The 72,089-nt window shown below is 47.0% G+C and overlaps 1 protein-coding gene across 6 annotated transcripts; it reads right to left on the bottom strand.

Moving 5' to 3' along the window:
- Window positions 1-22,262: 22,262 nt before the first annotated feature.
- LOC119336348 (probable apyrase 6) lies at window positions 22,263-46,141 on the bottom strand. Of its 6 annotated transcripts, none has more exons than XR_005162379.1 (9): window positions 45,554-46,141; window positions 44,985-45,097; window positions 44,791-44,898; window positions 33,890-33,941; window positions 33,417-33,611; window positions 23,454-23,551; window positions 23,109-23,308; window positions 22,696-23,026; window positions 22,263-22,625 (listed from the first exon to the last, which is right to left on the bottom strand). XR_005162379.1 is itself a non-coding variant. In XM_037608348.1 (9 exons), exons 1-8 carry the CDS (start codon window positions 46,107-46,109, stop codon window positions 22,951-22,953), a joined length of 1,398 nt encoding a protein of 465 aa, XP_037464245.1. In that variant the 5' UTR covers window positions 46,110-46,141; the 3' UTR covers window positions 22,263-22,827; window positions 22,941-22,950. The 6 variants fall into 6 exon arrangements, 5 of the variants coding, with proteins under 5 accessions (XP_037464245.1, XP_037464243.1, XP_037464246.1 ...); XM_037608348.1 differs by having other exon boundaries at window positions 22,263-22,827; window positions 22,941-23,026; XM_037608346.1 differs by having other exon boundaries at window positions 22,263-23,026.
- Between the last annotated feature and the right edge of the window lie 25,948 nt (window positions 46,142-72,089).

The following is a 72,089-nucleotide window of genomic DNA, read 5'->3' as shown; positions in this document are numbered from 1 at the left end:
TCCATGTTAGGTTATATATTCACACTCGCGGGAGGAGCTATATCGTGGAAAATCTCTAAACAAACGTTAACTGTTGGATCTACGATGCAAGCAGAATTTGTAGCATGTTATGAGGCCACCGGGCAGGCTGTATGGCTAAAGAATTTTATTCCCGGACTTAAAATGGTTGACAACATATCTAAATCAATTTTATTATACTGTGATAATGAACCCGTAGTTTTCTATACGAGTAACAACAGGTCAAGTAGTGCTGCCAGACACATTGACATAAAGTATCGTATTGTGAAAGATAGAATCCAGGATCAAACAATTGATGTTAAACATATAAGAACGAAGCATATGCTTGCGGATCCGCTAACAAAAGGCTTACCACCCAGTATTTTTCGTGAGCATGTTGCCGGCATGGGACTACTGGAAGCCTTATGATTCTGGAATAAGAGGACCATTAAATAAACCACTCCCCAATTAGCAAAATGTTTTCCATTTCGAAATAGGCGGGTGTGCTATAAGTGTTGAGGTTCTATGGCGTTTCGAGCTGTTGTAACACCTCACTTTGGTACATCATTCCTATGTAGAATGGGCGAATGAAGTTAAGCCTAACGATCAAGGGGGAGAATGTTGGTTTTGATCTGACGGCTTAAACAGGCCAGATTAGATCTATTAGTCTAATAGAGAAAAATAAAGGGATAACGATAAGTGAAGGGGTCCACGTACCTACGTACGTGAGCCTCGATCAAAACTAACTCGCCCTGATCGGGGGCGCCCAAAAACCAACTCAGTTTTTGGGTCCCATGTCACCAGCGCCATATTAAAGGATATGGGAAAGAGTTGGCCACCTGCGCGATTACAATTCACGTAAGGTTTACTCTCCTCCCGATATTCTCACCCCATCCGATCAGGGGGGGTGCTGCAGTGACGGGAAGACCTAAGCCAGCCGCCATCCCCGGCCAGTCCCGGTGGCGTCCTGAAGGAATCAGGACGTCAAGGAGAACCTCTGCTTCGACTACATCACCCCTGCATCACGCCTGCACCGAGCAGGCGATCATGTTCACTCCCGTGACATGTAAAGAAACCCTAAACCCTTCTTTGTTCATGTTGTGAGGTGATCTAGATGCAATTTGATTCTGCTAATGGCATCTCATAGATGCATAATTAATCCAACACAAATGACTTTGTTCACATTAAAACTTGGCACATAATTACTAGGTAATATTTTGCATTGGCTCACAAAGTTTGAGGCCACTTTGAATTATGTTGAATTTAGTGTTGAGTGTAACCGCAATAAAACGGTGAGGTTGGTCCATAACATTTGTTGCTACGGACTAATTTGTAGGTCAAATAATGTTGGTGTCAATATGATAATTGATCAGGGGAATTTCTATTAAAATTTGAACGTTTTAGTTTTATAGTTTGAAGAAATAATTATTTGACTTGTCTTTGGAATTTGAATTTGACCCTGGTTTTCATCAAGTGGCAAAATGGCTTAGTAAAACAGGATGACCTGGCACATTAGGGTGAGGTTACTGTAGATTGATTATCGGGGTGTTACAGACGTGCCTTGACAAAGGCAATGTACTCAGAGTCGTCACCAGTGATGATCATGTCATCAACATATAGAAGAAGAAGAGTCCTACCACAAGGAGAAAGGTGGACAAACAACGTTGGATCATGAACACTGAGCGAAAAAACAGCGGCAGTCACCACAGAGGCGAAGCGCTCAAACCAAGCACACGGGGCTTGCTTAAGGCCATAGAAAGAGCGACGAAGACGGCAAACCATGCCATCAGGACCAGAATACCCAGGTGGTGGCTGTTGTTAGAGTTGTGTCGAATATTGTGTACAAGGTAGGTTACAGTTGGACTATGAGTTGTATTGTGTTTACATAGGATCTGGAGTCGTGTCCTAGTAGGACACTTTATCCTAGGCCTCTCATATATAGCGGGGGTAGACACACGATGTAACCTATGCCAACATAATAGCACATGCGCGCAAGGGGGAGCCGGCGTCGTGTGCCAGCGCCCGGGTGGCCGGTGTGCGGTATTGTGACGGTGTCACGGGGAGGAGTGCCCGTAGTTAAGCCCCGGGGTTGTAACCATATCGATGAACCTCGTTAACAAATCACGGTGTCGTGCTCGTGTGATTACTTGGTCCTCGGATGATCAACGGTATGCCTCAGATTTTATTCTAACAAGTGGTATCATGAGCAAGGTTACGAAGACGTCATTGCGTGTTGATTTGGAGGAAGAGCCGAGATGAGAGAGATCAGTTTGATTGAAGCTACAGTCGAGCGATCGCGAGCATCAAAGCTCGGAAGAGATCGGTGTTGACGGGAGGCATGAAAATCGATCGGGAACTCAGAATCTTGTCGGCAATGAAGGCAGTCGGCAGCTGGCCCACGTAACAGCGGCGGCGTGGGCACGAGGCGCTGTGTGTGGCAATGCGTGTGGCCCGTCAGGGGCGCGTGTGCACGGCAGGTGGCAGGCGCCTGAAGCGTGGCTAGCATAGGTCGTAACAGGCGAGCAGGCGTACGTACGAGTACGTGGAGGCGCTGGACTCCAAGTTACACGTACAACGCAAACCGAGTTTGTTTTGGATAAAAAAGGACCGAGTCCTCGTTATGACAGCACAAGGCAACCTATCACATCGGCAAAGAAAAATCCAGCTTGATACGTCTACATTGGAATTAACAGGGGCTTGGCAAAGCAATAGCTAGTATTGGAGTTGTGCCTGGAGCGGTTACACGTGAAAACCAAGATTGGATGGATTTTGCTATTAGTATACAGGGGTGTACCTCATCAGGTTTTGCTTGTGTACTTGGGGCATCGCGGTGGAGCTCGGTTAATTTTTTCACAAGGTCAGTTGTACGAAGAATCATGATGCCATCGGGCATTAGGTTTGAGGTGGAGAAGTTCATGGAACTAAAAACCTTGGGTTATGGCAGACAAGGGTGAAAAATTTGTTGGCACAACAGGGATTCTTGAAGGCGTTGCGGGAAGTCATGTCAGCGGTGATGGAATTATCATGTGGTGGATGGAAATTCACGGAAGACGATTTGGGAGCCTCGAGCGTGTCGTACAGTCGAACGAGTTCGGCTGGGTCAGACTAGGCAGTCTAACGTATCGACGCAAGTCGGTTGGTACAGAAGTCGGTGGTGAAATCGGCGACGACATAGGAGTGTGATGCTGATGGTGACCGACTTCTGGGGCATGGAAACACGTGGCACAGGCCCCGAGGGTTTGTGTTGCTTCGACAAGACTATGGCATGGGGGTTGATTCAAGACGGTGCACACGAGAGCTTGGAGTCAACGAGGTGCGGGGTGGCAAGTACAACCACCATGGAGTCATGTTGAAGGTGGAGCTGGATTGAGGGGTATGATGTAAGGATCCAGGGAATCGAAGCCTATTCAGCAAATGGGAAAAAAGCGAGTGACACGCAATTCGGACTGGAGCCCAGTGGTCTGATGGAAGCATGAAACTCGTCATCGGTCGGTGATGATCGGTGGTACTCTGCAGTGGGGGTTGAGTGGTGTGATTTCGCGATCCTTGAGACTCGACCGGGATGGCGGAGGCTCGATGCGGTAATAGCGGCGAGGTGTGCGGTACGCACGGGACATGGAGACGGGCCAGGGCTCTGGTGGTCATACATGTGGTGAGACAACTGCGAATTTGACTTGGGATGACTACAAGCAATGGTGAAATTCCTTCAAGTTTTAGACAGTCGGTCAAGAAAGGACCGGTGATGTTGAGTTCAGATAACTCTTATGTGTGACATCCCATACGTGAGTTGTTCACTTTCACGCAGGTCAGTGATCAGCGGGTGATGGCGTTGGACGGATACTCTGAAAGTTGGGAGCACAAACTAGAGTAACAAGAAACTTAATTTTGCTCGAGTGTTAACCGTGGTCAAGAAAAGAAGGGACTACAAGTTGCATGTGGGGCCATAGAGTCTTTGGAGTAGCAGCGGTGCTCATGGGATAAGCTCAAGTCCAATGTACATGGAAGTTTGATGCATTAACGAACTCAAGGTGGTGGAGAATATTCGTCAAGGTGGAGTTTGTTAGAGTTGTGTCAAATATGGTGTGCAAGGTAGGTTACAGTTGGACTATGAGTTGTATTGTGTTTAGATAGGATCTGGAGTCACGTCCTAGTAGGACACTTTATCCTAGGCCTCTCATATATAGCGGGGGTAGACACACGATGTAACCTATGCCAACATAACAGCATAGGCGCGCAAGGGGAGCCGGCGGCGTGTGCCGGCGCCCGGGTGGCCGGTGTGCGGTATTGTGACGGTGTCACGGGTAGGAGCGCCATAGTCAAGCCCCGGGGATGTAGCCATATTGGTGAACCTCATTAACAAATCTCGGTGTCGTGCTCGTGTGATTGCTTGGTCCTCGAATGATCAACGGTATGCCTCGGATTTTATTCTAACAGTTGCATATAAACCTCCTCACGCAACTCACCATTTAGAAAGACATTCTTCACATCAAGCTGGTACACAGATCAATGGTGAATAGAGGCCATGACGAGAAGTGTGCGGACAGTGGTCATATGGGTCACAGGAGCAAAAGTCTCATCGAAATCACAACCATGCTCCTGCTGAAAACCACGAGCCACAACACGAGCTTTATAACGCTCAAGAGAACCATCAGAGCGGGTCTTAATCTTATAGACCCACTTACAAGTGATAGGACAAACACGGGGAGGAAGAGAAACCAGATCCCATGTGGCAGTGCGCTCAAGGGCGGCGATCTCCTCTGCCATCGCAAGCTGCCATTCGGGATGAACAACAACATCTGGATAAGATGTCGGCTCAAGAACGATCGAAACACCATAGCGAGAAGGATAATATCGGTGAGGGGCGGACAAGGCCAAGAGCAAAACCATAGGTCGGCTGAGAGGAGGAAGACACACCAGAAGTAGAGGGCACATCAGTAGACTCATCCACAACATGTGGACGACGAGTATAATGAAAGGGAAAGGAGGGAAGAGGTGAAACCACAGGAGGTGGAGACGGGGATGTATCGTGATGAAGGTGGAGAAGTGGAAGGTATCACTGATGAAGGTGGAGAAGTGGAAGGTGTCGGTGATGAAGGTGGAGAGTCATGCGAGGAGGGGGAAGAAGAACCCATAGAAGAGGACGGCATCTGATCTGCAATAGCAGGACGAGGAGTAGGAATACTGGGCATGGAGGGAGGTGTATCCGAAAACGTAAGAAAAGAGATGTCCTCCATGGAGAAGGCAGGAGAGGATGGACGCGGGTAGAAGACACGAGACTCGTCAAAAGACACATCTCGGGAAATACGCATCCGACGACCGATAGGATCCCAACACCGATAGCCCTTATGCTCATCACTATATCCGAGAAAGAGACACTCAACAGACTGAGCAGTCAGTTTGGTGCGTTCACGAGGGGCAAGCAAAACATAGCAAACGCAAACAAACAAACGAAGCGTCAAATAATCAGGAGAACGACCAGAAAGATGCTCGAGAGGAATATCACTCTGTAGAGCAGCAGATGGCTGAATATTTATGAGATAGGTGGAAGTGGTAACAGCCTCAGCCTAGAAGTGAGGCGAAAGAGAGACGTTGATCATCATTGCACGCGCCGTCTCAAGAAGATGACGATGCTTGCGCTCAGCCAAAACTGTTCTGATCATGAGCACCAGGGCGAGAGAATTGAGTAAGAGTACCCAGCTCAGCAAGGAAACCTCGCAGTGCATGGGAGATATACTCACCAGATGAATCTGCATGAAAAACATGAATAGGAGTGGAAAACTGTGTATGAACCATGGCAGCAATTTTTTTGTATATAGATAAGACCTCACTATGGGATGACATGAAATAGATCCAAGTATACTTAAAAAATCGTCTAAAGATAATATAGTAGCGATGACCCCCTTTCGAAGCGAAGGGAGCTAGACTCCAAACATCAAAGTGAATGAGATCAAAAGGGCGCTCGGACACCGACTCGCTGTGAGGATAGGGTAGCTGAATCTACTTATCAAGCCTACAACCCAGACAATCCAACGAAGCATTACCGGAGACAGACCCCAGAACACCGTGATGAACCAAAGACGAGAGACGAGAACCACATAAATAGCCAAGACGATGATGCCACTGTTTAAAAGAGCTAGTAGGTGCAGCAATAGGGGCTGCGAGACTGGCGCCGGTGGCAGCGGAGGGAAGACGGAGCCACTCAAGCTGCCAGAGACCATCAGGGCATCGACGGCCAGCACCAAGTAGAGTGTAGTGCAGAGTGGTTTCCCCTACAACTCATATCTTAGCAGTTGTCATCCCTGCTGTGGTTCCTACCGTGGCAACCGCCGATCATGGGGATCATGGTCGTTCTCTCCAACATACTTATCATGGAGCTCATGGTCGTTCTCTCCATCATAACAAAAAGTATGACCCTTCCTCTCTGACTGTAGCGATCTTCTCGCAGATCAGTCTCAGTCCTGCTTTTCCTCCCACCCCTCCTTGTCTGGCCCTCCTTTGAAGGATGATCCATTGAAATTAGTACACGCAATGAATGCTCTTCAGTGGATGCCTGTTTTTGTTTGCAACTGCTGCGTGATCTTCAGGTTTGCTGATTGTCACCTCCATGATATATATGGGGGCTTGCACAGTTACATAGTCCCAAAGAATTGGATCTTTCATCTTTCATATAATTTTGTTTTCATGCAAATCGAAATGGAAATGTCAATTATTGGGAGAAATCAAACGGTACTACATTAGCACAATAGGAATGTTCACCTTACATGAATGTACTTGCTCTAAGATTTCAGAAATAGAACATCAAAGAGAAAGTATTAAAGCTCCATAGAGTCAAGGACATTATTACAGATGGTAGGCCACTACAGAAATATCTATAATAGTGACTTTATGAAGACATGCCTACAATAGTTACATATGGTTGACGGTTGAATATCAAGCTTGATATGTGCTTGATATTCAACAAGAACAACAAGAAGGCCTTTAGTCTCAAACAAGTTGGGGTAGGCTAGAGGTGAAACACGTAAGATCTCGCGATCAACTCATGGTTCTGGCACATTGATAACAAGCATCCACACACCCCTGTCCATGGCTAGTTCTTTGGTGATACTCCACCTTTAGATCTCTCTTTACAGACTCCTCCCATGTCAAGTTCGGTCTACCCCGACCTCTCTTCATATTCAAGACAAAATATTTTACTCAAAGTTAAACTCAGAAGAATAAATCATGTTATCATTGAACTATTAAGAAGGTAAAGGTTAGGAAATCCAAATAGTACATTATTTATAATGCATATGTACTAGATAATAAAAATCTAATAGCACTTGATGCGCATATAAAGATGAAAGTGCGTCCTATTCCCCTAATTTTGGTAATTATTGTCGACATATATCAAGGGAACAGTGATTATCAAGTCTATTTCAGATTAGGTCCTAAGAGATGCAACAAGGGAAATGAATAACGACCCCCAAATTCTTCGACGACAAGTGTTGGCCAATCTAAGGACTTAGCTTTTACATTTTTGTGATCCAAGATCACATTGAGTCAATAGGTATGCGATACTATCGAAAGGGGATCAAGGTTGCTAGGCCAAGTTTCTTCCTCCATGTGCTTAAAGAGAAAACTCCCAAAGCCCTTAAAAGGTCCCACTTTTCCCACTATCTCTCTTCCTTTGCACTACCCGGAGCCTCCAAACTATTCCTCTTCGGATCCTCCAAACCACTTTCAGAGATATCCGTTGCAAACCCTACTCCTTTGGAACTCCCGGACAATTCACCCTCCGAAGCACTTGCACATTTTTCTTGTACCGATGGGACATTCCAAAAAGTCTTTGGTCAAAATTTCCTAACGACTTCCAAAAGCATGCGTAGTTGTGTTGTTGCTCAGTCAGAGCCTCTGAACGACATATGGTTGGACCCTCCGAACTATTTGAAAGTTGCCACTTCTAGTTTTGTTCGGTGATTTCAAACTAAGCCTTCGGAGCATCCGAGCTTCGCGAAAAAAGTGCATAGTGGTCCCATTTTTTGGTCCATCCTATTTATACCCCACCTATTCCATTAGTTCATTCGAAGCAACTCCATTCAAATCTCATTTTCTCAGAAAGAACTACCGACTCCTTGTGTTGCGTTCAAAGGGATTTCGACTCCAACTTTGAAGCCACTCCTTTAAGCTCTAACCTCCCTCCTTACTTTCCACTCTTTCTCTACAATGCAAAGCCTATTTTTGGTCCATCCTATTTATACCCCACCTATTCCATTAGTTCACTCAAAGCAACTCCATTCAAATCTCAGAAGAAACTACCCACTCCTTGTGCTGAGATCAAAGGGCTTTCTATTGCAACTTTGAAGCCACTCCTTTGAGCTCAAATCCCCCTCCTTACTTTCCACTCCTATCTCACCAATCCAAAGCCCCATCTTCAGAGAGTTTTTAATGTAAAGGAGATTATATTTTGAAGCACAAGAGCAAGGGATTCATCACCAAGCAACCTCAATCTTGTTACTTTTGGAGGTTGTACGCCTCCAAGATCAGCTAGGTGTTTTGGGGAGCCTTCAAGGTGTGAAGGAACCAAGAAGTTAGTGAAGATCTACCCCGAGTGAGGCTAGATCTTTGTGATATGACATGATGGCATAGGTTGGTTGCTCCTTCGGGGAGATCTCGTAGGTGTAGTCTGTGGAGCTCGCAACCAGTATCTCCATAATCCTAGTGCCATGGGAAAAATCTTCACCAAGCATCCCCATGTTTGCATTCTCCTAACCTCTAGTCTTTACTTGTGCAAGCTTCATTTCAACTCTTACTCTTGTAGGCTTGCCTATGTACGATGTTTTAGGGAACAGTAGAAAAGCTTAAAACGTGCCAACGTCTAAAATTTGGAGTAGGCATTCCTCATTCATAGAGGTTAAACTTTTAGTAGTCTATCCACCCCACTCAAGTCATTTCAATCCCCGCTCAAAGAAAATTATCAAAGAATTTCCTTGAAGAAATATAGCTATAAAATTTCTCCGAAGAAGTATATAGTGGGATAATATATAACAAAGAATATTCCTGAAGAAATATAGTTGATTAGTAAAACTAATTTCAAAGTTAATTATTGTCAGTAGTGCATTTCAACTCAAAATTATACGAGGGATGAACAAAGACGAGACAAGCATGACATGATGACAGTTAACAATGAAAACGATTTGAGAGTAAAGCAAGATAAGAATGGCCCTTAACAATGAAAATGATTCAAGAGGAAGGAACTAGTGTTTGTCTGAGTTATATTAACAAAATAGATCAACCATTTGTCTATTTTTGACATAGTTTACCACAAGTAAACTGATGTGAACATGCTTGTGACTAACACTTTTTGGTTAATTGCAATAATTAACCGGAAGGATTTATTGACACACACGAAGTTATGCTATCAAATCACCTCAAAACTTGAGGAAGTAGACGCCAATGTTGATTTTTAACTCTTGTAAGGTAGCTTTTTCATATGCATGAATCAACCACAACATCTACTAGAGTTCACACCTTTAGGGGCATGAACAAGCCACCTAATGTACCTTTGTTTGCTTGAAGGCCGAGTTAGTTTGTCCTATAAAAGGTGGGGGGGGGTACCCCATATGGCAAGCGAGAGTTGACAATGTATTGTTGTAGCCTTGTAGGCTTTTTGAGGGCCGAGTTCCTTGTTGTAAGAGTACTATTTGTTAAACACTTGTATGTGGATAGGATCCATGTGGTTCAAACTTGTATTTCTTTCTCTCTTTCTTTGAGGGAACTTGTATTTCTTTCTTAGGTTGTTATGCGAGGCTTTGTGTCAGTTTGTGTCGTAGTAATTACTCCCACCTCCTATCTGGCATGGCATGCCACTTAGGAGGTCAATGTAAGTCAAGGAGGTCAACAATAGTCCAAGAAAGCTTCGACATGTCCAAGCAAGCCACCTAGTCAGCAAAAGTCCAAGTAAAGCTTCATGGTCAACAAGACAAAGAAAGAAGGACATATAAAAGAATAAATCAAAGATGGACGCAAATGAGCAAAAAAGACCAAGTCCAAGCTAGAAACCCTTTCTATAGTGGAGGGAATCCTCCCCTATTGGGCCTCCGCCCCTCCTAGCCAACTAGAGGCTTATGGGACAAAGGATAAAAGATTACCTAGACCTACCCTCCCACCACCTCTTTTCAAGGGTAGCCTTGGTCATTTGTCAAGCACCCCTAGGCTATATAAGGCCCCTATGGGCATGTAAATCACTCACTCCCTACTTGAATGAAGTCAAGAGGGTTAGTCTCTCTTCTCCCCTTTTAGCTCCCTCCGACGAGCTAGCAAGGTGTCACGCCCAAGATGCGACCCTATCCTAAAGGAACTCGAAGGTCCCACCAAGGATAGAAGTGCATCTTGAAGACGCTTTTGCAAGGTGGATATCATTACATCAACATTACATAATAGATAAGGATACATACATAAGGCATACCATGCCACACGAATACAACATCATCTTACATAAGAGCACCATCCGACTATGGATGAAACACAAACAGAAACTCAAAAGACATCCACCCTGCTAGCACAGGCTGCCGACTTGGAACCTATCCCCTGATCGAAGAAGAAGTAGAAGAAGAACTCCAAAACAAGCAACACCGCTCTCACGTCATGATCATCGCATAACCTGTACCTGCAACTGTTGTTGTAGTAATCTGTGAACCACGAGGACTCAGCAATCCCATTACCATGGGTATCAAGACTAGCAAAGCTTAATGGGTAAGGAATGGATAAGTGGTGAGGTTGCAGCAGCGACTAAGCATGATATGGTGGCTAACATACGCAAATAAGAGCGCGAAGAGAGCAAGCGGAATGGTCGTGAAGCTAGCAATGATCAAGAGGTGATCCTGAACTCCTACTTACGTCAAACATAACCCGAAACCGTGTTCACTTCCCGGACTCCGTCGAAAAGAGACCATCACGGCTACACACACGGTTGATGCGTCTTAATTCGTATCTGGTGTCAAGTTATCTATAACCGGACATTAACAAATTCCCATCTGCCACATAACCGCGGGCACGGCTTTCGAAAGATAATACCCTGCAGGGGTGTCCCAACTTAGCCCATGATAAGCTCTCGCGATCAATGAAGGATATACCTTCTCCCAGGAAGACTCGATCAGTCTCGGAATCCCGGTTTACAAGACATTTCGACAATGGTAAAACAAGACCAGCAAAGCCGCCCGCTGTGCCGACAAATCCCGATAGGAGCTGCACATATCTCGTTCTCAGGGCACACCGGATGAGCAAGACGTCGGGTTGGCATAGACCCTGGTTGCCCAGGGGGCGCCGGACATCACTCGGTTTGGACCAGCACTTAGAGAAGCACTGGCCCGGGGGGGCTAAAATAAAGATGACCCTCGGGTTGGCCGATCCAAGGGAAAGGTATAGGTGGTGGTGAGGCAAATGGTAAAACCAAGGTTGGGCCTTGCTGGAGGAGTTTTATTCAGAGCGAACTGTCAAGGGGGTCCCATAAATCACCCAACCGCGTAAGGAACGCAAAATCCGGGAACATAACACCGGTATGACGGAAACTAGGGCGGCAAGAGTGGAACAAAACACCAGGCATAAGGTCGAGCCTTCCACCCTTTACCAAGTATATAGATGCATTAATTAAATAAGAGATATTGTGATATCCCAACATAATCCTGTCCACCATGGAGCAATCTTCAACTTCACCTGCAACTAACAACGCTATAAGAGGGGCTGAGAAAAGCGGTAACATAGCCAAGCAACGGTTTGCTAGGAAGGATGAAAAAGGTTAGAGGCTGACATGGCAACTTTTGAGGCTTGAGCAACAAGATATAGGTAGCACGGCAAAGTGATAGAACGAAGCAACTAGCATAGCAATGATAGTAGTGAGATCCAGGGTAACGGTCATCTTGCCTGAAATCCCGCTAGGAAGAAGAACAAGTCCATGAAGAAGACGAACGGTAGTAGTCGAACGAATCCTCACAATCGCAACATTACCGGAACTAAGAAGCAACACCGGAAAGAAACAAACAACATGGTAAACGAGCAAGCATAAGCATGGCATGATGCACAAACAAGTATGATGCATGTCCGGTTTAATGAGGCATGGCATGGCAATTTTGCAACAAACAATACTACAAATTAAGTGGAGCTCAATATGCAACGAGTTGCATATTGACGAAACACCACATTTAAAATATTTAGTTCACTTTCAGTTATGTACCCAACATGTTTAAATGGTCTTAACATGGCAAAAGGTGAAGCATAACAAAACTACACTATCTAAGCAATTTAAATGGGGCCTAAAACAACAAACAACAAATCCGGAAAATCCCCATATGCATATTTCGAATTTGGTACTGTTCTGCCCTAAACCATATTTTAAGGTTGTTAAACAGGAAAATAAAGTGGATCATGTTAAACTAGGCATTTTTCCACCCCATTTACATATAAAGTTTACTTAAAACCGAGCTACGGTTATTTAGTTATGAAATAAATCATTTAGCATATTATTTAAGCAAAATTAATGCAAACAGCAATTTTAAATATTTTAACATGGATGAAAGTTGGATATTGTGAAACTAGATAAAATTCTAAGCATTTTACATATATAGTTTGGTTTATTTGGATGCATGCATATTTAGTTATTGACAAAACAAAATAGGGGCATTTTTTGTAAATGTGTTAATTCACTGCATAAATGGCTAAATTCGCAGAAGGAAAAAAAGGAGTTGGGCCAAATCTGAGATCTGGCCCAGGGCGTGGGGGAGCTGCTCACATCGGGCCTTGGGCCAGCGGATCTGGTGGGCTGGGGTGGCTGAAGGGGCGAGCCTGGGCCTGGGCGACGAGCAGCCTGGGGCAGTAACGCAGTCAACGGAGCGGGGCGAAGTGGACCGAGGCAGGGGATCGAGCGAGCGGCTCTGTTCGTTTTTGAAGAAGGAACAGCAGCAGGTCAAGGCAGGGGCCAGGCGCAGCGGCGCGATGCAGAGGAGGCAGGGGTGCGCGCGAGGTTCGTGGGAAGACGGCAGCGGGCGGCGGACTTGGCGCTCGGGGCGACTCGGCGGCTTGGCGAGGGGAGAGGTCAACGCGGGCGTGAGGGCTTTCCTCCCTGGAACGAGGCGGAGGCAACAGGAACCTCCAGGAGCTCCAAGGGCGGCAGGTTCCTGCAAAACGGCGGCGACGCGACACCATCAGAGAGAGCGAGAGAGAAGAAATGGAGGAAGGAAGGAGAGGGGCGGCGGGGCTGGTCCTGCTGGGTTTGCCGGAGACGGTCGGCGGCTGGATCCGGTGGGCTCTCGCCAGCAGGAGGCACGGTCGGGAGCTCCTCTCCCAAACCAAAACGAGCATGGAGGTCGGCGAGCGTTGCTGGTCTTCGGGGAGGACGTGCGGAGGCGCACGGCTAGGAGAGCTCCGGGCGCGAGGGGCTTGAGGCCGCGGGGTCCTGGTGACGCGGTTCCCGTTGGAGCTCGAGGAAGAGGGCGCTGCAAGGCGGCTGGTTGCGGTGTGGTTGGATGGATGGATCGAGGGGGGAATCGAGAGGGGATTTGGTAGGTGGCTGGTGGAGAACGAGAGAGGAATTTTTTTGGATCAGGGAGGAAGCTGCTGGTTGGTCCGGGAGGGATCCCGAGGAAACCAGGTGGAGTGGCGGCCCGGTGGGATCGATGGGACAAGACCGCTAGGATCTAGGGTTGGACCTTATATTTATAACAGATGAAAACAATTTAGGGCGGTTAGGTCCCTCCGATCGTAATCGTACGGTCGCGAATAAAATAGCTAGGGAGTCCAAAAGAGAAACTGATGATGATTTAGAGATGTTTGGTGATGAACTGAATCCAGTGGTGATGACTGAGCAGGTCGGGTTCGGGGCAAGTTTCGGACGCACGCGAGGGGTCTGAGAGAGGTCGATGAAGACAAGGGGGGAATGTGGCCACTACGAGCGTATACGGGTTTTATGAAAACATGCGGATGCACTGCGTATGATGCCATGAGATGAAATGCAAGACATGAACAAAATGCAAAACAAAAAGCAAAAACCCAACCACGGAGAAAATATCATATCGCATCTCACGAAAAGGCAAGAGTTGGAGTTACGAATATGGAAAGTTGTATCCGGGGCGTTACACAAGGTTGAGCTCGGACCTAGTCAGGCTCAAACTAGTCAGGGGTTGTGGGACTCCAGAAGCAGAGAAATTTTGAGTGTCCCGTGCGTCGGGCACTACTCCGACCACTTTCGAGAGTCACGGGACCCAGAAAAGGCGGGCACTCTTAAGTGGCACATGCATCAAGCACACTCTTGTGGACCCTTACTCATAGGATGTAGGTCGCACTCCAACGGGGCGACTGGGCCTATTTAAAGAACATCGTTCTAACACTTTGTCGGGTGTACGACGACTTTCACAATAAGGCATGCACACGTCCACCAACTCATACTAACCACATTGCAAGAGGCACCATTAGTGATAGTTGACTCTTGAACGCCAACATTGGTGCCGACCATGACGAATCCTTGCCGTGTGAAAAGTCATTGACCCATGAGGAAGATGGCACCGCCTAAATCAAGTTCTGACCGAAGCCGAAGGCAAGGAAAGGTAAGGCATGTTGACACCATAAGGTGAAGACTCCTCGAAGGCACCTCATAATCACGCGGATCCTCGACGCCGTACGGAGTCGCGTGGATCCTCGATGCCACGACCCCATTCATCTTCACCAAGATTGGAGTCGCCACGGATCCTCGACGCTGCTTCGCTCGGAGTCGTGTGGATCCTCAACACCACGACCTCGCTCGTCTTCACCAAGCATGGAGTGGAGGCCACTCCGCTCAGAGTCGCTCGGCTCCATAAACTCGAAGCTCATCGCCCTGCAATGTCGCGGCCAAAGTTTGCTCCCACTCATGCCCGATACTGCAACGCCTTTGTGGCTCCATCGCCTCGATGTCGCGACCAAGTTTTCCCTCATCACTATGGCCAAGTCAGACGAAGGGAGCTGCAACACCAGCACACCTCCGCCAACTTGAAGAAGCCCGGGAGTCGGGCACCACTCTCGACGGCCCTTCCCCATAGAACATAGGTCTCTCTCCAACGAGATAACTAGATCTATTCAAAAAAAATATAGTTAAGTCACTTTATCGAGTGTACCGCGACCTTCGCTATAAGGTTGTCGTACACCCCTTGTCGTTGTTTGTAATCTCTCAAACTAAGTTAGTTATCCTAACTTTATCCTCTAGACACCATGAAATATTAGCCACCCCCTACAATGCTCATCATAAACTAAGAGAATACATGCTATATGTTAAGGAGTATTAGTATTGGTCTAGGAGTCTGTATCGGGCCATGTATCATACCTTGTACCCGAAGTCTTGTGTAATATATAGATATATGCCCCTTGGGCTATGCAATAGAGATAAGTTGCATCCATAACATGGTATCATGAGCCCCGGTGCTGGCCTCCTTGCTCTGTCCCGTTTGAAGCCATTGGATCGAGACTCTCCATGCGGGTCGTCGCCTCCCCCATCGAGTTGCATCACCACCCTCAACCTCTGCTCCAGATCAAAGGAGCCTCACATCCATAGTGCACAGGTTGCTAGGCGCTCATTGTGTGCCCGCGTGTTGGACATAGTTCTATTACATTCAATAACTGCCTCTCTAGATCAGGTCGAGCCACACACACACTTGGATCAAACTCGTCGCCACACGCACGTCCTGGGCCGTTGCCATAGCCTCCCCTTCAATATGGTGGCGCGGCCGATGTCAGGCCATTGCATCATTGCCTTTCCTGTCGCTTAGAGCGAGGTTTTTTGTAGCTTGAGCTCCACGGTCCCCTTTATCATGGCCGTTCAGACTAAACTCAGCTGCATCGGGATACATGCAGAGATTTGTCGCCTGTTGAGTCCCAAAGCATTTGCAGGAGGGGCATGTTTATCCTGTCTTTTACCATGACCAAGGCATGCAACAAGGGCTAGGTGGCAAGCAAGTCACTATTCATCTAGCTTTTCTCTCTCATACACTCTGACATGCATGCACTGTTTGGAGCCGGATCCCCTGACGTACGGCCACCTGACGTTGGGCCACTGACGCGTGGGTCCGGGTCCACACGTCAGCGAGTGCGCCGTACGTCAGAGGAGCTGCGTCCGCACTGTTTCTATCTGTCCTCACGCTTTCTCTTTCTCTTTCATTAGCTCTCTCTTTCTCCTGACACAGACTCTCTCACCATTACACAAGCTTCTCTCTCCCTTTTTTACAAAAAACTCTCTCTGACTTATTTTGAAAAGCAAGGCGCTCTCTCTCTCTCTTCAAATTAAAACTAGATCTCAAGAGAGTATCTCTATGAAGTGTGGGTCACGGACAATTCATTTTTATGTCTACACCGAGAGGTTGTGTCAGAGAAATTATGCCATTTTTCCTTCTGTTTTTCAGTTTGTGTGAGAGAGTGAATCCCTGCAGCGGAGGGTCTCTCTTTCCTCTCTCTAGACCAACGCCCTCTCTCACAGCTTCTCTCTCTAGCTTTTGACAGAGTTGGTCCCATGTTCTGCCTCCTGATACTGTGAGAGACAGAGAGTGAAACGCAGGGCGAGAGAGTCAGAGGAAAAGTTTGACTAATTAAAAATCTGGGATAGTTGGCTGCACAGATCACGAAGAAAACCAAAGGACAGGATAGAGGGTACCACATAGCTCGACCTACACTAGAACTTTGCTGGTCGCTTATCGAAGCCGCCGGCACTCGCTGCTTGCATGCCTGGTCGTTGCAGCCCTAGATCGGACCGGCCACCGGGTTACCCATGCCTACACTCCCCTGCCACTGGCTCCTCACATCCACACACGTGGCTCTCTAGAGCCTGTCTCCACCGCACGTCCGGCCGGCTCCTACATCTGCAAGCCTACTCGCATATTTCCCCATGTGAGGTTATCTCCTCCTGATAGCATGTGGTGCTTGCCTAGCTACCTGCTGCCCTTGTGATGATGTCTTGCCACTAGCATGCGTTGCTTGCATGGATGCTTGCTGCTTTGCATGTTGGCTCTTCCCTGCAACTGCTTGTTGTGTGCGTTGTTGGTTGTTGTTTGGTCCACGTGCGGCTCTTCCTTGCTCTAGCTGGTGTGCTAGTTTCTTGGTGATGCGGCCTTCCTTGCTATCGTGCCCTATTGTAGTTTCGTTGCTTCTTGCCTTATGTGCTCCTTGGCTTTAGCTCTTCCAAAAAAAATAGTTACAATATTGTTTGTCTCCAATGATTCCTCGTCGGTGGTTGTTTTGTCAACTCCGTCTAATTGCTGCTCGTCACTGCTCCTCATCGACATCTCACGTGTTGGGCCTCCTCTGCAGCTTCTCATGTATACACAATGCCTCTTGCATCTTTGTCTCATGTGTGCTTCCTAACTTCTAGCTCTATATTTTCCGCTGCGTCCACCAAATCCGTTGCTCTTTCATGTTTCTCATGTTAAGTTCTACCGTGTTTCTCATGTTATGTGAGTCTACCACACCTTCATTTGCCAACCTCTTTTCTGGTCCTAGTCCTTTCTATACAACTTTTGTGGCCTTTTCCCATCCTTGTTGTTTTTATAGGATTTTCATGGCCTCCTTTTGCATTGTCGGTCGACACCCATTCTCTTGCCGCCGAGCTTCTCTCACTGCCGGTTTTCTTGGGCTATGATTTTGTGTGCAATGATTCATTCCCTTGATGTGCCATCTTCTTTTGACAACCCATCTTCTCTTGATACTTATCTTGTATCTTCTACTAATGTGATGTCTTACTCTGATGCACCATCTTCTCGTTATCCTCTTTGGCTTGACTCAACGGGTTTTGAAGACACTCCATGCTACGATGACACTCAAGACACGGGTTCTTTCCCAGATGCTTGGTATTCAAAGAGGAGAGAAGTCACATGTCTTTAAGAGGGGAAAGACATGTTAGTAAATGTCTCTGTGTCTTTGCTCTGATTTTCTGTTGCCCTATCTTCTCCCATTATCCAATATCAGATTCAGGGGGAGAATGAGTTCATTCCTAAGGGAATAAAATCTTTGGAATTCATTGCATATCTTTATTCCTTGGGGACATGTCTATATCCAAATAGAGTACTAAAAGTACTCACTCACTACATGTCATCCTAGTCTTGGTACTCTTGTGGTTCCCTGCTCTTGCTCTGATTATTTGATGTTCTTGTGTTATCTAACCCTGTTTTCTCAAGTTCATCTCTTCCAAAGGTAGCTCAAGACCACAAGGTAAGTATATGCATCACACTCATGTGCATGATGATCTCTTGCTGGTGTACATATTGTTTGCAAGGGGACTCATGAACATGAAGGAACATTTTCTGTATTTACATCATTTGCTCTGATGCATATAGCCAAGATACATGTAGCTCATTGCTTGCTCTGACATGCTTATGCATTCACATGCTTTCATAATCTATCTTCACATGATTGCATACATGTATGGGGAGCCAATGCATGTTACATGTCTTTCCAAAGGTTTACTTGTTACTCTTCACATCTTTATAAAAAGTTTTGATATATGTTGTCATCAATTACCAAAAAGAGGGTGATTGAAAGCACAAATGCTCTCTGGATGATTTTGGTAATTATTGTCAACATATCTCTTGTTGGACTAACATTTTCATCTAGTATATTTCAGATGGGTTCAACAGTGGAGTGGCATGACAAGAGGATGTGAAACCCCTTCTAGATGCTAAGAACAAACATTGGCAAAAGCTCAGGACTCTTCTTTTCTATTTTAGTGATCCAAGGTCATATTGAGTCCATAGGAAAAGCCAATACTATTAGAAGGGGATGAGGTGTTGCTTAATGGTCTGCTTGCTCAAAGTGCTTAGCTCCAAAGCCCTCAACCACTTTCTCATTTCCACATATGTCCAAAACCTAAAGTCAAACTCGGCCCCACCGATTTGATCTATCCGGCACCACCGAGTTCACTTGACATAGCCACTGCCAGAAACCCTAATCAGTTTGGTCTCACCGATGGGATCTTGGTCTCACCGAGATGGCCCTGCAAACTCTCTGTTGCATATTCCAATTATTTTGGTCTCACTGAGATATGCAGTCGGTCCCACCGAGTTTGCTTGACCAAGTCTCTATTTGCTTATTGCTGAAATTGGTCTCACCGAGTTCATGCAATCGGTCTCACCGAGATGAGGTTTTGCCCTAAGCCTAGCACATTGGTCCCACCAAGTTGACCTTGTCGGTCCCACTGAAAATCCTAACGTTCACATTTTAAACTAGATCGGTCTGACCGAGTTTCACTATTCGATCTCACCAAGTTTGATAAATTGTGTGTAACGGCTAGATTTTGTGTGGAGGCTATATATACCCCTCCACCCCCTTCTCCATTTGAGAGAGAGCCATCAGAACGTGCATACACTTCCACTACTCATTTTCTGAGAGAGAACCACCTACTCATGTGTTGAGACCAAGACATTTCAATCCAACCACAAGAATCTTGATCTCTAGCCTTCCCCAAGTTGCTTTCCACTCAAATCATCTTTCCACCATATCCAAATCTGTGAAAGAGAGTTGAGTGTTGGAGAGACTATCATTTGAAGCACAAGAGCAAGGATTTCATCATCAACACTCCATCTATTACCTTTTGGAGAGTGGTGTCTCCTAGATTGGCTAGGTGTTACTTGGGAGCCTCCGTAAAGATTGTGGAGTTGAACCAAGGAGTTTGTAAGGGCAAAGAGATCGTCCACTTCGTGAAGATCTACCCGAGTGAGGCAAGTCCTTTGTGGGCGATGGCCATGGTGGGATAGACAAGGTTGCTTCTTCGTGGACCCTTCGTGGGTGGAGCCCTCCATGGACTCACGCAACCGTTACCCTTCGTGGGTTGAAGTCTCCACCAACGTGGATGCACGATAGCACCACCTATCAGAACCACACTAAAAATCTCTATGTTTCCAATTGCATTTGCATACTCCAATCCCATCCCTTTACTTTCTTGCAAATTGCATGCTTTACTTTCCGCTGCTCATATACTCTTGCCATGCTTGCTTGAAATGTATTATGAATGTTTAAAATTGTGCTAATCTCCAACCTCAACTTGAAGAACTTAAAAACTGCTACCCCCACCCCCCTCTAGACACCTCTTCTCGATCCTTTCAGTTGCCCCTGGCTATAAATAGCCGCCCCCACAATCACTTGTTGGTTGGCTGCTCTAGAGAGATTGAGCATCACTAAAGAGTTCGATCTGTGTGATCCCACACGTGTTACCTTTGAAGTCTGTCATTCTTACAAATGGTTAGGCGTCATGTTATGAGCACCCAAGAGTAATTGTGGCGTGCCGATGAACAAGTGTGTGAAGATTTTGGAAGTCTACCTTGAAGACTTACCACAAGTGATTGGGTGAGGTATGTTGTGACCTTAGTTCAAGAGGAATACGGTGGAGATTTAGTGTCTTTGGAGTTCATTCTCAGTCGCCTCAACCAGACGTACAGTTGATACAACTGGAACTGGTTACCAAATCATTGTGTCATCACTGAGCCTACCTGGTTTTAAATTCCTCGCCCCTTTACTTTCTATTATTCCGCTGTTGAAGAATATGTGATCTACTTTTGAAGAATTTGAACCGAAAACTTTCACCATGTTGATTTTCATTTCTTCAGTTCATCTTTTGTATGCCTGAATGCTTTTTATGATTGCGTGTTCTTCAGTTGCAGCTATCTTCTATGCATGCTTTATGATTCTGTGATGATTTAGTCTCGCTCACATTCCTATTTCTTCACTCTTCGTCAAATTCATCAGAGGTTGACGAATTTCTAAAAAATCTCCCATTCACCCCCCACCCCCCACCCCCGGAGTAAACCTGCGCTTTCACATGCGCTAGCAAACAAAGATCCCATGGTTGTGCTTTTGATGGGAATTCACACCATACCTTAGGTGCTCCCGACAAGGTCCTCGCATGATCTTCTGCTCTTCGGGGTGATACCTGATGAGATAGATATTCGCTTGTCATGGCAATAACGTGTTTTTGGAAGTGAACCAATAATAGTATTGCGTCCTCATACATCCTACGGGTGAGCGAGTTCCATCGCCGCTTTGCTCTAATCGCCAGTTGTCCCAATGTCTCTGGGGTTCGCCGCCCTAAGGAGTTGATCTGCCCCATCCCATCTGTAGTAATCATCATGCAATGTCTTCTTTCTTATGCATGGTGTCTCATCTCCGGTGAGATCTATGACGTTCCTGTCGTGAATTTTGTCGGTTTGATATCGTTGTAGCCCGACCTCTCATAGCATCGAATCAACGATGAAGACATTATTGTCGTGGCAACCCCCGAGTCTCTTTCCAGGGAGTAGGTGTGGTAGTCTTCATATTTGTGATGATTCCTTGCTTGACGAGTAGCACCATGCCAGATCTCCCCTGATCTCGTAACATCCCATGGTTGGCACGAGCTGTAAGGGATTGTACATTGATCCTACCAGCGGTACAAGAAGGATCACATGGAATTTACCGTTGAGAGGGCGTCACTTTAAGAGACCAGTGTCTTAGGCACATAACACAGAAGACACATGATATACCCCAAATGTAGGGCCCCGATGTGGGTAAAACACCTATTTTCTACCTTGCTCTTTCCTTATATGTGTGGAGAATATCAAGATTACAATATGTGTGTGAGCGCGCGCGTACACACACGCGCGCATGTGGAGAGTGTGGGTGAGTCAAGGAGACTCAGACAGGTTGTGATGATAGTGGATATTACATTAGTGAAACACCGGAATCCTTCCGCGTGGTCTAGGATAAAACTAGGGTGAGGTCCTCTTCTATGGTGCCCCTAGTACCCCTTATATAGCACAGGCTAGGAAAGGCTTCATGTTGGTGTGGTGGAGGCGTGGAGCATGCAAGGATACGAGTGTTTCCTGGTCCCTTGATGTTGTACGGTGGCAAGCCTCCTCCTGAGGCTGTGGTGCTTCTCCGGTGCCTTGGGCTTAAGGGGGCCACTAGAGCAGCGATGGGAGACAACCCGTTGATAATTTGACTTTTTACCAAAATTGAAGGTTTAACAAAGTGGGGTCGATTCTGGTGAATGAAAATAGTGCCGATAGGTCTAGTGAAAGGAAATTTCGTCTGAAATCCCTTTGAATAAAGAAGCCGCTTATCTCAACAATAAAAAGGAATGAAGAAGCCGATAGATCTTTGGCAATAATTATTAACAGGGCAATTTCTAGCTCATCGTTTTAATGCCAACAATTTGTTTACAAAATTTTGATATACTGATATGAATCAATTTTCGTGCAAGATAAAAAGGATGACCAAAATTGGTTTGCAGGTAGTAACAAACATACACATGAAAAATTGGTCTTGTTTTGGAGATGACCCAAGAGTATTCAACGTATTTCGAAGATTTCAACAACACACAACTTTCAACTACATTACAAGTAATAATATGGTACTCACTCCGTCCAAAAATATAAGATCATTTTTTACACCATCTTCGTATAAAAAAATGATCTTATATTTTGGGACGGAGGGAGTACCAAATAGAGCATTAAGCAACTATGCTCACAAGTACTGCAGCAAACCCAAGTCGTTGATCTTACACTCAGTCCTGTTCAGCAGGGCAGCATGTCGGAATTTCAACAACCCATGCGTGATGCACCAGTGACCGCATTAAGCAACTATGCTCACAAAAGGGTTGCTTACACCCGGTCCTGTTCAGCAGGGCAGCATGTCGGAATCATACAATGGCCACTGGTAAAAAGACAGGTCAGGAATATTTACATATGCGATCACTGCTGCTCCATCGCAGGAACAACTCCCAGCGACCAGGCGCAAGGCTCATCGGCTGACCCTTGTTATCATCTGCCGGCCTCTCTCCATGTCCTATATTGTCTTGAGGTGAGATCTTCTCGGCTTCAGGATGGAGCACACCGTAAATATGACCACGGTATTAATGAAGATAAGTGGCACCAACCCAGGAAAGTCATACATAGTAGTTTAGATACGAAACTGATGGATCTACGTACTCTATCCGATTTAGTTTTTCTGCACAATGAAAGCGCCCAATGCCCAGTCAACTGGCACACCCCGAATTTGATTTGTAACATCAATGCTGAAACAGAACAAACACTGTAAATAACAAATTGTAAATACTGGGTGATAATATTAGTTAAACGGTAAAAAGGGGTGCCTACTTCTTATGATCCATGGGCACTTTTAGAGTATCATGCAGTAAGGCCACAATATACACTGAGGAGAAGCAAAAAAGGAGCAGTTCCCCCTTATTGAAAGAACGGTACTTCCTTTTAATGTTTGATGACCAGTCCCCATGGCAAAATTGCTCTCCAGCCAGCATCAAATCAGAAAGAAAAGACTTCGAACGGAGCCCAAAGAACTGTCAAGTGATAAAATATTCAACACTATCTCTGCAACAAAAATGACTGTCCTGTGTTGAACTGTCAAGTGATAAAATAGCCTAATTATGTAACAAACACAACTTTCTGGAACACCTAAGTACACAAGGGAGGGAGAGACCAAACCTTCAAGGTATGGTAGAAATTCTCGGTTGCTAAGAATTTTTCTTCCAGGTCTGGTACAAATGCTGCTCCCAGACGACAATCATGATATATACATTCCTCTGCGAAGGGAGGAAATGTTTAGTCTCCTTTATTACAGTATGAAATAAATGGAGAAAAATAAACCATGTTAGAAACTGTACTCCATGATTCGATCGAATGTTAAAAGCATAATCGTATTTGCAAGTTTTGTATTTGGAATGTAGCAGAATTACTGTACTTAGCAACAAAAAATGTCAGAGCATCATGCCGATCAGACCATAGCAAAAATGTCAGGAACCAGTAAAGTTTTTGCCATCCATTGTCAATCATCGGTATTTCAGAGGAAGCCATTGGTAGAATCACCTTTTGCCTTTTGGTATACTAGCAAATATGCCCGTGCGTTGCAACGGGAGAGAAAATATTTTTTTATCTGAGCCGCTATTTTCATTTCGATTCAGTTTTGATTTTGACTCGTCATATTGATGGCGTGTACCCACAGCCCCACCCAGACAGCATCTAGACGGTGCCGCTCGACACTGAGGAAAGTATTGATGGCGTCTATGAATTAAGTCTATTTAAGAAAACCTATATGTGTCACCGTCACGTGCAGCAGATGGAACACAAATTGATATCCTACGTATCGGTCCCAATATTAACATTCATATAAAAAGTGTTTGTGTATTCACTACAAAAAGAAGTCTTGTAGTTTGTTGGTAAGTATGCGCGTGGATTAAGTTTGCATCCTAAATAGTATTTTAGAAATATTTAATAGGTAAAATAACATCTATTCAGATTCTACACATTTTTTTAATCAAAATCCATATATAACATGTTTTTTTTATAAACTTCTCCTCCTTTATTCATTCATAAGTAATGCAGCATCTTTTACAAGTAGGGGGATAACCTCATCAGGGGCGTTATCCATGCAAACTCTCGGAGGAGAAAACCTAGCTAACCTTGCTAGTTCATTAGCTACTCCATTACGCTCTCTATTACAATGATCATAAGTGACATGGGAAAAATCTAATGACATGTTAATTTTGAAGTTAGGATTTAGAAGATACGATTATTTAAAAAACATTTATTTTAGATGGACTGTGGGTTGATTAAAGCAAATATCAACAGGTTTTCTGTAAAAATGTAAAAAACGATTCGGCCTGACTTAAAGGTGGATTGCGGGTTAATTAGCAGAAAAGACGAGTTTTTTTTGGTAAAATGCAAAAAAAGCGGTTCGTCCTTGCAACTTAAAGACGCACTGCGGGTTAATTACTGAAAAAGGCAGGGTTTTCTGCAAAATGTGTGACAAACGGGCAGAAGTACTCCACCCTTTATTAGAGGCAGGCAGAAGTACTCCTCCCTTTATTAGTAGGCAGGTATATATACAGATATAGATTCTACATATGCAAGCTAAAGCAAAGATAAATTTTCTTCTGTATTCAATAATGTAAAGTTATGTAGTCCATTGTCTAAAGTTTTCTCCTCAAAAGCACTACACATCTTAAACTCAAGCAGCTCTTATTTACAGTGGAAATATTTGCTCGGCATAGTCACACATATCTTGTAAGTCTTACATCAAGAAAGGTAGAAGGATATAGACGAAGTATTAGAGCATCTCTAGCCCTTCCCGTAAAAAGCTTTAACTCCCAAAAAAACAGATTTTTTATGGAGTTAAGAGCATTTAACCCTTCCCTAACTCCCAAAGCATTTTAAGGAGATCCCGAAAAACACCCCGTGTAGATTTGAGCAGATTTGGCGTCCTACCAATCCTCTCCATCGCACTCTTTTCTCGCAGGCTGAAGATAATGTACATGATGGCCAAGGTTGCTCAATAGAGTTTGTAGATGATTTTTCTGCTCTAGATGGTGAAGGCGCGTGTCACCCTTCATGACCGCCCTGACCAACTCATTTGGAAGTGATTTTCTACTTTTCCATTTTCCTTCTTGTTTATCAATGGAGCCTTAACGGCATCTACTCCGCGCGCAGCGGCTACCTTGCATCATTCCAGGGATCTTCGGGCTGCGTTGCTTGGAAACTTTTATGGAAAAACTGGGCTCCCCCACGAGTCAAGTTCTTCATGTGGCTTGCCAACCTTGACAGATGTTGGACCGCGGACAGATTGCAACGGCGTGGCCTCCAGCACCACCCGCGTTGTGTCCTATGCGACCAAGAGCCAGAGTCCATGCATCACCTCATGATCACCTGTCCGTTCTCGCGGCAAGCTTGGCACGAGACCCTCTCTGGCTTCGTATGACCTGCCGGCCGCCGGACCAAGACAACTCCCTCAACGACTGGTGCCTACATGCCAAGCACGCGACTCCACGAACGATGCGGAAAGGCTTCGCCTCGGCGACGCACCTCACGGCCTGGTTGATCCGGAAACAGAGGAACGCCTGCGTGTTCGACGGCGCCCAATCCTCCGTTGCTGAACTCACGGCTAGGATCAGAGAGGAAGCGACCCTTTGGGTGAGAGCAGGCGCCACATGCCTAGGCGTAGTCTTACCGATGACCTGGGACGTCCACTGATCCTTTTTTTGGTTTGAACCTGTAACCCTCCATCTCGGAGGCTTGTACTGTTGACCCTCTCCCTCTTTTCAATGCAATGAAACGCAAAGTCTTTGCGTTTTCTCGAAAGAAAATGGTGAAGTTGGCAAAAGATGGTTATTCCTGTAAGTATTTATTTCCTGCTGATCCAACATACTCTATATCCAATTATCCATTATCCATTATGACAGTACTGTCGGTATGCCAAACTGTGAAGTAGAATTTGAGCAGCAGGCTTCAGAGTGCTCACCCTTTATACTCTGCATAGGGCATGTTAAAGTTAATTCACTGCCTAGAGCTGATAGGTTCAATCACATGCGGGTCCATGTTGTAAGTCTCATTTGTGCTCGAGTAATTGAGGTTTGGGGTGGTCTCAGTTCGTGGATTACTGACAGTGAACAGTTCTGCTAAGATCCCAGGGGCAGTGAACAGTTCTGCTAAGATCCCAGTGACAGTAAACAGTGCTCATCAATTGCATGTAGGCTTGATTCCACCTGGTTTTGTTCACGTGATTGACTTGTCTTTATTTGCTGGATCGTGGTACACTGAAAATGTTCAAAATTGATGGTCTAAACACACACATTTCTTTTATTTTCACCTCCTGATTGTAGTTGATAAATGCCTCTCGTCGAATATGCACCTTCTGGAAATCTTCTATACGTGGAAAGATGAAATTAAGGATTTCCTGTTATAGAAAATCTTGACAGTACAGACATTAAAGATAATAGAACATGTGATTTAGTAGTAATATATAGGCTTTCATAGTGATTGACTGGACGTTTAGTTTGTTAATTGCATTGACTTGCTCAATTTGTTCTGCAGAGGGTAAAGCAGTATGACAAAGTATTTTTTTAGTACAGCAAAGCAGCTTCTTATCATGCACGTATATCAGTTGTACAAATATTTCTTATATCATTGTATTTTAATCATTACTTAACATTATTACAATTTTCTTGCCCTTTATTGTGCCATAAGTACATAACTCACCTGCCTTTGTTATCTACCCATTCTGTGATGTTAATTTGGTGCTTAGCAGGGCTACCGTAATCTTGTGACACTATAAAGGCAATTGCTTCTATGGGCTGTTACAGGATTGCTTATGGTAGAAATCAGCAACAACGCCCGGATTATCTGTTCAAAATGGTTCTGATTGGTGACTCTTCTGTTGGTAAATCAAATTTGCTTGCAAGATTTGCTAGCAACCTTGATCCTTGTAATTTCAAGGAGCTAGATCATTTTATTTTGAGGGAATAGTGAGCTAGATGATTAATGGAACACATATTTATTAATGAGTGATTTAAATAACCGAAGGAGGTTTGGTGAAGCTTTCAAAATAATTGTGATCTATCAACTCTGGTGAAAAATGAGAAGTACTCATGCATTACTTTCGGAAACCAAATATCCTTTCACGATTTAGACTATCTCAACTACCTCATTATTCATTGGTGGCATGTCAAGAAGACTGTCTTACTTTGATCCCTGAGTTGATGAAGTTACTTGGCTAGCAGGTAGGCGGAGTTATGACATTAGGCGGTTGACTGGAAGGTTCTCAATCCCAAGAAAGTAACGAAGAGGACCAAGATCAGACATAAGGAACTGTTCACTGAGGCGAGCCTTGACAAAGGCAATGTACTCGGAATCGTCGCCAATGATAATCATGTCATCAACATATAGAAGAAGAAGAGTCCTACCACGAGCAGAAAGGTGGGCAAACAACGCTGGATCATGAGCACTGGGCAAAAAACCAGCGGCTGTCACCACAGACGTGAAGCGCTCAAACCAGGCAAGGGGGTCTTGCTTAAGGCCATAAAGAGAGCGACGAAGACGACAGACCATGCCATCAGGAACAGAATACCCAGGTGGCGGCTGCATATAAACCTCCTCACGCAACTCACCATTTAGAAAGGCATTCTTCACATCAAGCTGAGACACGGACCAATGGCGAACGGAGGCCACGGTAAGAAGTGTACGGATAGTGGTCATATGGGCCACGGGAGCAAAAGTCTCATCATAATCGCGACCATGCTCTTGCTGAAAGCCACGAGCCACAAGACGAGCTTTGTAACGCTCGAGAGAACCATCAGAGCGAGTCTTTATCTTATAGACCCACTTACAAGTGATGGGCGAGCACCGGGACGAAGAGAAACCAGATCCCATGTGCCGGCGCGCTCAAGAGCAGCAATCTCCTCTGCCATCGCAAACTGCCATTCAGGATGCACAATAGCATCTCGATAAGAAGTCGGCTCAAGAACGGTCGCAAGACCATAGTGAGAAGAAGAATATCGGTCAGGGGGCGGACAAGGCCGAGAACGAAGACCATAAGTCGGTTGAGAGGAGGAAGACGACACACCATATGTAGAGGGCACATCAGTAGACTCATCCACAATACGTGGACGGCGAGTATAATGAAACGGAAAGGAGGAAAGAGGTGGAATCACTGGAGACGGAGACGGGGAATGTACCGATGAAGGTGGAGAAGGGAAAGATATCGGTGATGAAGGTGTAGAAGGTGAAGGTATCGATGATGAAGGTGGAGAGTCATGTGATGAGGGTGGAGAAGAAACCGTAGGAGTGGACGGTGTCGAATCTGCAGCAGCAGGACGAGGAGTAGGAATACTGGGCACAGAGGGAGGTGTATCCAGAAACGTAAGAAAAGAGATATCCTCTGTGAAAAAGGCCGAGGAGGATGGACGCGGGTAGAAGGGACGAGACTCATCAAAGGTCACATCCCGAGAAATACGCATCCGACGGCCGATGGGATCCCAACACCGATAGCCCTTACGCTCATCACTCTATCAGGGAAAGACACACTCAACAGACTGAGCGGTCAGTTTGGTGCGTTTACGAGGGGCAAGCAAAACATAACAAACGCAACCAAACAAGCGAAGCACCGAATAATTAGGAGAGCGACCAGAAAGACGCTCGAGAGGAATGCCACCCTATAGAGTAGCAGATGGTTGAATGTTAATAAGATATGTGGAATTGGTAACAGCCTCAGCCCAGAAGTGAGGCGGAAGAGAGGCGTCGATCATCATCACACGCGCCGTCTCAAGAAGGTGACGATGCTTGCGCTCAGCCACACCATTCTGAGCATGAGCACCAGGGCAAGAGAACTGAGGAGGAGTACCTTGCTCAGCAAAAAATCCTCGCAGCACATGGGAGATATACTCACCAGCTGAATCTGCGTGAAAAACACGAATAGGAGTGGAAAACTGGGTTTGAACCATGGCAGCAATTTTTTTGTATATAGATAAGACCTCACTACGAGACGACATGAAATAGATCCAAGTATACTGGAAAAAATCGTCTATAAAGATAATATAGTAGCGATGACCCCCTTTCGAAGCGAAGGGAAGCAGACCCCAAACAACAAAGCGCATGAGATCAAAAGGGCGCTCGGACACCGACTCTGTGAGGATAGGGTAGCTGAATCTGCTTACCAAGCCTACAACCCAGACAATCCAACGAAGCGTTACCGGAGACAGACCCCAGAACACCGCGATGAACCAAAGCCGAGAGATGAGAACCACATAAATGGCAAAGACGATGATGCCACTGTTGAAAAGAGATAGTAGATGCACAACACGGGCTGTGAGACTGGCAACGGGGGCAGCGGAAGGAAGACGTAGCCAGTCAAGCTCCCAGAGACCATCAGAGCGTCGAGGGCCAGCACCAAGTAGAGCGCCCGTGCGACGATCCTGGACAGAGCACGAATCGAAGTCGAGGATGACCCTACAACTAGAGTCAACAATCTGATCACCAGATATGAGGTGCGTGGTAAGTCGAGGAACATGAGCGACAGAGGGAACATGAAATGAAGAAGTGCTAAGAGTGCCTCAACTAGCTACAAGGAGGGGAGTGCCATCAGCCGTAAGAACACGAACAGGAGACTCAACAGGTCGAACGAAGGTCAACCTAGAAGAATCATGTCATATGAAAAGATGCTCCGGTATCAAGAATCCATGGGGATGTACCTAAATGAGTAGAAGGTGGTTTCTCAGTGCGAGAAGAGTCAGTCACGGAACCTGCAAAACTTGTCGGTGAAGAATCCCAAGTAGCAAGCAGAGACTGCAGCTGCGCAATCTCACGAGGAGACAGGGACATGGCGGAAGTGGACGAGGTAGAACCACCTGCCAATAATAAGCAGTCTCCACCACCCGTGGAAGCTGTGTGTAGAGTCGACCTAAAGTAGCGTGTCGACGTAGAGCCGTATGTGGAAGCCACTGTGGGAGTCGACATAGAGCAATCACCGTCGCGCGCGAAAGCCGCGAGACTCGACGTAGAGCGGTCACCGCCGCGCGTGGAAGCCGCAAGACGAGTCGACGTAGAGCGGTCACCGCCGCGCGCGGAAGCTGCGAGAGTCGACGTAGAGCGGTCACCACCGCAGGTGAAAGCCGCGAGACGAGTCGATGTAGAGCGGTCACCGCCGCACGCGAAAGCCGCGAGACGAGTCGACGTAGAGCGGTCACCGCCGTGCGCGGTGCCGCGAGACGAATCGACGTAGAGCGATCACCGCCGCGCGCGGTGCCGCGAGACGAGTCGACGTAGATGGGAGTGCCATCAGCCGTAAGAACACAACCAGCTGAAGACGCCATAGGTGACAACGTCACAGATGGACGAGCACCAAGTACTGACCGACGACGTATGTGCGGGACGGGGTCAATGTAGGGAACATCGTCGAAAATCACCGGATAGCAAGGGCAAAAGACGAGTCCAGACGAGAGCATATTTTTAACTCTCTTTTTTTCTCTCTCTTTTTATATGCAACAAGCAGCAGCAGAACTATCAGTTGACAGCCGAAAGAAGCCTCTCGAGTAAGCCGAACAGGACAAGCTAATCACGGCCTCACGAAGGCCCACCACCAGCCCAAGGCAAGTTGATCGATCTAAGTCAAGGCCTCACGGACGTGGAAGGGTAGCAGTCACCCGAGACCGATGCAGTCCACGCACTCGGCGAGCAAAAGAGATGCGGGGGACCGGATGGAGTGGCAGGGCGGCTCGATCCGACAGGGGGTAGCAGGTCCAGCCGAAGGTGAGGGGATCCGGCAGGGGTAGTAAAGACCGGCGACTGGGCGGCGGGATCCAGCAAGGGGCAGTCGCAGGCCGAGGAGATCAAGCAGTCGGCCGTCGATGCCGGAGTCAGCAGCGGCAGGTCAGCACGACGGCCAGGCGCAACGGGGTCAGGAGTGCGACAAGCTGGGCGGCGCAAGGAAGCGCACATGGGTCGACAGGGAGTCACGGATCCGGCGGCTGGCGGGCGGAATCCGACAGAAGGCGAAGACCTACAGGACGGATGGCCAAAGCTTCACGCGGCCGCAGCGAGCCTTTACGGGAGAGGAGCAGCCGATCGAAGGTAGCAGTCTAACAACCCAGATCAGAAGGAATTGGGGCAGATCGAGAGCCCCCTGGCGGCAACTGGATCGAGACGGACCAGATGAAAGGGATGAGCAACGACGAGCGCGAGATGGATCGAAATCGAGAGCCCCCTGGCAGCAACTAGATCGAGACGGACCACATGAAAGGGATGAGCAACGACGAGCGCGAGATGGATCGAAAGCACGAGTTGCTCGGAAAAAAACTAGAGCTCTAATACCATGTTAGGGAAATATGCAACTTTATCGTATTAGGAGGCCAAAGCCATCATATATACATGTACAAGAGAATGCCAAGAGGCTAGAATACAAAATGCCAAAGGTCATCATCAATATAACTCTTAACATAAGCCACCATGCTTGATTACCTTAAATTCTTCACCTTGTTCAATTTTTCTGTAAATATGGGCCGGTGCTCCAACACATGTGGTTGTGTATTTAGCATCAAACGGTATAATTAAAAAGCATATATTTGAGGCTCATTAGATCCAAGAACCAAATTCTTCCCTACTAATTGATCAAAAATCACTTCAGTTACGAATATTCAGTTCGGTGCCCGGGCTCATCTGCACTCGGTGAACAGCAAATTCATAAACGGAACTAAAAAAACAGAAAAATCTGAAGAAAAAAATTAGGTGGAAGATGTTCCAACGCATGATATTCGTGCCAAATTTCAGCTTGTTCGGACATCCGAGGAGCTCATGGCAAAAAAGACAAAATCGGTCAAAACAGTATGTGAACAAGAAACTTTCTTACAGTTCCAAAATTTGTCTTCTTTGCTGGGAGATATTGAAATGCCCAAACTCCATGAAATTTGGCAGGGACTTCACACATATGAGCATCTAGATTTACAAAAAAAACGGATTTGTTTTATATTTTTTTACTATTTTAAATGAATTTACGGTTCACCTCGGGTGCATAGCCAAAACGCTGTGTCCCTTCAATTATAACTAATATGTGTTAATTCGTGCAAATTTAACTTGTATAATCTAGATGTCATGTATTACGGAAATTTCTACTCCCTCCGTTCCAAATTAATTGACGCAACTTTAGTACAAAGTTGTACTAAAGTTGCATCAATTAATTTGAATCAGAGGGAGTGTCATTTTATTGGACAACTGGATGGGCACAGCAGCGCGTGCCATCATGGTCTAGTGACCTCAACGTCTTGCAGAGATCTCTATTTGCAAGGTTAGCTATCAAGGAAGCTCCTCCATGCAACTATGAAATCAATGGCTACCAGTACGATATGGGCTACTTTCTTGCAAGTACGATATCGGCTACTACCTTGCAGATGGTTGTCAGCACCATGGACATGGATCGGATGACAAGAGACGCCAGACAAGTAGGAGGGAATTTGGTAGAAGGTACAGACATTTAAACGAGTGTCGGCCATGGGCCATGTAAAGACTTAAGAGTGGTAGGACGTGCCGGCATAGCTAGGAGAGAGTGAGTGGGTATATAACCCCAGCGACCCTGAACGGCTAGTTCAGCGAATGTAATAGTGACTTAATATTCTGAACCCAGTCTCCTTCCCTCCCAAGTTATCATTCCCAGTCTCAAATTCCCCTCTATCCAGTATTGTGTTCTCTAGATCGAGCTAGGGTTATCACAATGGCATCTGCCGCTCATGGGCCACATTTGTGAAAACAATTCCACACCCACAAGGCAACAACAGATCTCACTTTGCATTGTGTCAAGAAGCCGCGAGAAAGAATGTTGAGAGAGCATTTGGATGTTGCGAACTCGCTTTGCAAATGTCCGTGGACCTGTTGTGTATTGAGACAAAAAGACATTGTAGAAGATCATGACAACATGTGTGATCTTGCATGAAATGACCATAAAGGATAAGAGAGGTCAAGTGGTGAACTATTGACTTTGACTACAACGGTTCATCATCAGGCAAACAGAATCATGATATTCCTCTAAGTGCATTGAAAAATCGAGAACTGTGCAAGCCTCCCAAAAGCCTCAAATTATCGGGAGTTAAGTTTGAGGAGAAGGGTTAGAGATGCCTTAAGAGTGATACCTACCTTGTCCTTTCTGCAATAATGTTCTCACCACAGATCTACACTCAGAGAAGTTGCCAACCGCATGAGCAAAATGTTTGTAGTCAGCCTTGGACTCGAGAACACTAGCGGGAAGTTTAACTGGTCCCGCCATGCGTGAAAATCCCCTTGGGGTGCAAGGATCTCTGTATGTAGCTTGATGAATTAAATGTGTGGACACTGCAAAATCAAGTAAAGTTTAAGTACAAAAAAGAATTGGATTGGAATTAGCTTTCCAGGTTATCTAGCCTAATATCATTAACGTCGTCATTAAAGTCCCAACTCCCATGCACATGGCCAGGGAGATGAACAAAGAAATAAAAACAAGCATGATCATACGAAAAGAGTGATGTGTATCATCTAAATCTTGGAATGGAATGCAGTATAAACCATATAGATCATTAGATGTGTGCTCATGGAACCTTATTAGCAACTACAAATGGATTTAACCAACATACTTGATTTAAGGGGTGTGCTCAGCAAATCATGGAGTGATTCATATGCTACATTCTGGAAATAGAATAAGATATAACAGTTAGCACTTCAAGAATTGCAGCAAATAGGCATTTAACATTTAGTACATAACAAAGAAGATTGTAATTAGGTGCCAGATTGTAGTTTACTTATTGGAATCTCTGCTGCTATAAAGCAAGAGTTTCCTCTCCCATCCCGCCCCCTCCAACCATCCCCCTACGTAGAAAAATAGCAAAAAAGAGGGGAAAACCAGCACACGCACAACCCCATCGATCCTAAGGAATCCAACCCATGCACGACCCAACAAGCGAGTTCATCCAACCACACCGCTGATACTCCTCCCCCATCCCCGTGCCGCTGCTGCAGCGCTATGTGTCACCATCAGTGCCACCAACTTGTTGCTTGTCGGCCGCGCGAGCTTCAGTGCATCACAGTTGTTAGAGCATCTCCAACAGGCGCCGAACGCGCCGCGCGCAAAAAACTGGTTTGCCGCGCGCCCATCGCCTGGTTTGGCGCGGCGCGCAGCGCTGGCTCCAGCAGCTGCACTAAAATGCAGCGCGCGCGCCGCTCCAGCAGCGCGCAAAAAATGCAGCGCGCACACAACATTTTTTTTATTTTTAGATAAATCGGAAGCATAGATAAATAAAAACTAGATAGATTGCATAAATAAAAAATGATACAAAGGTATTTTACATCGGTGCAACTAGATAGATAGTTCGAAAGCATAGATAAACTACGGCGCAACTAGATAGAAACTACTCCACGTCGCTATCATCATCACCATCATCATCCTCGTCGGTGTCGTCCGAGGTATCGAGCCATATGTCCAACCAACGATCATCGTTTTCCGTGAAGAACGACCTCCCACCTGCTGCAACGATATCCAACTGCGCATTCGCCAATGCCTTCCGCCGACGCCTGTCCAACCGCGAATCGTGGCGCCTTCGCGTGTCCTCCTCGCAGCGCCTTGCCCAGTAGGCGACGTCCTCCGGGTGGCGCCGGCGCCACTCCCCCATGACCCGCTCGTCCTCCTGGGCGACGAGGAGGTGGCGCTGCCGCTCAACGTGCTCCGCACGGTCTTCTGTCGTGTTAAGACGAGGCGGCGGGGCGACGTCCAGCGCCTGCTGGAGCGTGTAGACGTCCTGGAAATTCATCTGCCCACGCGGCCTGCCTAGGCGCCACGCCGCCGCGTCGTACGCGCGGGCGGCCTCGCGCGCCGTCCCGTAGGTGCCGAGGCCGAGCCGGAGATCGCCAGAGCGTATCTCGGAGTAGTACCCGCCGTTGGGGCGCAGGCGGACGCCGCGGAAGCCCGACGCTCCTCGGCGGCGCGGCGGCATGGTGGCGCGTCAGTGGCGGGGCGCTGGAGCGGTGGAGGCGCGCGTGGCAGAGGAGGAGGAAGAGGAGTCGTGGAAAAGGCGCATGGCAGAGGAAGAGGAATCGGAGTCGTGGAGAAGGCGTGTGGCGAGCGCCGCATTTTATAGGCGCGCCGGAAGCGGTGCGCCAAAAATGGCGCGCGCGCTGCCGCCTTCCCGCGCGCGCGAGTTTCCCGCCACCGCTGGAGCGCGGCAAAACATCCCGCGCGCGCTAAAAGCTGGTTTTACCGCGCGCGCGCATCTTTTGGCGCGCCTGTTAGAGATGCTCTTATGAAAGCAACTTGGTATTATCTCAAGGCCAAAGCCATCAAGTACATAAGGGAGGCCAAAGGCCAGAATGCAAAAGGCCAAAGGCCAACATAAATATAACTCTTAACACACCCCTCAAACTCATGGTGGATCCACAACACTGAGTTTGGAGAGGTAAAAACCATGTTGCGCTCTAGTCTGGGCCTTCGTGAAGAAGTCCGCCAACTGTAACTCGGAAGGCACATACTAAAGAGCAATAACATGATCTTGAACACCAGCGTGCAGAAAGAAAGCATCAACCCCAATATGCTTGGTAAGCTCATGCTTCACAAGATCCCGCGCAATACTGATAGCACCTGTACTGTCTGACAAGAGGGTAGCAGGTGAGTAACAGAAACACCAAAATCCTCAAGCAGCCATCAAAACCAAGTCACCTTTGCCGTCAATAGAGCCATAGCTCGCAACTCGGCCTCTGCACTCGAACGGGAAACTGCAGTTTGTTTCTTTGTCTTCCATGCAATGAGAGAACCACCAAGAAAAACACAGTAAACAGATAGTGAATGACGATCCGAGGGATCACTAGCCCATGTAGCATCCGAATAGGCCTGGAGCTGTAGTGAGCTGGAACGGGGAAAGAAGAGACGGTGAGAGATCGCGCCACGAAGATATCGTAGAACACGAAGAAGGTGACTGTAGTGAACCGAAGTGGGAGCGAAAACAAACTGACTCAGAATATGGACAAGGTAGGAGATATCCGGACGAGTGACAGCGAGACAGACAAGACTCCCAACAAGATGATGATAACGCGTCGGATCATACAAGGGCTCACCATCAGAAGCACGAAGATGAACATTGAGCTCCATAGGAGTCTCAGCGGTGCGCTCATCAGTAAGGGCCGCACGAGCGAGAAGATCCTGGATATACTTCTCTTGGAAAATAAAGAAGCCATCAGAGGTAGAAGAAACCTCAATCCCAAGAAAATATCGAAGAGGACCAAGATCCGACATACGAAACTGCTCACTAAGTACAAAACTGCTCACTAAGACATGACTTGACAAAGAAAATGTACTCAGAGTCGTCACCAGTGATGATCATGTCATCAACATATAGAAGAAGAGTCCTACCATGAGGAGAAAGGTGGACAAACAACGCTGGATCATGAACACTGGGCGAAAAAACAGCGGTAGTCACCACAGAGGCGAAGCGCTCAAACCAAGCACGGGGGGCTTGCTTACGGCCATAGAAAGAGCGACGAAGACGACAAACCATGCTATCAGGAACAGAATACCCAGGTGGTGGCTGCATATAAACCTCCTCACGCAACTCACCATTTAGAAAGACATTCTTCACATCAAGCTGGTACACAGACCAATGGCGAACAGAGGCCACAGCGAGAAGTGTGCGGACAGTGGTCATATGGGCCACAGGAGCATAAGTCTCATCGTAATCACAACCATGCTCCTGCTGAAAACCACGAGCCACAAGACGAGCTTTATAACGCTCAAGAGAACCATCAGAGCGGGTCTTAATCTTATAGACCCACTTACAAGTGATTGGACAAACACAGGGAGGAAGAGAAACAAGATCCCATGTGCCAGTGCGCTCAAGGGCGGCAATCTCCTCTGCCATCGCAAGCTGCCATTCAGGATGAACAACAACATCTCGATAAGATGTCGGCTCAAGAACGATCGAAAGACCATAGCGAGAAGGAGAATATCAGCGAGGGGGCGGACAAGGCCGAGAGCGAAGACCATAGGTCGGCTGAGAGGAGGAAGACACACCAGAAGTAGAGGGCACATTAGTAGACTCATCCATAACATGTGGACGACGAGTATAATGAAAAGGAAAGGAGGGAAGAGGTGAAACCACAGGAGGTGGAGACGAGGAATGTATCGGTGATGAAGGTGGAGAAGTGGAAGGTTGAGAGTCATGCGAGGAGGGGGAAGAAGAACCCGTAGAAGAGGACGGCATCCGATCTGCAACAGCAGGACGAGGAGTAGGAATACTGGGCATGGAGGGAGGTGTATACGAAAACGTAAGAAAAGAGATGTCCTCCGTGGAAAAGGCAGGAGAGGATGGACGCGGGTAGAAAAGACGAGACTCATCAAAAGTCACATCTTGGGAAATACGCATCCGACGACCGATAGGATCCCAACACCGATAGCCCTTTATGCTCGTCACTATATCCAAGAAAAACACACTCAACAGACTGAGCAATCAGTTTGGTGTGTTCACGAGGGGCAAGCAAAACATAGCAAAGGCAAACAAACAAACGAAGCGCCAAATAATCAGGAGAACGACCAGAAAGACGCTCGAGAGGAATATCACTCTGTAGAGCAGCAGATGGCTGAATATTTATGAGATAGGTGGAAGTGGTAACAGCCTCAGCCCAGAAGTGAGGCAAAAGAGAGGCGCTGATCATCATTGCACGCGCCGTCTCAAGAAGGTGACAATGCTTGCGCTCAGCCACACCGTTCTGAGCATGAGCACTAGGGCAAGAGAACTGAGTAAGAGTACCCTGCTCAGCAAGGAAACCTCGCTGCGCATGGGAGATATACTCACCAGCTGAATCTGCACAAAAACACGAATAGGGGTGGAAAACTGTGTATGAACCATGGCAGCAAATTTTTTGTATATAGATAAGACCTCACTACGGGACGACATGAAATAGATCCAAGTATACTTAAAAAAATCGTCTAAAGATAATATAGTAGCGATGACCCCGTTTTGAAGCAAAGGGAGCCGGACTCCAAACATCAAAGTGAATGAGATCAAAAGGGCGCTCGAACACCGACTCGCTGTGAGGATAGGGTAGCTGAATCTGCTTACCAAGCCTACAACCCAAACAATCCAGCGAAGCATTACCGGAGACAGACCCCAGAACACCGCGATGAACCAAAGACGAGAGACGAGAACCACATAAATGGCCAAGATGATGATGCCACTGTTGAAAAGAGCTGGTAGGTGCAGCAATAGGGGCTGCGAGACTGGCGCAGGTGGCAGCGGAGGGAAGACGAAGCCAATCAAGCTGCCAGAGACCATCAGGGCGTCGACGGCCAGCACCAAGTAGAGTGTAGTGCAGAGTGGTTTCCCCTGCAACTCAGATCTTAGCAGTTGTCATCCCTGCTGTGGTTCCTTCGTGGCAACCGCCGATCATGAGGCTCATGGTCGTTCTCTCCAACATACTTATCATGGAGATCATGGTTATTCTCTCCAACATACTTATCATGGAGCTCATGGTCGTTCTCTCCATCATGACAAAAAGTATGACCCTTCCTCTCTGACTGTCGCGATCTTCTGGCAGATCAGTCTCAATCCTGCTTTTCCTCCCACCCCTCCTTGTCTGGCCCTCCTTTGAAGGATGATCCATTGAAATTAGTACACGCAATGAATGCTCTTCAGTGGATGCCTGTTTTTGTTCGCAACTGTTGCTTGATCTTCAGGTTTTGCTGATTGTCACCTCCACAATATATATGGGGGTTTGCACAGTTACATAGTCCCAGAGAACTGGATCTTTCATCTTTCATATAATTTTGTTTCCATGCAAATTGAAACAGAAATGTCAATTATTGGGAGAAATCAAACGGTACTACATTAGCACAATAGCATTGTTCACCTTACATGAATGTACTTGCTTTAAGATTTCAGAAATAGAACGTCAAAGAGAAAGTATCAAAGCTCCATAGAGTCAAGGACATTATTACAGATGGTAGGCCAGAACAGAAATGTCTATAATAGTTACTTTATAAAGACATGCCTACAATAGTTACGTACGGTTGACGGTTGAATATCAAACTTGATATGTGCTTGATATTCAACAAGAACAACAACAAAGCCTTTAGTCTCAAACAAGTTGGGGTAGGCTAGAGGTGAAACACGTAAGATCTCGCGACCAACTCATGGTTCTGGCACATTGATAACAAGCATCCACACACCCCTGTCCATGGCTAGTTCTTTGGTGATACTCCACCTTCAGATCTCTCTTTACAGACTCCTCCAATGTCAAGTTCGGTCTACCCCAACCTCTCTTCATATTCAAGACAAAATATTTTACTCAAAGTTCAACTCAAAAGAATAAATCCGGTTAGCATTGAACTATTAAGAAGGTAAAGGTTAGGAAATCCAAATAGTACATTATTTATAATGCATGTGCACTAGATAATAAAAATCAAATAGCACTTGATGCGCATATAAAGATGAAAGTGCATCCTATTCCCCTAATTTTGGTAATTAATGTCGACATATCTCAAGGGACTAGTGATTATCAAGTCTAATTCAGATTAGGTCCTAAGAGATGCAACAAGGGAAATGAATAACGACCCCTAAATTCTTCGACGACAAGCATTGGCCAATCTAAGGACTTAGCTTTTACATTTTTGTGATCCAAGATCACATTGAGTCAATAGGTATGCGATATCGAAAGGGGATCAAGGTTGCTAGGCCAAGTTTCTTTCTCCATGTGCTTAAAGAGTAAACTCCCAAAGCCCTTAAAAGGTCCCACTTTTCCCACTATCTCTCTGCATTTGCATTACCCGGAGCCTCCGAACTATTCCTCTTCAGATCCTCCAAACCACTTTCAGAGATATCCGTTGCAAACCCTAGTCCTTTGGAACTCCCGGACAATTCAACCTCCAAAGCACTTGCACATTTTTCTTGTACCGCTGGGACATTCCAAACAGTCTTTGGTCAAAATTTCCTAATGACTTCCAAAAGCATGCGTAGTTGTGTTGTTGCTCAGTCAGAGCCTCCGAACGACATTTGGTTGGACCCTCCGAACTATTTGAAAGTTGCCCCTTCTAGTTTTGTTCGATGATTTCAAACTAAACCTTCAGAGCCTCTGAGCTTCGCCAAAAAAAGTGCATAGTGGTCCCATTTTTTGGTCCATCCTATTTATACCCCACCTATTCCATTAGTTCACTCGAAGCAACTCCATTCAAATCTCATTTTCTCAGAAAGAACTACCCACTCCTTGTGATGGGTTCAAAGGGATTTCGACTCCAACTTTGAAGCCACTCCTTTAAGCTCTAACCTCCCTCCTTACTTTCCACTCCTTCTCTACAATGCAAAGCCTATTTATACTCCACCTATTCCATTAGTTCACTCGAAGCAACTCCATTCAAATCTCAGAAGAAACTACCCACTCCTTGTGCTGAGATCAAAGGGCTTTCTACTGCAACTTTGAAGCCACTCCTTTGAGCTCTAATCTCCCTCCTTACTTTCCACTCCTATCTCTCCAATCCAAAGCCCCAACTTGAGAGAGTTTTGAATGTAAAGGAGATTATATTTTGAAGCACAAGAGCAAGGGATTCATCACCAAGCAACCTCAATCTTGTTACTTTTGGAGGTTGTACGCCTCAAAGATCAGCTAGGTGTTTTGGGGAGCCTTCAAGGTGTGAAGGAACCAAAAAGTTTGTGAAGATCTACCCCGAGTGAGGCTAGATCTTTGTGATATGACATGTTGGCATAGGTTGGTTGCTCCTTCGGGGAGATCTCGTAGGTGTAGTCTGTGGAGCTCGCAACCAGTATCTCCATAATCCTAGTGCCATGGGAAAAAACTTCACCAAGCATCCCCATGTTTGCATTCTCCTAACCTCTAGTCTTTACTTGTGCAAGCTTCATTTCAACTCTTACTCTTGTAGGCTTGCCTGTGTAGGGTGTTTTAGGGAACAGTAGAAAAGCTTAAAACGTGCCAACGTCTAAAATTTGGAGTAGGCACTCCTCATTCGTAGAGGTTAAACTTTTAGTAGTCTATCCACCCCACTCAAGACATTTCAAAACCCGCTCAAAGAAAATTAGCAAAGAATTTCCTTGAAGAAATATAGCTATAAAATTTCTCCGAAGAAGTATATAGTGGGATAATATATAACAAAGAATATTCCTGAAGAAATATAGTTGATTAGTAAAACTAATTTCAAAGTTAATTATTGTTAGTAGTGCATTTCAACTCAAAATTATACAAGGGATGCACAAAGGCGAGACAAGCATGACATGATGACAGTCAACAATGAAAACGATTCGAGAGTAAAGCAAGACAAGAATGGCCGTTAACAATGAAAATGATTCAAGAGGAAGGAACTAGTGTTTGTCTGAGTTATATTAACAAAATAGATCAACCATTTGTCTATTTTTGACATAGTTTACCACAAGTAAACTGATGTGAACAAGCTTGTGACTAACACTTTTTGGTTAATTGCAATAATTAACCAGAAGGAGTTATTGACCCACACGAAGTTATGCTATCAAATCACCTCAAAACTTGAGGAAGTAGACGCCAATGTTGATTTTTAACTCTTGTAAGGTAGCTTTTTCATATGCATGAATCAACCACAACATCTACTAGAGTTCACACCTTTAGGGGCATGAACAAGCCACCTAATCTACCTTTGTTTGCTTGAAGGCCGAGTTAGTATGTCCTATAAAAGGTGTACGACGACTTTCGCAATAAGGCATCCACACGTCCACCAACTCATACTAACCACATTGCAAGAGGCACCATTAGTGATAGTTGACTCTTGAACGCCAACATTGGTGCCGACCATGGCGAATCCTCGCCGTGTGAAAAGTCATTGACCCATGAGGAAGATGGCATCGCCTAAATCAAGTTCTGACCGAAGCCGAAGGCAAGGAAAGGTAAGGCATGTCGACACCGTAAGGTGAAGACTCCTCGAAGGCACCTCATAATCATGCAGATCCTCGACGCCGTACGGAGTCGCGTGGATCCTCGATGCCATGACCCCGTTCATCTTCACCAAGATTGGAGTCGTCGCGGATTCTCGACGCCGCTTCGCTCGGAGTCGTGTGGATCCTCAACACCGTGACCTCGCTCGTCTTCACCAAGCATGGAGTGGAGGCCACTCCGCTCAGAGTTGCTCGGCTCCGTAAACTCGAAGCTCATCGCCCTTCAAAGCCGCGGCCAAAGTTTGCTCCCACTCATGCCCGAGACTGCAACGCCTTTGTGGCTCCATCGCCTCGATGTCGCGACCAAGTTTTCCCTCATCACTATGGCCAAGTCAGGCGAAGGGAGCTGCAACACCAGCACACCTCCGCCAACTTGAAGAAGCCCGGGAGTCGGGCACCACTCTCGACAGCCCTTCCCCATAGAACATAGGTCTCTCTCCAACGAGATAACTGGATCTATTTAAAAAATATATGGTTACGTCACTTTATCGAGTGTACCGCGACCTTCGCTATAAGGTCGTCGTACACCCCTTGTCGTTGTTTGTAATCTCTCAAACTAAGTTAGTTATCCTAACTTTATTCTCTAGACACCATGAAAGATTAGCCACCCCCTACAATGCTCATCATAAACTAAGAGAATACATGTTATATGTTAAGGAGTATTAGTATTGGTCTAGGAGTCTGTATTGGGCCATGTTTCATATCTTGTACCCCAAGTATTGTGTAATATATAGATATATGCCCCTTGGGCTATGCAATAGAGATAAGTTGCATCCATAACATGGTATCATGAGCCCAGGTGTTGGCCGCCTTGCTCTGTCCCGTTTGAAGCCATTGGATCGGGACTCTCCATGCAGGTCGTTGCCTCCCCCATCGAGTTGCATCACCACCCTCAATCTCTGCTCCAGATCAAAGGAGCCTCATGTCCATAGTGCACAGGTTGCTAGCGCTCATTGTGTGCCCGCGTGTTGGACATAGTTCTATTACATCAACAACTGCCTCTCTAGATCGGGCCGAGCCACACACACACTTGGATCAAACTCGTCGCCACGCGCATGTCCTGGTCGTTGCCATAGCCTCCCCTTCAATCTGGTGGCGCGGCCGATGTCAGGCCATTGCGTCGCTGCCTTTCCTGGTCGCTTATCGAAGCCGCCGGCACTCGCTGCTTGCATGCCTGGTCGTTGCAGCCCTAGGTCGGACCGGCCACCGGGTTACCCATGCCCACACTCCCCTGCCACTAGCTCCTCACATCCCCACGCGTGGCTCTCTAGAGCCTGTCTCCACCGCACGACCGGCCGACTCCTATATCTGCAAGCCTACTCGCATATTTCCCCATGTGAGGTTATCTCCTCCTGCTAGCATGTGGTGCTTGCGTAGCTACCTACTGCCCTTGTGATGATGTCTTGCCGCTAGCATGCGTTGCTTGCATGGATGCTTGCTGCTTTGCATGTTGGCTCTTCCCTGCAACTGCTTGTTGTGTGCATTGTTGGTTGTTATTTGGTCCACGTGCGGCTCTTCCTTGCTCTAGTTGGTGTGCTAGTTGCTTGGTGATGCGGCCTTCCTTGCTATCGTGCCCTATTGTAGTTTAGTTGCTTGTTGCCTTATGTGCTCCTTGGCTTTAGCTCTTCCAAAAAGCCAGTTACAATGTCGTTTGTCTCCAATGATTCCTCGTCGGTGGTTGTTTTGTCAACTCCATCTAATTGTTGCTCGTCACTGCTACTCATCAACATCTCACGTGTTGGGCCTCCTCTGCAGCTTCTCATGCATACACAATGCCTCTTGCATCTTTGTCTCATGTGTGCTTCCTAACTTCTAGCTCTATATTTTCCGTTGCGTCCACCAAATCCGTTGTTCTTTCATGTTTCTCATGTTAAGTTCTACCGTGTTTCTCATGTTATGTGAGTCTACCACACCTTCATCTGCCAACCTCTTTTTCTGGTCCTAGTCCTTTCTATACAACTTTTGTGGCCTTTTCCCATCCTTGTTGTTTTTATAGGATTTCCGTGGCCTCCTTTTGCATTGTCGGTCGACACCCATTCTCTTGCCGCCGAGCTTCTCTCACCGCCGGTTTTCTTGGGCTATGATTTTGTGTGCAATGCTTCATTCCCTTGATGTGCCATCTTCTTTTGACAACCCATCTTCTCTTGATGCTTATCTTGTACTCCCTCCGTCCCATAATGTAAGACGTTTACACTAGTGTCAAAAAACGTCTTACATTATGGGACGGAGGGAGTATCTTCTACTAATGTGATGTCTTACTCTGATGCGCCGTCTTCTCGTTATCCTCTTTGGCTTGACTCAACGGGTTTTGAAGACACTCCATGCTACGATGACACTCAAGACACGGATTTTGGATTATCATTTTTTTTCTAGTGTTACGTCTATTGCATATGCTTTACACTTGAGGGGGTGTTAAGGACTACTAGTATTGTTCTAGCAGTCCGTATTAGGCTATGTTTCCTTCCTTGCCAAGTCCCATGTAATATATATGTGCCCCTCGGGCTATGCAATAGAGGTAAGTTGGATCCATAACATATACATAGTGGTGAATCCACAAGAAACAAATATTTATGTACTGAAATCACCTGACCAAGATGTAGAAAACTGTGGCTGTACAGGTTATATGTGATATCGCCGAACTTGAACACGTGGGAGAACTCCGGAGGCATAGGTTTATCGGTGGCGAACGTTATCTATTAATCATGAATACCACAACAGTAAGAAACCCGAAAGGTTTACTGCAAGAAGTAATTTCTTAGCATGAAAATGGTAACGAGACCTGAATAGAAGCCCCACCAAGCTCAATTATCCCAGTAGTATCTTGTCTAGCACCACCGAGAGTACCCAATGCATAATTTGCCGCAACCCATGCATAAATCCCTTCATCAGCTCCTGCGCAGCAGTTTAAAGTGGATTAGTAATCACCTTAGTGGAAATAGAAAAAATTAGTGTGTCTAGGGCACATCTAGATGTGCCCTAGTTAGTGCACATCTAAGTGAGTAAATCAAGCACAAAGAGGAAAAGAAAAAAGAAAAAGAAAATATCCACACGAATCTCCACGTAAGATCAATGACATAGGGACTTAGATGTGCAATACTTATGGCACATCTAGATGTGCTTTAGCAAAACTGAAAAAAATACCAATCTTTTTCTGCAGATAAACGGCACGCTTGTCCTGATTCAATGCAACCCCGTCCCAAACACTAATCTATCAAATGCAAAAACATGAATTCAACATATTTCCATCCATGAATATACTGATCTATCGCATGCAAGCACTGCAAGTCCGCACATTTCGACAGCATGTACTCAAACTGAGCAGTTTTATACTTCCATTCTGTAACATACCTGAGATCATAGTGGCCCACTGATCCTGGAAACGGAAGCCTGACCCCCGAAGCAGCTCCCTGCATGACTCCATGATCGCTTCAGCAGTCGTGACATCAAGCAGACGGACTCCGGCCGTGGCCATGAGTCGCACCTCGGTGTGAACCCAACTATCCCGCGGCACGTGCCGCCTTGCGAACTCCAATAGCGGGGCGATCGACAGGCCCCCGCTGCCTGGGTCGGCTGCGAACGAGGACAAACCAGGGGTGGCCTTCAGTGACGACGTGCGCGACCAATCCAGCTGCAGGAGCGCGCCCGCGTGGTAGGTGATGACGTGGACGCGGCTCCCCGTGCTGCCGGCGTCAATAACGATGCCATAGCTGAGGGGCGACGAGCGGGGGAGGAGGAGCGCGAAGGCGGTCGTCGCGAGGAACATGAGAGAGCCGGCGAGGTGGCGGCGGCTGCTACATGAACTGGATCGTTGCCGTTGGGCAACCATCTTGGATGCGGGGGTAGGAGTTAGGGTTTGTTCCAGTGCTTGGGCACGCGGCTCGACGCGGGCTTTAGTGCGGCACATCTAAGGCTAAGGCTAAGAACATGTCCAGCCGTTCGCCCCGCGCCGAAAAAGAGCGGCCTGGGTGCGTCAGCCATAAACTCGGCGCTGGGGTTCGGCACCCAGCCGTTGTCCCCAGCGTCAATTTTAGCGCAATTTTCGGCCTAAATATATTCAAAAACGACCCGATATTTGCGTGAATCGGTCCATATTTAACGCGGTTCGTTGTGTTTCGACATGAATTTTGACATACAAATAAAAATCAATTAGTTCGTCACATAGTTCGGCGTGTATCGGTGTGTTTCATCACATAAATTAAATAGTAAAAAAAATAGTTCACGCCATCAAATAGTTTAACAACAAGTTTCATCACACAACATCCCCGGCCTCGCCCTTGAGCCTCCATAGGTGCTCCACCAGATCGTGTTGCAGTTCTTGATGCACCTGTGGGTCTCGGATCTCCTGACGCATATTGAGGTAGTCAGTTCAGTTTGCCGGTAGCTAGTGATCAACTTGGGCAAGAGGACCCTGCTTGTAATATGGTTCAGTGTCAAACACTGGCTCTTCCTGCTCGCTCTCAATGATCATGTTGTGCAAGATAACACAACAAGTCATGATCTCCCAAATTTGATTTTTCGATCAGGTCTGAGTGGGGTACCGGACAACAGCAAATCGAGATTGGAGCACACCAAATGCCCGCTCGACATCCTTCCTGCAAGCCTCCTGAATCTTCGCAAACTAGGCGTTCTTGCCTCCTGGCACAGGGTTTGAGATGGTCTTCACAAATGTCGACCATCTCGGATAGATGCCATCAGCTAGATAGTACCCTTTGTTATACTGCCGTCCATTGACCTCGAAGTTCACCGGAGGAGAATGACCTTCAACAAGCTTGGCAAAGACTAGGGAGCACTGCAGGACGTTGATGTCATTGTGAGTTCCTGGCATCCCAAAGAAAGAGTGCCAAAACCAGAGGTCCTGTGTGGCCACTGCCTCAAGCACCACACTGCAACCGTCTTTGGCGCCTTTGTATAACCCCTGCCAAGCAAATGGACAGTTCTTCCATTTCCAATGCATGCAGTCGATGTTTCCAAGCATCCCAGGAAATCCTCTTGCTTCATTCTGTGCTAGGATCCGAGCAGTGTCTTCCGCATTGGGTGTTCGCAAGTACTGCGGTCCAAACACTGCCACCACTGCCCTGCAGAACTTGTAGAAACACTCAATGGTGGTGGACTCGGCCATGCGCTCATAGTCGTCGAGTGAATCACCGAGAGCTCCGTATGCAAGCATCCTCGTAGCTGTCGTGCACTTCTAGATTGAGGTGAATCCAAGTGTGCCGGTGCAATCCTTCTTGCACTTGAAGTAGTTGTCGAACTCCCGAATGGAATTCACAATCTGGAGGAAAAGCTTTCGGCTCATCCGATAACGACACCGAAATATTTTCTCACCGTGCAATGGAGCGTCGGCGAAGTAGTCCGAGTAGAGCATGCAGTCCTTCCAGACGATACCGGTTCTTTGCTTTCACCCGCCCAAGCGCCGAGCCACCTCGCTGCGGCTTTTCACTGCTCGCGAGCAGGCTGGCGAGGGCGGCGAGCACCATGAGATGCTCCTACTCCTGGACGTCGGCTTCGGCTTCCTCATCCAGCAACGCCGCAAGCGCCTCCTCATCTTCGGAGTCCATCACCGGGCCGGGCAATTCACCGAACACCTTGTGGGCGAGGTGGGCGTAAGCCCGTCGGTGTATAGGCCCTACGTGGGCGGAACGCCGGAAAAGGTGCCCGGGCAGCGGCGAAGAGGCTGCCTCGGCGAAACCCCTTCTTTTTTCCCGGCGGGAGATGGTCTACCTAGCTGCGGCGGGCGGTGGTCGGCGCCGGGATCGGTAGGGTGGCGCAGGGTGGCGGCCGAGCGCGGGGGTAGGAGGCGAATCTGGGCGGGTGGCTTGACTTTTCGCCTGTCAATGTGGCCCCATGAATGCTTTTCCCTTGCGCCGGAGCCCCTGAGCGCCCCCCCCCCAGTGCGTCGGGTTCGGCTGGCGAGCGTCGGGCGCAAAAACGGGCCGAGTCGGCGGAATTCGGCGTCCTGGGGGCGCGACTGGGCCGTTTTTTCGGTGTCGACGCAAATAAATCGCCTGGGAGACCGTTCTGGGGGCGCCGCTGGAGATGCTCTAAGAGCATCTCCGCCCGCTGGCACCCCAGGAGGCATAAAAATGGTCGCCTGGGGCTAGCCGGCGGTATAATCGGCTCTGGGGCGGTTGGGCACCCAGCCGTCGCCCCCAGGCACTGATGCCGGCCATTTTTTGGCCCACTTTTGGCGAAAAATGGCCTGATATCGGCACGAATCGGCCCATACTAGGCGTGGTTCGGCGTGAATTCTCAACATAAATAGTTGTTTTATCACGTAAAATCAATAGAAATTAAATAGTTCAACAACAAATAGTTCAATACAAATTATATAGTTGAACAAATGAAAACTCATATTTCATCACACGTCGAGCTAGGCGTCGCCCTTGATCCTCCATAGGTGCTCCACCAAATCCTGCTGCAGTTGTTCATGCACCTGTGGATTTCGGATCTCCTGAGGCACACTGAGGTAGGCAGTCCAGGTTGCCGGTAGCTGGTGATCAACTTGGGCAAGAGGACCCTGCATGTAGTATGGTCCAGTGTCAAACACTAGCTCTTCCTGCTCACTCTCAATGATCATATTGTGCAAGATGACACAACAAGTCATGATCTCCCACATTTGATCTTTCGACCAGGTCTGAGCAGGGTACCGGACAACAGCAAATCAAGACTGAAGCACACCAAATGCTCGCTTGACATCCTTCCTGCAAGACTCTTGAGCCTTGGCAAAGCGAGACTTCTTGCCTCCTGGCACAGCGTTTGAGATAGTCTTCACAAATGTCGACCATCTTGAATAGATGCCATCAGCTATGTAGTACCCCTTGTTGTTGTGCCGCCCATTGACCTCGATGTTCATTGGAGGAGAATGACCTTCAACAAGCTTGGCAACAACAGGGGAGCACTGCAGGACATTGATGTCATTGTGAGTTCCTGGCATCCCAAAGAAAGAGTGCCAAATCCAGAGGTCATGTGTGGCCACTGCCTCAAGTACCACACTGCAACCGCCTTTGGCGCCTTTGTACATCCCCTGCCAAGCAAATGGACAGTTCTTCCATTTCCAATGCATGCAGTCGATGCTTCCAAGCATCCCAGGAAATCCTCTTGCTGCATCATGTGCTAGGATCCGAGCAGTGTCTTCAGCATTGGTTGATCGCAAGTATCGTGGTCCAAACACTGCCACCACTGCCCTGCAGAACTTGTAGAAGCACGCAATGGTCGTGGACTCGGCCATGCGCCCATAGTCGTCGAGTGAATCACCGGGAGCTCCGTATGCAAGCATCATCATAGCTATCGTGCACTTCTGGATTGAGGTGAATCCAAGTGTGCCAGTGCAATCCTTCTTGCACTTGAAGTAGCTGTCGAACTCCCGGATGGAATTCACAATCCTGAGGAAAAGCTTTCGACTCATCCGATAACTGCGCCGAAATGCTTTCTCGTCGTGCAATGGAGCATCGGCAAAGTAGTCGGAGTAGAGCATGCAGTAGCCTTCCAGACGATGCCGGTTCTTTGCTTTCACCCGCCACGATGCCGAGCCACCTCGTCGCGGCTTTTCATTGCTCGCGAACAGGCCGGTGAGGGCGGCGAGAACCATGAGATGCTCCTGCTCCTGGACAGCGGCTTCGGCTTCCTCCTCCAGCAACGTCGCGAGCACCTCCTCGTTGTCCGAGTCCATCGCCGGGTCGGGCAGATAAATTGCTGAACACCTTGCGGGTGTGGTGGGCGCACACCCAACGGTACACTGCCCCTGCGCGGCTAAACGCCAAAAAAATCGCTCGGACGGTGGTGGAGAGGCTACTGCCGCGAAACCTCTTCTCTTTTTCAGCGGGGAATGGCCTATCTAGCTGTGGTGGTGGTGGGCGGCGCCGGGATCGGTAGGGTGGCGACCGAGCGCGGGGGCGGGGGGTGAATCTAGACGGTTGGCTTGACTTTTCGCCTGACAGTGTGGCCCAGTTGTGCTTTTCCCTTGCGCCGGAGCCCCTGAGCGCCCCTAGTGCACCGGGTTCGGCCTGCGATCGCCGGGCCCAAAAACGGGTCGAGCCGGCGGAATTCAGCATCTTGGGGGCGCGAGTAGGGCGTTTTTTCGGCACCAGCGCGTAAAAAGTCGCTTGGGGGCCTGTTGGGGGCGCGGCTGGAGTTGCTCTAAGAGCATCTCCAGCCGTTGGCCCCCAGGCGGCTCGTAAAATCGCCGCCTGGGGGCGATGCTAAAATAGGCCCGGGGGCTTCCGGGTTCCCAGCCGCCGGCCCTAGGGTCACCCCCAGAAGGCGTCTTTAATATTTTTTTTGAAAAGGAATTCAGCTAAAATTCATCAAACGGGACAAAGATTCAGCTAAAATTTGGCGAACATGACATTACTTAGGCGACTTAAATAGTTTTTTACATAGGACACTGAAATACTTTAAAAAACAAAGGCCACAACTACACGCCAAAGAACGCGCTGACCGCGGCAAAGTCGCCGACGTCACCACCATCGCCATTGTCCTCGTCGTCCTTCTCCTCCTTCACGCGGCCGCCCCTGCTGGACCCCTGCCCGGGGTCGCCTTGGCGGACCGGTGGCGGTGCATCGTCGTCACTGTCGTCGTTGAGGACGATGACGCCTCCCTCATCGCGGCCACGGCACCGAGCGGTGAACTGCTGAAAGGCGCGGCGCTGGCGCTCCAGCTCCGTACGTGCCCAGTCTTCGCACACGCACTTCAAGGCCGCCGCGTCGTCGAGCCCTGGCTCCGTCTTCACGGCAGCGAGCCCTGGCTCTGTCTTCACGGAGGCGAGCCCGGCCTCCGTCTTCACGGCGGCTGCGAGTCCTGGCTCTATCTTCGGCTTGACGAAGCTGGGAGGAGCCGAGGAAGAGGCGCGCCCGCCCTCGTTGATGACAATGCCGGTGTTGCGGGTGCGCCGGCCGAGCGGTGTCTCCGCGAGCTCCGCCTTGATGCTGAACAGCGCTGGCGACCCGGAAGAGTGTGAGGAGGAGCGGGAGGAGGAGGAAGAAGAGGATGTCGTCCTCCTCGGCATCCCTGGCCGCCGCTCCGGACCGGGGCGGCATGGTACGTCAACGGCGGGTCGCTATCTCCCTCGAGGTGCCAAAGAACGACGTGGAGCATGTGGCCAGGGCCGCCACACCATAGGCAGCGGCCCTCGTTGTTCTTGTTCCCTCGCACCACCGGCGCGTTGTTGGTGGAGGCCAGCCGCTGCGCCTACTGGTGCTGTAAGTACGCCGTCCACGCCTCGTGGTTGCCAGCGGCGTACTGCGGGAGGGCCCGCTGCTCCTCCATCAGCGATGCCCACACGCGGTCGACCTCGTCAACGAAGTAGTCGGCGCGCACGACGACGTCGGGCAGGGGGGATGGGGACGCCACCGGCACTGAGCTTCCACTGCCACGGCGCGCGCATGTCGAGAGGCGCCGGGATGTTCACCTCGAACAGCAAGTGGGCTTCCCACTCGTGCAACGAGCGGCGGCCTGCTACCTCTTGAGCACTATGTTGGTTTCCTTGAAGAGGAAAGGGTGATGCAGCAAAGTAGCGTAAGTATTTCCCTCAGTTTTTGAGAACCAAGGTATCAATCCAGTAGGAGGCTCCTCACAAGTCCCACGCACCTACACAAACAAACAAGAACCTCGCAACCAACACAATAAAGGGGTTGTCAATCCCTTCACGGTAACTTGCAAAAGTGAGATCTGATAGAGATAATATGATAAGATAAATATTTTTGGTATTTTTATAATATAAATTGGAAAGTAAAAGATGCAAAAAAAGTAGATGGAAAACTTATATGATAAAAGATAGACCCGGGGGCCATAGGTTTCACTAGTGGCTTCTCTCAAGATAGCATAAGTATTATGGTGGGTGAACAAATTACTGTCGAGCAATTGATAGAAAAGCGCATAGTTATGAGATTATATAGGCATGATCATGTATATAGGCATCACGTCCGCAACAAGTAGATCGAAACGATTCTACATCTACTACTATTACTCCACACATCGACCGACTCCTGCCTGCATCTAGAGTATTAAGTTCATAAAAACAGAGTAACACATTAAGAAAGATGACATGATGTAGAGGGATAAACTCATGCAATATGATATAAACCCCATATTTTTATCCTCGATGGCAACAATACAATACGTGCCTTGCTTCCCCTGCTATCACTAGGAAAGGACACCGCAAGATTGAACCCAAAGCTAAGCACTTCTCCCATTGCAAGAAAGATCAATCTAGTAGGCCAAACCAAACTGATAATTCGAAGAGACTTGCAAAGATAACTTAATCACACATAAAAGAATTCAAAGGAGATTCAAATATTTATCATAGATAAACTTGTTCATAAACCCACAATTCATCGGATCTCGACAAACACACCGCAAAAAGAGTTACATCGAATAGATCTCCAAGAAGATCGAGGAGAACATTGTATTGAGATTCAAAGAGAGAGAAGAAGCCATCTAGCTAATAACTATGGACCCGAAGGTCTGTGGTAAACTACTCACAACTCATCGGAGAGGCCTTGGAGATGATGTGGAGGCCCTCCGTGGTCGATTCCCCCTCCGGCGGAGCGCCGGCGAAGGCTCCAAGATGGGATCTCGCGGATACAGAAGGTTGCGGCAGTGGAAATAGTTTTTCGTGGTGCTCCTGGATGTTTTCGGGGTACGTGTATATATATAGGAGGAAGAAGTAGGTCGGTTGACGCTCGAGCAGCCCACGAGGGTGGGGGGCGCGCCCACCCCCAAGGGGCGTGCCGGGCACCCTCGTGGCCGCCTCGTTTGTTGCTTGACGTCCACTCCAAGTCCCGTGGATTGCGTTTGTTCCAAAAAGATCGCTCCCGAAGGTTTCATTCCGTTTGGACTCCGTTTGATATTCCTTTTCTTCGAAACACTGAAATAGGCAAAAAAACAATTCGGGTTGGGCTTCCGGTTAGTAGGTTAGTCCCAAAAATGATATAAAAGTGTAAAGTAAAGCCCATAAACATCCAAAACGAGTAATATAATAGCATGGAACAATCAAAAATTATAGATACGTTGGAGACGTATCACGGCTGAAGCCGTTGGCCACCGCCCCATCGCCGAGGAAATGCTCGCCCATCATCGCGGCTGGGCACGAGGAGAGAGGGGAGGAACGTTGGCGGCGGTTGCGCACGGGGAGAGAGAGGCAGAGCTCGGCGGCTGCTTCACGGGCGGCGCAGTGAAGGCGCCACCAACCAAGAGATCTGTGACACCAACAACACCACATCCATCTGCTACGACCTTGCCATCGACGCTGCGGTGACGACCAACACCAGCAGGCCGAACCACGTCGAGGACCCATCCCCCAAGTCTTCCCCGACGGCATGCGCGTCATTGTTGGGTACGGACAAGTACGAACTCGTTACGGCCACTCCAGACATCGCAATCAATCTTGTCGTCCTCCTCGGAGTCTCCTCCCCGACCTCCAAGGCCAAGGAAGTCCTCCATGTGGCGTCCTCTGACTACATCGCCAGGTTGCCCATGACTTGTTCGATGTATTGCTCAAACCAGTTCATCGGCAGTCCGTTGCTCGCGTTCCCAATTACACCAAGGTCGCTCGCCCTAATTCCCACACTATAAATTCACATCTTCGGTGAAAGGAAGAGAAGAAGTTTCACCGTGTTTTATGATACGGAGTCGCCGCCACCCTATTCTTCGTCGGGAGCCCTGATCTGGAGTCCTTCGTGGCTCCGGAGAGAGGGATTCATCGCCATCGTGGTCACCAACCCTTCTTCATCAAAAAAATTATGATGCTCACAATCAAGTGTGAGTAAAACCCTTGTATGCATACTTGAGGTAGATGGGGATTGGATGAGATTTCATATGTAATTGTGTCAATTTGTTAGGGCTTGATCCCTAATATCCACTATGTTCAGAGATTGATGTTGCCATGACTTTGGTATGCCTAATGCTCGTTATTAGTGCCTGATGATCCAGAAGTATAGGGGGTCAATCATAGTCCATTGATAAGTAAGAGTGTCGAACCCAACAAGGAGCAAAAGGAAATGATAAGCGGTTTTCAGCAAGGTATTCTCTGCAAGCACTGAAAGTAGTAGTAACGTGTAGTTTGATAGCAAGATAATTCGTAAGAAGTAACAAGTGACAATAGTAACAAGGTGCAGCAAGATGGCCCAATCCTTTTTATAGCAAAGGACAAGTCTAGAGTACCTCTTATAGTGAGCAAAGCATTCTCGAGGACACATGAGGATTCTCATCTAGTCACGTTCATCATGTTTAGTTGATTCACGTTCACTACTTTGATAATTTGATATGTAGGTGGACCGGTGCTAGGGTGTTGTTCTTACTTGAACAAGCAACCCACTTATAATTACCCCCTCTTGCAAGCATCCACAACTACGAAAGAATAATTAAGATAAATCTAACCATAGCATGAAACATAGGGATCCAAATCAGCCCCTTTACTAGTGCATAAACTAGGGTTTAAGCTTCTATCACTCTCGCAACCCATCATCTACTTACTACCCCCCCCCCAATGCCTTCCTCTAGGCCCGAACATGATGAAGTGTCATGTAGTCCACGTTCACACGACACTACTAGAGGAAGAACAACATACATATCATCAAAATATTGAATGAATACCAACTTCGCATAATTACTTATAACAAGACTTCTCCCATGTCCTCAATAATAAATGGAACTACTCACTAATCATATTCATGTTCAAGATCAAAGGAGTATTGTATATGATTGAGGATCTGAACATATAATCTTCCACCAAATAAACCAACTAGCAATAACTACAAGATGTAATCAACACTACTAGCAACCCACAAGTACCAATCTGAGGTTTTGAGACAAAGATTTAATACAAGAGATGAACTAGGGTTTGAGATGAGATGGTGCTGGTGAAGATGTTGTCCCCCCACGATGAGAGGATTGTTGACGATGTCGATGGCTTTAATTTCCCCCTCCCAGAGGGAAGTATTCCCACCGGAATCGCTCCACCAGAGAGCAAAAGTGCTCCTGCCCAGGTTCCGCCTCAAGATGGCGGTGCTTCCTCCCTAAAGTCTTCTCTTGATTTTTTTTCTGGGGCAAATGGCATCATATAGGAGAAGGAAGGCCACGGAGGCCTATTGGTGGGCCCACAAGCTCACATGGCGTGCCCCCGGGGGGCACCATGTGAGCTCGTGGCTCACTGGTGGGCCCCCTTCTGGTGATTCTTCTTCCATTAATTTTTGTTAATTCCAAAATAAATCTCCAAAAAAATCCAGATCATTTGGAGCTTCAGAGAATAGCTATCTTTGCGGTAGCTCTTTTCATGTCTAGAATTTCAGCTACAAGCAATTTCCCTCTTCATATAAATCTTGCATAATAAGAGAGAAAGGCATTAGAATTGCCTCGTGAAATGAAATATTGACCCAAAACATTATAAATAACAATAGGAAACACATGATGCAAAATGGACGTACCAACTCCCTGAAGCTTAGACCTCACTTGTCCTCAAGCGAATACTAAACTCGATAATCATGAGCACATGCTTATAGAGAGAGGTGTCAATAAAACAAAAATACGAACATGGCAGCGTCATGGTAATTATTATAACAATAATAAATCATCATAAAACTTCTCATGGTCAAGTAAAAATTCATCCACAATGCCAAAGTACAAGAAATAAACTTTCTTGAAAACTAGCAAACTGTGTTCTCAGTCATCAAAGCAATTGCAATTCATCATATTTCAGGAAGGGTCTATGTAAGATCTTTTGATTTGGCAAATTTGACATACTTGATAACCCACAAGTGTAGGGGATCGCAACAGCTTTCAAGGGTAAAGTATTCAACCCAAATTTATTGATTCGACACAAGGGGAGCCAAAGAATATTCTTGAGTATTAGCAGTTGAGTTGTCAATTCAACCACACTTGGATAACTTAGTATCTGCAGCAAAGTATTTAGTAGCAAAGTAGTATGATACTAAAGGTAACGGTAGCAAAAGTAATGTTTTTGGGTTTTGTAGTGATTGTAACAATAGCAACGGAAAAGTAAATAAGCGAAGAACAATATGTGAAAAGCTCGTAGGCAATGGATCAGTGATGGATAAATATGTCGGATGTGATTCCTCATGTAATAGTTATAACATAGGGTGACGCAGAACTAGCTCCAGTTCATCAATGTAACGTAGGCATGTAATCCGTAAATAGTCATACGTGCTTATGGAAAAGAACTTGCATGACATCTTTTGTCCTACCCTCCCGTGGCAGCGGGGTCCTAGCGGAAACTAAGGGATATTAAGGCCTCCTTTTAATAGAGAACTAGAACAAAGCATTAGCACATAGTGAATACATGAACTCCTCAAACTACGGTCATCACCAAGAAGTATCCCGATTATTGTCACTTCGGGGTTGTCGGATCATAACACATAATAGGTGACTATAGACTTGCAAGATAGGATCAATAACACACATATATTCATGAAAACATAATAGGTTCAGATCAGAAATCATGGTACTCGGGCCCTAGTGACAAGCATTAAGCATAGCAAAGTCACAGCAACATCAATCTCAGAACATAGTGGATACTAGGGATCAAACCCTAACAAAACTAACTTGATTACATGGTAAATCTCATCCAACCCATCACCGTCCAGCAAGCCTACGATGGAATTACTCACGCACAGCGGTGAGCATCATGAAATTGGCAATGGAGGATGGTTGATGATGACGACGGCGACGAATACCCCTCTTCGGAGCTCCGAACAAACTCCAGATCAGCCCTCCCGAGAGAGATTAGGGCTTGGCGGCGGCTCCGTATCGTAAAACGCGATGAAACTTTCTCTCTGATTTTTTTCTCCGCGAGACAGAATATATGGAGTTGGAGTTGAGGTCGGCGGAGCCTCAGGGGGGGCCCACCAGACAGGGGGCGCGCCCAGGGGGAGGGGGCGCGCCCCCCACCCTCGTGGACAGGGTGTGGGCCCCCTGGTCTTGATTCTTTCGCCAGTATTTTTTATATTTTCCAAAAAGTGCATCCGTGGATTTTCAGGACATTCCGAGAAATTTTGTTTTCTACACATAAAACAACATCATGGTAGTTTTGCTGAAAACAGCGTCAGTCCGGGTTAGTTTCATTCAAATCATGCAAGTTAGAGTCCAAAACAAGGGCAAAAGTGTTTGGAAAAGTAGATACATTGGAGACGTATCAACTCCTCTAAGCTTAAACGTTTGCTTGTCCTCAAGCAATTCAGTTGATAAACAGAAAGTGATAAAGAAAATCTTTTAAAAACTCTATTTGCTCTTGTTGTTGTAAACATGCAAAGCCAGCATTCAGGTTTCAGCAAAAATTATGAACTAACCATACTCACAATAACACCTCGGTCTCACAAATTACTCATATCAATAGTATAATCAGCTAGCGAGCCATAATAATAAAACTCGGATGACAACACTTTCTCAAAACAATCATAACATGATATAACAAAATGGTATCTTGCTAGCCCTTTCTGAGACCGCAAAACATAAATGCAGAGCACCTTTAAAGATCAAGGACTCACTAAACATTGTAATTCATGGTAAAAGAGATCCAGTCAAGTCATACCCAATATAAACCAATAGTAATGAATGCAAATGACAGTGTGCTCTCCAGCGGGTGCTTTTTAATAAGAAGGGTGATGACTCAACATAAAAGTAAATAGATAAGCCCTTCGCAGAGGGAAGCAGGGATTTGTAGAGGTGCTAGAGCTCGATTTTAAATTAGAGATTGAATAACATTTTGAGCGGCATACTTTTGCTGTCAACGCAACAACTATGAGATGGCTGTATCTTCCATACTACATGCATTATAGGCAGTTCCCAAACAGAATGGTAAAGGTTTATACTCCCCCAACCACCAACAAGCATCAATCCATGGCTTGCTCGAAACAACGAGTGCCTCCAACTAACAACAACCCTGGGGGTTTTTTGTTTAATTATTTTGATTTGCTTTGATCTTTTTGGATCATGGGACTGGGCATCCCGGTTACCGGCCCTTTCTCGTGAATGAGGAGCGGAGTCCACTCCTCTTGAGAATAACCCACCTAGCATGGAAGATATAGGCAGCCCTAGTTGTAACATGAGCTGCTCGAGCATACAAAACAGAATTTCATTTGAAGGTTTAGAGTATGGCACATACAAATTTACTTGGAACGACAGGTAAATACCGCATATAGGAAGGTATCGTGGACTCATATGGAACAACTTTGGGGTTTAAGGAGTGGATGCACAAGCAGTATTCCCGCTTAGTACAGGTGAAGGCTAGCAAAAGACTGGGAAGCGACCAACTGAGAGAGCGACAACAGTCATAAACATGCATTAAAATTAATTCACACCGAGTACAAGCATGAGTAGGATATAATCCACCATGAACATAAATATCATGAAGGCTATGTTGATTTGTTTCAACTAGATGCGTGAACATGTGCCAAGTTGAGTCACTCAATTCATTCGAAGGAGGATACCATCCCATCATACCACATCATAATCATTCTAATAGCATGTTGGCACGCAAGGTAAACCATTATAACTCATAACTAATCAGGCATGGCACAAGCAACTATAATCTCTAAATGTCATTGCAAATATGTTTACTTCATAATAAGCTTAATCAGGAACGATGAACTCATCATATTTACAAAAAAGAGAGGTCGAGTTCATACCAACTTTTCTCATCTCAATAAGTCCATCATATATCGTCATTATTGCCTTTCACTCGCACGACCGAACGATGTGTATAATAATAATAGTGCACGTGCATTGGACTAAGCTGGAATCTGCAAGCATTCAACTCAAGAGAGAAGACAAGGTAATATGTGCTCTAAGTTAAATAAACAATCATGCATATGAGAGCCACTAAGCATTTTCAATATGGTCTTCTCGACCCCCAAAGGAAAGAAAATAAAATAAAACTATTTACACGGGAAAGCTCCCAACAAGTAAGAAGAAGGATGAAAAATATTTTTGGGTTTTCATTTTAATTCTACTACAAGCATGGAATTTAAACTAACTAATTTTTTTGGTTTTTCTTAAGGTTCAACAAACACATAAGAAGAGAGCGAAAAAGAAAATGGAACTAGCATGGATGATACAATGAAAGAGTATGAGCACCGACGACTAGTGTGTGAACATGAATGTAAAGTCGGTGAGAAATACGTACTTCCCAAAGCTTAGGCTTTTAGCCCTAAGTTGGTCTAATACCAAGGACCGCTGCTACTCTCCCCGGTGTACTGGGAGGTGTAATCAGGATACCACTGGCTGACCATCTCCGGATCCCACTGGAAAGATGATGCATGATAAGGGTCCAGTGCAGGTTCCGGCTCAGGTTCAGGTTCTTGAGTGGATGCTTGGCCTCGATGAGCGTGCACCGCTTCCGGGGTAACAAGAAAATTATCTGCAATCAAATCAAACAACAGAGGCGCAGGCAAAATAATAGTCTCATCGTGTTTCTTATTAAATCTAAGGTTATACAAGAGCATCTTCTCTTTGTTGTCAATAATAAATGCGTGTGCTACCATGCTCTTGTAATCTAAAATGTAAGGAGGCAATTTTGTCTCCTCTTTCTCATGGTGCCTAATAGGTATCTGAAAATGTCTAGCAAGACGTGAAGCATAGATACCTCCAAATATGGGGCCTTTTGTACGATTCAGGCTTAGCCGTTTAGCAATGACGGCACTCATACTAAAACTATTATCTCCAAACAAGGCATGTTGAAGAATGATAATATCAGGAACACTAAAGTTTCCACTATTTCCACGAACAATCAAGCATCTACTAGCAAATATGGCAAAGTAGCGTAAAACAGGAAAGTGTATGCTAGAGATTTTCGCCTCGGAACCCTTCTTCGGCTCCTCTACAGTGATAGTGTTAACAAAGCCATCCACATCTTTACGATGGGGTTCCTCTAATTCTCCCTCATAGGGTATCTTACATACCGCGCAAAAATTACGTAAAGACATTTCTCTGAATTCATCATATAAATGAAATGATACTGAAGGCGGTGACTTCTTAGGATAATAATAGAAGTTTTGCACGAAAGTATTGGTAAGTAAGAGATACTGATCCATCCGGTCGTGGAGGAAATCAGTGAGGTCTGCATTCTCGATCAAAGAATAAAAATCTTCATGAATTCCAGCTTCTTTTAAGAAATTATCACATGGCCATTCACACGGCCGTACTTCCACTAAGCGAGGAAGATTATACTTGGCTTTTTCCTTCTCTTTAGCTTGTTTTTCCTGAGAGCCTTGGCTAGAAGAGCCCCTCAAAAGTTTCCTTAACATTTTCTGAAAATTTCTGAAATTTTAGTAACTTCAAAATAAAAGTGAATAAAACTAAACAAGATTGATAGCAACTACTCCTACAAGTGCCTAGAGCCTATATCATGCATTAGAATTGCTTGGGACCTTATAAATTCAACATGCAAGCTCAAGAACATGGTCACCTATGCAGCAAAAATTTGCAATGAATAAAGCACTAGAACAAAAACTAATTGGACCAATGGAGGAGTCACATACCAAGCAACAATCTCCCAAAGCAGTTTTGTGAATGGAGCTTTGAGCAAGGAGATCGAAAATCGCAGCAAAACGAGCTAGAACTCGTGCTTGAGCTGGATGGGGATTTTTTTGGGAAGAAGATGGAGTGTGTGGGTGCTGGCATAAGTGGAGGGGGCCACCAGGGGCCCACGAGACAGGGGGCGCACCCTCCACTCTCGTGGCCTGGTGCTTGCCCCTCCTGCAGTGATTTCAGTGCCTAAAATCCTCAAATATTCCATAAAAAATCATACTAAATTTGCAGGGCATTTGGAGCACTTTTATTTTCGGGATATTTTTTAATGCACGGATAATTCAGAAAACAGACGGATAATACTATTTTTGCTTTATTTATTCTAAATAATAGAAAGTAAAAAGAGGGTACAGAAGGTTGATCAAGTCTTGTTAACAAACTCATTCCGAATAACACGAAACCGAAGAAAATTCTAATAACACTAAGTTACCTCAACGGGGATATGAACATCCCCAACAATAAGAATATCATACTTTTCTTGACAGTAGGGAGAGGAAATTCAAAACCTCCAATAATAATAGTTGGGACTTTTCCAATAGAATTGATGCTATGAACTTGAGATTGTTTCCTCGGAAAGTGTACCGTATGCTCATTACCATTAACATGAAAAGTGACATTGCCTTTGTTGCAATCTATAACAGCCCCTGCAGTATTCAAAAAAGGTCTACCAAGGATAATCGACATACTATCGTCCTCAGGAATATCAAGAATGACAAAGTCCGTTAAGATAGTGACATTTGCAACCACAACAGGCACATCCTCACAAATACCGACATGTATAGCAGTTGATTTATCGGCCATTTGCAAAGATATTTCAGTAGGTGTCAACTTACTCAATTCAAGTCTACGATATAAAGAGAGAGGCATAACACTAACACCGGCTCCAAGATCGCATAAAGCAGTTCTAACATAATTTCTTTTAATGGAGCATGGTATAGTTGGTCCACCCGGATCTCCAAGTTTCTTTGGTATTCCACCCTTAAAAGTGTAATTAGCAAGCATGGTGGAAATTTCAGCTTCCGGTATCTTTCTTTTGTTTGTAATGATATCCTTCATATACTTAGCATAAGGATTTACTTTGAGCATATCAGTTAAGCGCATACGTAAGAAGATAGGTCTAATCATTTCAGCAAAGCACTCAAAATCCTCATCATCCTATGTCTTGATGGTTTAGGAGGAAAGGGCATGGGTTTCTGAACCCATGGTTCTCTTTCTCTACCGTTCTTCCTAGCAACAAAATCTCTCTTATCATAACGTTGATTCTTTGATTGTGGGTTATCAAGATCAACAACATGTTCAATCTCTACATCATTGTTTTTGCTAGGTTGAGCATCAACATGGACATTATCATTAACATTATCACTAGGTTCATGTTCATCACCTGATTGTGTTTCAGCATCAGAAATAGAAATATCATTGGGATTCTCAGGTGTGTTTACAGGAGGTTCACTAGAAGCATGCAAAGTCCTATCATTTTTCTTTTTCTTCTTTTTAGAAGAACTAGGTGCCTCTAAATTGTTTCTCTGAGAATCTTGCTCGATTCTCTTAGGGTGGTTGAGGGAGTGCTGGATTAGGGGGTGTCCGGATAGCCGAACTATCACCGTTGGCCGGACTCCTGGACTATGAAGATACAAGATTGAAGACTTCGTCCCTTGTCCGGATGGGACTTTCCTTGGCGTGGAAGGCAAGCTTGGCGATACGGATATGTAGATCTCCTACCATCGTAACCGACTCTGTGTAACCCTAGCCCTCTCCGGTGTCTATATAAACCGGAGGGTTTTAGTCCGTAGGACGAAGAACAATCATACCATAGGCTAGCTTCTAGGGTTTAGCCTCTTTGATCTCGTGGTAGATCTACTCTTGTACTACCCATATCATCAATATTAATCAAGCAGGAGTAGGGTTTTACCTCCACCGAGAGGGCCCGAACCTGGGTAAAAACATCGTGTCCCTTGTCTCCTGTTACCATCCACCTAGATGCACAGTTCAGGGCCCCCTACCCGAGATCCGTCGGTTTTGACACCGACATTGGTGCTTTCATTGAGAGTTCCTCTGTGTCGTCACCTTTAGGCCCGATGGCTCCTTCGATCATCAACAACGACGCGGTCCAGGGTGAGACTTTTCTCCCCGGACAGATCTTCGTATTCGGCGGCTTTGCACTGTGGGCCAATTCACTTGGCCATCTGGAGCAGATCGAAAGCTACGCCCCTGGCCATCAGGTCAGATTTGGGAGTTTGAACTACACGGCTGACATCCGCGGAGACTTGATCTTCGACGGATTCCATCCACAGCCAAGCGCGCCGCACTGTCTCGATGGGTATGATCTAGCTCTGCTGCCGAACAGTGCCATGGAGGCCGCACCAGCGTCCGCTCCGACCCTCAGCTCGGAGCCGACTTCGCCGATCGAGGACGAGTGGCTGGACACCGCCTCGGGGGCTACGATCTCTACGGCGATTGAGCCGAACACCATCCCTGTCCTTTGCAAAGCCTGTGACTCCGAGGTGCCGGACTCCTCTCCGGACTCCGAACCTCCCGCGCCCCTGCCAATCAAATCCGATTGGGCGCCGGTTATGGAGTTCACTGCCGTGGACATCTTTCAGCACTCGCCCTTTGGCGACATCCTGAATTCACTAAAGTCTCTCTCTTTATCAGGAGAGCCCTGGCCGGACTATGGTCAGGAAGGTTGGGATGCGGACGACGAAGAAATTCAACGCCCACCCACCACCCACTTTGTAGCCATTGTCGATGATTTAACCGACATGCTCGACTTCGACTCCGAAGACATCGACGGTATGGACGACGATGCAGGAGACAACCAAGAACCAGCACCTACAGGGTATTGGATAGCCACCCCATCTCACGATGTATACATGGTGGATACACCTAAAGGAAGTGACGACAAGGAACAACGGGATGCTACGAAGGATACATCCCTCGAAAAGCAGTCAAGACGGCGATGAAAGCGCCGCACAAAGTCTCGCCTCGACAAAGACGGCGGCCATACAGACCCAGCCATAGAGCAGGTCGAACCGGAGGACGATGAACATGCCATTGAACAACCGTCCAAACAGGACAACTTGGATAAACAACCCGCCCCCGGCGAAGATAACAGTCCGGACGATCTCACACCGGACAAGTTGTTGAAACAGAAGAATCTCCACAAAAGGCTCGTCGCCACTGCGCGTAGCCTGAAAAAGCAGAAGCGGAAGCTCAAAACAGCGGAAGATGCACTCTTGACCAGATGGAGCAAAGTATTCAACATCGCAGACAAATACGGCGATAGTCGCCAAACAAAGAGCTACCCGAAGCACAAACTACTGCCCGAATTCGAGGAGGAGGCCTTAGAGCCCCCGCAATCAAAGAACAAAGAGGCCGCCCGGTCGGATAGATGACCACATGACAAGCATAGAGCGGCAAGCGGCGCCGCACACAAGCCGGCACGCGATCCTCATAAGGATTCGCATCAAAAGGATGGCAGTTAGGTCCATCTACGGGCCAAGAAAGCAAGCTCTTCTAAGCAATGCAACACACCAAATATCCGGACATCACGGCACACCCAAATATAGGGGTGCCGCACCCCCCTATGTTTCACTGATGAGGTGCTGGATCACGAATTTCCAGCGGGATTTAAACCCATAAACATAGAGGCATATGACGGAACAACAGACCCGGGAGTCTGGATTGAGGATTACATCCTCCACATACACATGGCTAGAGGAGATGATCTCCACGCCATAAAATACTTACCCCTCAAGCTCAAAGGGCCAGCACGACACTAGCTTAAAAGCCTCCCTGAAAATACCATTGGAAGTTGGGAAGAGCTCGAGGATGCTTTTTGGGCAAATTTTCAAGGGACTTATGTCCGCCCTCCGGATGCAGACAATTTAAGTCACATAACTCAACAACCCGGAGAGTCAGCCCACAAATTCTGGAACAGGTTCCTCACCAAAAAGAACCAAATAGTCGACTGTCCGGACGCCTAAGCCTTAGCAACTTTCAAACACAACGTCCGAGACGAATGGCTCGCCAGGCACCTTGGCCAGGAAAAGCCAAGAACAATGGCCGCACTAACAAGCCTCATGACCCGTTTTTGCGCGGGAGAGGATAGTTGGCTGGCAAGATGTAGTACCAGCGACCCAAGTACATCTGAAGTCAGAGATGGAAACAGGAAACCACGACACAGTAAGGACCAGCACTGGACAAGGGGAAACAGCCCGAAGAGCACGGCAGTCAACGCCGGATCAAAAGCTCTCGGCAGAATCATGAAAAACTGCCCCTCAAGGATAACAGCCAAATCCACAGTACCCCCGGGAAGCCTGCAAACCATACCCACAGAGATTGTTGGGTCTTCAAGCAGTCCGGCAAACTCAATGCCGAACACAAGGGGCTCGACACACCAAGCGAGGACGATGACGAACCCCACAAGCAGAGCACCGGAAAACAAAAGAATTTCCCACAAGAAGTCAAAACAGTAAACTCACTTCAAGTGACAAAAGGGAAAATCAGAGCGGCGCCCATAGAAATACGCACCGCACGGCCTATCCCGGCGGAGTCCCGACATTGGTTGTTAAAACCAATCACTTTTGATCATCAGGATTACTCCGGAAGTATCCGGAACGCAGGATGGACTGCCCTGATATTAGATCCTATAATCGACGGACTCTAATTCACAGAAGTCCTAATGGACGGCGGTAGTGATCTGAACCTGCTATATCAGGACACAATCCGCAAAATGGGGATAGACCCAACCAAAATTCGCCACAGCAACACCTCCTTCAAGGGGGTAATGCCAGGCCTATATGCCCATTGTACGGGCTCCCTATTGCTTGAAGTTGTGTTCGGCTCATCCGACAACTTCCGTCGCGAAAAGTTAACCTTCCACATCGCCCCATTCAAAAGTAGCTATCAAGCACTATTGGGACGTGAAGCTTTCGCCCTCTTTAACGCAATACCGCATTATGCATCTCTTACACTTAAAATGCCCGGTCCACGCGGCATCATCTCATTAAAGGGAAGTATCAAGTGTTACTCGAGCACGGAAGAACGTGAGACTGCCTGGACAGTCACACACTAGTCCGTCTCCGCTAAACCAAACACATGAATAGGTCATTCGGACCCCGGACACGGCTAGACGAGTCCGGCGTAAACATACAAAGGCCTGCTAGCCGCACACCCCCATACAAGGGGCTGCATGCATGTACAACAAGAGACAATAAAGCTCAATTTTATTCGCTTTTTCGAATCGTACTCTGTTTATTTAATATAAAGTACATTTTTCGCATGATATTTCTTCAACTAAGTTCTTCTCTTTTACAGATGAACACCGTGCTACACCCGTCCAGGATACGGCACAACGGAGACACAGGCGCAGACGTGCAGTAGGGACCCGTTGCAAGGATTCTTTTCAGATTAAGACCCTGCATAAACCTTTTTTACTGTCTCTTGTTGATACACATCCCCCGGTTTCTTGCTATAACCGAGGAGGAGGCTGGCGTTTTGGCAACGGCCGCGTCAGAAATTTTTGCGCGTACCTGGACACCAGGGGCTTAGGGCATTGTTCTGCCCATTTTCATAAAGACCGAATACCTTAGGGAGTGTTCGGCATCTCGAGTTAGGCCTTATATGCATCAGCTCCGAATCATGTCTTTGGTCAAATGTTGGGTTTGCCCGGCTCCTGTGTTTTGCTACCTTACGTTCCGTTCTATCGGCTAACGCGGCACCAGGAGAACTACTGCGATTGTGCCCCGGTTCGGCCTGGTGAGCACCTCAGTAGAGAAAGCCGAAAACTGACTGTCATGATATAGCGTGAGACTGGTCAACCACTCGATGACCCACCAGAATGTTTAGAATTCCTCCGCATTAACAAAGGACCGTTTCCCGGTCAGGCACATACGCGCCCCGGATTCGGGAGAGCGCGGTGCCCCTAGGGGCTATATAGTAGCCCCACCATCGAACTCCTATGGCTAAGTGAAAGTGATAAAGCATTATAGTCCGGTTGCCTAGTTTGCTACGCTATCACCTCCTTTAAAGGACCAGGACGTTGGATTAAGTGTGAAAATGCGCCTTTTTTTGCAAACACCCCCGCACTATGTGCGTGGGGGCTGAAGCCAAGGACTGCCATCTTTCAGGTTATATACACATATACATCAACGACCGCACAGGAGGTGTTTTAATACTTGAACACACAAGTATAAAAAGCCCTTATATTATATTGAAACATTGTTTCACAAATCATACATGTCATTAGAATATAATAGCCTTCGAGCACTGCGTCTCTATTAAACGAGTGCCCTGCAGGACCTCCTCAAAATAGTGCTCGGCAGGTACTCGGCTTCTGTCCGAATCCTGGGATGCAACGTCGGTGGCCTTCATCTCAGCCCAGTATGTCTTGACACGGGCAAGAGCCATCCGCGCACCCTCTATGCATGCTGACCGCTTCATTGCACCAATATGCGGCACCGCACCAAGGAACTGTTGCACCAAGCCAAAATAACTCTTCGGCTCGGGCCTGTTCGGCCACAAATGAGTCACGACATCCTTCATGGCAAGTCTGGAAAACCTATTAAGCTCAGCCCATTCAGCCAAACGATCGGTCAATGGAAGCGGACGCTCTGGACTATGGAACTGCGACCAAAAAAGTTGTTCCATTCCGTGATCCTTTTGGCCTCGGAAGTATTCGACCGTGTTGCGGCACTCGCCACCAAGTCCAGATAAGTATCCTCCGCACCCCACAGCTTGCCCAACTGAGCATACTTAGGATCCGTAAATTTCCTCCACAGCAGAAAAGGCTTTCCAGCTGCAATATCTTCGGCCTGACGCAGCTCCTCTTTCATAGCTCTCATCGCAGAGCGAGCATCCTTGGCCTCAGTAGCGGCCTTTTTTAGGTCCTCCTGTTCCACTCGACCTTCTTTTTCAAGAAGCTCACAACGGTCGGTAGCATTCTTCAACTTTACGGCCATCTCGGCCATTTCTTTCTTGCTTCGGCAGTGAGCAGCCTGTTCGGCTCTCAGCTCTTCGGCCGCTTTTAAGGCAGCCGCATCACTTTTTCGGGCTTGCTCCTTGGCTCGAGCGAGTTCCGCCCGAAGGTTCTCCATGGCAGCGGCACCATCTACGTCAAAGCATACATGTTGTAAGGCACAGACATTAAGCTACCTTACCGGGTGCCCGTGGAGAAGCTGGATACCTTGTGACTCGTCAAGCCGCTTATTGACAAGCGCGATGTCAGAATCCGCCACGTCAAGTTGCCGCTTAAGTTCGACAAATTCATCAGTCCGGCTTACCACCGGACGCTTTGCCACCTACATAGGAAGAGCGCATATTATACCTGGGATTATGATCCTTGGCATGCTGTCATTTTGACAGTGCACCGAGTCTCAGGGGCTACTATCTATACAGGGCGCATTCTATATGCAAAACTGTCAGAAGGTACATCATTTTGCGTACCTCAAAACCCGTCAGTAAACTTATGACGGCTCCATGCAATCCACTTTCAGCGGATGAAATCCTTTCAATCACCGTGCCCATTAGCGCACGGTGATCTTCCGAGATAGATGCTCGCCCGAGCAGATCTTTCAACTCCTCCGACCGTACACCAGTCGGTGCCGGACTTGTCCGTTGGCCTTTTTCAAAGGCCAGACATGGAGGGCTTTGAGGGGACATATGACTGCCTTCTGGCCCCACCGGATTCGGAGAAACCCTCCGCAACGACACCTCAGGGTCTTCCGCCTCGCATGACGGTACGGCAGGCGGAGGCGTTTCGCTCTCCATCATCTCCAGATCAAGATCCCCTGTAGACGAGCTCTGCTGAGAAGGGCTGAGATCCGAACTACAAGAAAAAAATTCGGTTATCTTCAGAAATAAGACATGGATGTCTCGCATTTTAAGAAAACGCCCCTCTTTACTTACGGCTCACTAGAGAGCTGATCTCCTTGGGGAAATAGTGCGGCCGGGGCATCTCCCGCCGCAGGACCCTCTGGCAAATATTTCTTCCCCCGCTTCAAGGCCTTGGTCTCCGGATCTTCAAAAGCGGTCCTCTTCTCCCTTTGGAGGGAGGGATTCTCGATCCCTCCTTTCTTGATAAACTCCTTCGCGGAGGCAGTAGCTCCCTTGTTCCCCCCTTCGCCTTCTTCAAAAGGCACAGCCTCTAGCATCCTGGTTAACACAGGATCCGGTGTGGTCTCAGGGAGGGGGGCCGGACACCAGATTAGTTTTGCTTTCGCTATCCACTCCTGTTCAAGGGACGGCTCTTTTAAAGGAAAGTTTATGATAGATATACGATAGCATGTTCGGGTACAAGACTACTTACTTGAGTATCCGGGCGATTGCAGCTCAGATCTGCGTCCTCGATCAAGTCCGGACACATTGCTTGTGATCCGAAGAACAGTTGGTTCATCTCCACGGGCGTTGCGCCCATATGATGTTGGAGAGCTCGTGGTCCCTCCGGATTGAACTCCCACAGGCGGAGGGGGCGACGTTTGCAGGGCAGGGTGCGACGAATCAGCATGACCTGCGCTACCACGACCAGATCTCTCTCTCTCTAGGAGATCTCAAATACGGCCCTGCAACAAGGGCACGTCCTTGGACGGCCCCCAATCGAGCCCTTTATTGACCCATGATGCCAGCCGCGGCGGAGGACCCGAGCGAAAGGCAGGTGGCGCCACCCATTTGGTGCCCCTTGGAGCTGTGATATAAAACCACTCTTGTTGCCACAGACTGAGCTCATCTTGAAAAGAGCCCTCGGGCCATGGAGCGTCAACATTCTTGCTTATAACAGCCCCTCCACACTCTGCCTGCTGCCCCTTGATCATCTTCGGTTCCACTTTGAAGGTTTTGAGCCACAACCCAAAGTGAGGGGTAATGCGGAGGAAGGCTTCACATACGACAATGAACGATGAGATGTGGAGGATGGACTACGGATCCAAGTCATGAAATTCCAGCCCATAATAAAACATGAGCCCCCTCACGAATGGGTCCGTCGGGAAGCCTAGCCCCCGAAGGAAGTGAGACACGAACACCACGCTCTCACCAGGCTGGGGAGTGGGAATAACCTGCCCTTGGGCAGGCAGCCTGTGCGAAATTTCGCCGGTCAGATACCGGGCGTCTCTCAGCTTTAGCACGTCTTCTTCCGTGACGGAGGAAGGCATCCACCGGCCTTGCAGGTCGGAGTTGGACATCCTCGGAGGTCCGAAGCGCCTGAATCTAGAGCTTTGGGTGTTGGAACTCGAGGCGAGGGGCGGATTCGATTGAGATTGAAAGAAAGGAGCGGGCCTTGGTCTCGTTATAAAGAGGTTGAATACCAAGAGCCCTCCCTGTGACCGTTCGGGACTCGCCTTTGATAGAGGAGGCGTGCCAACGGGCACGACTGGGTTACGCACACCCGTATTAATGAGAATCCCGGAATAAGGGGACGCGATCTCTGCTTTGACAAGACGTGCCAAAGAAACCGCCTCGCTAAACACGCTGAGGTGGGACAGTAAAAACGATTCCAATAAAGGCTTGGCCGTGGTGTGGCGTCACGCCGCAGAATACGTCAGCAGATCGAATTTGTGTAAAGATTATTCTCTCTACGGTGGTATGTGGAACTTATTTTGCAGAGCCGGACACTATCCTTGTGTTCAAAATCTTCTATGAAGTATTCAGAGGAGGAACCCACCTTGCAATGCCGAAGACAATATGCGTGCCGGACTCGTCGTCATTGAAGCCTGGTTCAGGGGCTACCGAGGGAGTCCTGGATTGGGGGGTGTCCGGATAGCCAAACTATCACCGTTGGCCGGACTCCTGGACTATGAAGATACAAGATTGAAGACTTCGTCCCGTGTCCGGATGGACTTTCCTTGGCGTGGAAGGCAAGCTTGGTGATACGGATACGTAGATCTCCTACCATTGTAACCGACTCTGTGTAACCCTAGCCCTCTCCGGTGTCTATATAAACTGGAGGGTTTTAGTCTGTAGGACGAAGAACAATCATACCATAGGCTAGCTTCTAGGGTTTAGCCTCTTTGATCTCGTGGTAGATCTACTCTTGTACTACCCATATCATCAATATTAATCAAGCAGGAGTAGGGTTTTACCTCCACCGAGAGGGCCCGAACCTGGGTAAAAACATCGTGTCCCTTGTCTCCTGTTACCATCCGCCTAGACGCACAGTTCGAGACCCCTTACCCGAGATCCGCCGGTTTTGACACCGACAGTGGCCTTCAGGATACAAAGGTTCCTGAGTCATTCTACCAGTTCTAGTAGCCACTCTAACAGCAAAGTCATTTTTATTATTTAATTCATCAAGCAAATCATTTTGAGCTTTAAGTACTTGCTCAGCTTGGGTAGCAACCATAGAAGCATATTTGCTAATGAGTTTAAGTTCACCTTTAACTCTAGCCATATTATCGCTCACGCGTCCTATCTCGAAAGCATTATTCTTTAACTCTGTACCAACATAAGCATTAAAACTTTCTTGTCTACCCATAAAGTCATCAAATTCAGCTAAGCACGGGCTATGAAATTTAGTAGAGGGGATTTCAACTTTATCGTATCTATAGAGAGAATTTACCTTTACTACCTGTGTCGGGTTATCAAGACAATGTGGTTCTTCAACAGGCGGTATATTAAGACCATGTATTTCTTCAATAGGTGGTAAATTCTTAACATCTTCAGCTTTAATACCTTTTTCTTTCATTGATTTCTTTGCCTCTTGCATATCTTCAGGACTGAGAAATAAAACACCTCTCTTCTTCGGAGTGGGTTTAGGAATAGGCTCAGGAGTTGGCTCAATTGGTTCAGGAATTGCCTCAGGAATTGGCTCAGGAAGAGTCCAATTATTTTCATTAGTCAACATATTATTCAATGGTAATTCAGCTTCGTCGACTGTTCTTTCCCTGAAAACACAACCTGCACAACTATCCAAGTAGTCCTTGGAAGCATCGGTTAGTCCATTATAAAAGATATCAAGTATTCCATTTTTCTTAAGAGGATGATCAGGCAAAGCATTAAGTAATCGGAGAAGCCTCCCCCAAGCTTGTGGGAGACTCTCTTCTTCGATTTGCACAAAGTTATATATTTCCCGCAAGGCAGCTTGTTTCTTATGAGCAGGGAAATATTTAGCAGAGAAGTAATAAATCATATCCCGGGGACTACGCACACAACCAGGAGCAAGAGAATTATACCAAGTCTTAGCATCACCCTTTAATGAGAACGGAAATATCTTAAGGATATAATAATAGCGAGATTTATCATCATGAGTAAACATGGTGGCTATGTCATTCAACTTGGTAAGATGTGCCACAGCAGTTTCAGATTCAAGGCCATAAAAAGGATCAGATTCAACTAAAGTAATAATTTCAGGATCAACAGA

The sequence above is a fragment of the Triticum dicoccoides genome, chromosome 7B (assembly GCF_002162155.2).
Source record: "Triticum dicoccoides isolate Atlit2015 ecotype Zavitan chromosome 7B, WEW_v2.0, whole genome shotgun sequence".
NCBI classification, from domain to species: domain Eukaryota; kingdom Viridiplantae; phylum Streptophyta; class Magnoliopsida; order Poales; family Poaceae; genus Triticum; species Triticum dicoccoides.
This window is presented reverse-complemented; position numbering and strand designations above follow the sequence as displayed.

Excerpts from the sequence above, each read along its gene's own strand:
- LOC119336348 (XM_037608346.1), bottom strand. The coding sequence starts at position 46,109 with ATGTGCCGCACTAAAGCCCGCGTCGAGCCGCGTGCCCAAGCACTGGAA. Across the intron at positions 33,942-44,790 it reads GTTTTCTACATCTTGGTCAG|AATGTAGCATATGAATCACT; the intron begins GTGATTTCAGTA and ends TTCTATTTCCAG. Across the intron at positions 23,309-23,453 it reads ATTTCTACCATACCTTGAAG|TTCTTTGGGCTCCGTTCGAA; the intron begins GTTTGGTCTCTC and ends ATCACTTGACAG.